General features: G+C 41.6%; 2 protein-coding genes across 2 annotated transcripts; one reads left to right on the top strand and one right to left on the bottom strand.

Moving 5' to 3' along the window:
* Positions 1-30330: 30330 nt before the first annotated feature.
* On the top strand, positions 30331-47327 carry LOC132608799 (probable protein S-acyltransferase 17). The gene is made up of 10 exons (XM_060322546.1): positions 30331-30534; positions 30624-30717; positions 41598-41692; positions 41818-41985; positions 42070-42142; positions 42265-42317; positions 43812-43903; positions 43988-44040; positions 45673-45798; positions 46476-47327. The coding sequence occupies exons 1-10, from the start codon at positions 30392-30394 to the stop codon at positions 46749-46751; spliced, it is 1173 nt and encodes a 390-aa protein (XP_060178529.1). The 5' UTR covers positions 30331-30391; the 3' UTR covers positions 46752-47327.
* Positions 47328-50449: 3122 nt separating this feature from the next.
* LOC132611935 (uncharacterized) lies at positions 50450-50860 on the bottom strand. The gene has a single exon (XM_060326291.1). It carries the CDS (start codon positions 50858-50860, stop codon positions 50450-50452), a length of 411 nt encoding a protein of 136 aa, XP_060182274.1.
* Positions 50861-72089: the final 21229 nt, after the last annotated feature.

Here is a 72089-nt window from a genome sequence, read left to right as displayed (position 1 = left end):
TTGTTTGGGTTGTTGTTGATGAATTATAGCCGAGTTGAATTCTCGGGGTGCTATATGTATAGGGGAGGTGCTGCCGAAATTTCGGTAGCCAATTATGCATCAAATTGGAACTTTGGTATTATTAGCTTACAATTGGTAAACTTGACCAATTGCAGTTTTTCGACGAAACGGGAAGTGAGATTGGAAAGGCTTAAGGAGCGTGAAAGGTATGTAAAGCAAACCCAATTCTTCCCTTGGCATGCCCCTAGTATGTTAGGGTCGGATCCGGGCCTCGAAGGACCTCTTGGCCCTCGGAATCCGCAAGACAAAATTTCAGTTTTTCCTTCAATAGAATTGAACTACTTTGATACGCTTTTTCTGAAATTATGCGATTTTGCTCCAAATTACTCAGAAAGTCATAGAATGTCTGTAGAACCTTTTTAGGTGACTCTATATGCTTAGAGGGCACAATTTGAGCCCGCCGCCTTATTTGTCCCGAGGCGGGCCCGCTATTTACGGTTTTGCCCCTAATATGCTAAAGATTCCTTTTTAAGCGATTTTTGAAAGAAATGTTTTAATTACCCTACTAATCGCTTAACGAATATTATTCTAAATATTCTATTAAATCTTATAAATTATTTTGACACTCGGAATGACTTCAGTAAAGTTATATTTTTGTAAATTATTATGATATCCGAATTGTATTAATTCCGATTCCGTCCGACTCCATTTGATTTGTTTGTCTTCGCTACGCCTCATCGAGTCTTTGAAAATACTTATGATATTTTTAAATTGCATTAGTCTCTCACTACTCCATTCGTGGATGTCCCAATGTTTCCCACACTGAGCCCGGGCCAGGATATGTTGTCAAGCGTAATTCTCTGCATTGTTCGCCGCGTCCCGTTGTGAGGGGGCAGGTATACGCGTACATGGGTCTGTGGAGTATGATGTGCCATGTCCGCCTATTCTGATCTGATCTGTATGGCCATTTTGATATGACATTATATGATACGGGGCCACGCCCCTTTTTCTGATTCCTCTGTGTAGTGGCACCAGCGTCGGGAGGGTGGCCACATTCTGTCTGCCGAGTCCCATGTCAGGGACCGGATATGATACGATATGACATATGTTTTTGTACGCATTCTGTCTGTTTTGGAAATATGCATTTGACACTCTGGATTCTGTACTCATTTTCTGTAACCAATATGATTTGACTTATGTGATTCCGCTTTACATATTCAGTACATATTTCGTACTGACCCCCTTTCTTCGGGGGCTGCGTTTTCATGCCGCGCAGGTACTGACGACAGGTTCGCTGATCCACACGTTTAGGATCCTATTTCTGCTATTTGGGGCGCTCTCTTCTACAGAGCCCATCTTTTGGTACAGTCTGTCACTGCTATCTGGATATGTACTTTGTTCAGGGTATGACGGGGCCCTGTCCCGTCTTATGATTATGATATGTTCTGTAGAGGTCTGTGGATACATCTGTGTGGGTTCTGTACATATGTTTGGGATATTCTGTTCTGTGATGGCCTTATCGGCCTATGTGTGCCAAGTCTGCTTTTCTGCTAAGTTCTGTAGCGACCACTAATATTATTATTATATTATTATTCTGTTAATATGCTAATTTGGGGTATCGGGTACGTATAGGTGCCCAGCTCGGGCACTGGTCGCGGCCCACGGGGTTGGGTCGTGACAAAAGTGGTATCAGAGCAGTTCGTCCTCGGAATGTCCACAGACCGTGTCTAGTAGAGTCTTGTTTATCGGTGTGTTGTGCACCACGCCTATAAACAGGAGGCTACAGGGCATTTAGGATACTACCCTTCTTTCTGTCTTAGATCGTGCGATAGAGCTGTGTTATCAGGATGACCCCTCCCTAACGAGTGGCTATATTTGCAGATATGCCTCCAAAAAAGGCAACCGCGGCCCAAAAGGCCAAGTCAGCAGCCTTGGGAGAGACTAGCCTGGTCCAGAGGATTACCAGGGCCCAGGCACATATTGCTCCGGGGATTTTGCCCCAGACAGAGGGTTCGTCTACACCGCCACTCGTGGAGGAGATTGGGGCGGCCGCAGCCGCAGATCGGGGGGCGGCTCCACCGCCAGCTCCCGCAGTTCCAGTACCTGAGCCTCCAGCTCCACGGCCAGGCACTGAGGATCAGTCTATGAGGGAGGCAGTCCAGTTGCTGACGAGACTTGTGGCAGGGCAGGTTCAGGGGCATGGACTTGGAGGTGACCGGGCAGTCAGGCGTGATAGTTCGAGAGCCCGTGAGTTTTTGACTTGTAACCCTCCAGAGTTCTTCGGGACAAAGCCCGAGGAGGATCCTGAGGAGTTTATCAGGAAGATGCGACGCACTCTAGATTTGATTAATGCTTCCGAGACAGAGTCAGTCGCGTTAGCTTCGTACCGGTTATATGATGTGGCGGCAAACTGGTACGAGTCATGGGGGATATCCAGGGGGGACGGCGCTCCTCCAGCAGTTTGGGGCGATTTTTCTCAGGCATTTCTTGGACATTTTCTGCCCCCAGAGTTGCGACGAGCCAGATCTGATAGATTCTTATTATTGAGGCAGAAGGGCCGCAGTATCCGGGACTATAGTTTGGAGTTTGATTCCTTGGCCCGATATGCACCTACTGTGGTGGCTACTATGGCGGACCGGATGCACAGATATATTATGGGGCTGGATCGGTATTTTGTTGATAGCTGCTTAGTATTGGCTGCTCAGCCCGGTATGGACATTGCCCGTATCCAGGCCCATGCCCAGGGCATGGAGGATCGGGGCAGAGGAGGACACCAGCCTGACAGGGGCCAGGATCGGAGACAGCCCAAGAGGGCCAGGTCATCTGGAGATTTTCGGGGCAGACAGCCCCAACAGCCGCAGCAGCCTAGCAGATTTTCATCTCAGCCGGCGCAGAGCGCGCCTCCCCAGCCTACAGGTCGCAGATTCGATAGCCCAGGGTATTCAGGAGCAGGCCAGAGCTCCAGGGCTTCAGGTTCGCGGACAGATAGGGGTTCTGGTCAGATGAGGCCACCCAGGGTTCAGTGTTCTTTTTGCGGCAGATACCATACGGGAGAGTGCTACAGAGCCACCGGTGCATGCTTTTCTTGTGGCCGTCAGGGCCATTCTGTGAGAGATTGCCCGTATAAGGGTAGTTCGGGTGGTGCAGCGCAGCCTACCGGATCAGCCGCTGGGTCTTCATCTTCGTCAGTGGCTATGCGCCCTACGGGGCAGGGTATTTCGGCACCAGCGGGTCGTGGCAGAGGCCGTGGTGGAGCTTCTGGTATTAGCGGTCCTTCGAACCGCATTTATGCTTTGGCCAGTCGCCAGGATCAGGAGGCATCTCCTAATGTCGTTACAGGTACTTTATTGGTCTTCTCTCGGTCTGTGTATGCATTAATTGATCCAGGTTCGACTTTATCATATATTTCACCCCTTGTTGCCGGTAAAATTGGTATTATGTCTGAACCTATAGAGCCATTTAAGGTAGCCACGCCGATAGGGGATTTTGTTGTAGCGAAACAGGTTTATAAAGACTGTTCTGTGATCGTTTGTGACCGTGACACTAAGGCAGATCTGGTAGAGTTAGATATGACTGAATTTGATGTTATTATGGGTATGGATTGGCTAGCTTCCTGTTACGCTAATGTTGACTGCCAGAATAAGGTAGTTCGCTTCCAGTTTCCCGGGGAGCCAGTTATAAATTGGGCTGGTAATACAGCATCGCCGAAAGGTAAGTTTATTTCATACCTTAAGGCAAAGAAAATGATCAGAAAGGGTTATATCTATCATCTGGTTCGGGTGCAAGACTTGGACGCCGAGACGCCGAGACGCCGACACTTCAGTCAGTCCCCGTGGTTAGTGAGTTTCTAGATGTTTTCCCCGACGAGCTTCCAGGTCTTCCTCCAGAGCGGGAGATAGACTTCTCTATTGACTTACTCCCAGACACTCAGCCTATCTCTATTCCTCCGTATAGAATGGCACCTGCAGAGTTAAAGGAGTTGAAGGAGCAGCTGAAAGATTTGTTGGATAAGGGCTTCATCAAACCCAGTACTTCGCCTTGGGGAGCCCCGGTATTATTTGTGCGTAAGAAAGACGGGTCGCTGCGTATGTGTATTGATTATCGGCAGCTGAATAAGGTAACGATAAAGAATAAATACCCCCTCCCCAGGATTGATGATTTGTTTGATCAGCTACAGGGCGCTAAGTGTTTTTCGAAGATAGATCTTCGATCCGGTTACCACCAGGTGCGAGTACGAGAGGCCGATATCCCTAAGACAGCTTTCCGGACCCGATATGGGCATTACGAGTTCAGGGTTATGTCTTTTGGGCTAACAAATGCTCCCGCAGTATTCATAGATTTGATGAACCGGGTATTCAGGCCATTCTTGGATATGTTTGTAATTGTATTCATTGATGATATCCTGGTTTATTCTCGGTCTGAGGCGGAGCACGCAGATCATCTGAGATCGGTATTAGGGGTACTCCGGCATCAGAAGTTATATGCGAAATTTTCTAAGTGCGAATTCTGGCTGTCTTCAGTGGCCTTCTTGGGGCATATTATTGCAGCTGATGGTGTCCGGGTGGACACACAGAAGATTGAGGCCGTGAAGAATTGGCCCAGACCTACGACGCCCACAGAGGTACGCAGTTTCCTGGGGTTAGCAGGTTATTACAGGAGGTTTGTGGAGAAGTTTGCTTCGATTTCAGCGCCTTTGACAAGGCTGACTCAGAAGGGAGCTAAGTTCCAGTGGTCTGACGCTTGTGAACGGAGCTTCCAGTTGCTGAAGGAGAAGCTGACTACAGCCCCAGTTCTGACTCTTCCAGAGGGACCGGATGGGTATGTTATTTATTGTGATGCTTCTGGCATGGGGTTAGGCTGTGTATTGATGCAGCACGGCAGAGTTATAGCGTATGCTTCCCGGCAGCTCAAAAAGCATGAGAAGAATTATCCTACCCACGATCTGGAGCTCGCAGCGGTGATTCATGCTCTGAAGATATGGAGACACTATTTATATGGCGTTCATGTGGATATCTATACTGATCATAAGAGTCTCCAGTATATTTTCAGAAAGAGAGAGCTTAATTTGCGGCAGCGGAGGTGGCTGGAGCTTCTGAAAGATTATGATGTAGATATTCTGTATCATCCGGGCAAGGCTAATGTTGTTGCAGACGCGCTCAGTCGGAAGTCTATGGGCAGTTTAGCCGATTTACAGCCAGACAGGAGAGAGATAGCCCGTGATGTTCAGCAGTTGGCTAGTCTCGGGGTTCGTCTGGCCGATTCTGGAGATACCCAGATTTCTGTTCGAGGGGTTTCTGAGTCATCTATCAGGGACGATATTAAGCGGCATCAGTTTGAGGATCCTGTCTTAGCTCGGTACAGGGACACAGCCTATGATAAGGAGAGGACTCCGTTCGAGTTTTCACCGGACGGCACTATGTTATACAAAGGCAGGTTGTGTGTACCGGATATTGCAGGCCTTCGGCAGCAGGTTATGAGCGAGGCACATTATGCTCGCTACTCGGTCCATCCTGGGTCTACGAAGATGTACCATGATCTCCGATGCTTATACTGGTGGGACGGTATGAAACGGGATGTTGCAGAGTTCGTCGCCCAGTGCCCTAATTGTCAGCAGGTCAAGATTGAGCATCAGAAGCCGGGTGGACTGTTGCAGGAGATGGAAATCCCGACTTGGAAGTGGGAGGTTATTAATATGGACTTCATTACAGGATTGCCTCGCACTCCATGGAAGTATGATTCCATCTGGGTCGCCGTTGATAGGCTGACGAAATCAGCCCATTTTCTTCCCGTCAGGACTACCTATTCCGCCGAGGATTATGCCAGGCTCTATATTAAGGAGATTGTGAAGCTTCACGGAGTTCCTATATCTATTATTTCTGACAGAGGCGCCCAGTTTACGGCGCATTTCTGGAGATCTTTTCAGGAGGGACTAGGGACTCAGGTGAGTCTGAGCACCGCATTTCATCCTCAGAGCGACGGGCAGGCCGAGCGCACTATACAGACGCTGGGGGATATGTTGCGGGCCTGCATTATCGATTTCAGAGGCAGCTGGGATGATCACTTGCCGTTGATTGAGTTTGCATATAATAACAGTTACCATTCCAGCATCCAGATGGCTCCGTACGAGGCTTTATATGGCAGGAAATGCAGATCGCCGATCGGCTGGTTCGATATTGGCGAGACAGAGTTGATTGGCCCAGATATGGTCCAGCAGGCAGTGGACAAGGTGAAGCTTATTCGAGAGCGACTGTTAACAGCCCAGAGTCGACAGAAGTCATACGCGGATAAACGGCGTCGACCGTTGGAGTTTCAAGTAGGCGATTGGGTATTCCTGAAGGTATCGCCTATGAAAGGCGTAATGCGGTTCGGCAGAAAGGGTAAGCTTAGTCCGCGTTATATTGGGCCTTATCAGATTGTTCGAAAAGTTGGAAATGTCGCCTATGAGTTAGATCTGCCATCTGATTTGGAAGCGGTACATCCGGTGTTTCACGTCTCTATGCTTCGTAAGTGCATCGGTGACCCTTCCAGAATATTCCCTGCAGATGATATTCAGGTGACGGAGCAGTTATCATACGAGGAGCAGCCCGTGTCTATTTTGGATCGTCAGGTAAGGAGGCTCCGGAATAAAGATGTAGCCTCCGTTAAGGTACTGTGGCGGAACGATAATAGGGAGGAAATGACGTGGGAGGCCGAAGAGGAGATGAAGAAGAAATATCCTCATCTGTTCCCTATGCCCACGGTAACCTTAAATTCCTGCTTAAATTTATTTCAATGTCAATCGTATATCCTATGTGTTGTCTATAATCAGAACCTCCCCCAAGGTATTTTCCAACGTTATGAGGTTAATTTACATTCGAGGACGAATGTTCTAAAGGAGGGGAGAATGTTATATCCCGTGTTTTCACACGTTTGGAGAAACTTGAATTATATGGGATTCTTGAGATATAAGATCAATTTTATATCTTGTTGAACATAGGAGTTATGCATGAAAGAATAGAGTCATGAAAGTGTGGGACAAGGCTAAGGGTAATTTTGGAATTTTGGAAATTTGTTTCGGGAATTACAAAATACGATTCACAAGTTGTTGGGCTTATAAAATAAGAATCAATTGAGGCCCAAAATATTAGGGGGTGGCCGGCCATGATGGCCTTGGCCCAAGCCCAAAATTTGTATTTAATTTCCATAAGATTAATTAACATAATGGCCTTGATCCAAGCCCATTTTTACTTGGTCATGTGCTTGGTCATGTGACCAAGTCTTGATATTATATGTATAAGAAGATTCAAGACATTAGAAGGCAAGACCAAACAAAGCAAAAATAAGAAAGAAAAGGGAGAGGGTTTCGGGTTTGAGGGGCAAAATTGACCCTCCAAAATCTTGCTTCAAAAATTCATTTCTTGTTAAATTCCTACTAATTCAAGGTTCCTTTGCATCTTGGTATAGTTGGATTGGAGTGGGGAGCACTAGAATCTCCAAGGTGATCATATATTCAAGTGAAGGAGACTTGAGGAAAAGGTAAGAATTTCTACCTTTTTATTGTGTTGTTGAGTTTTGTTTGTGTTGTAATATGTAGAAATGTGTTGATTGGATGGAAAAATGGAAGTTTGCAATGTGGGTTTGGAATTGGAGGTGTAGCCGTGTGTATATATATGTTGTATAGCCAAAAATGTGTTGAAACTATGTTGTATTCTAGTTGTGAATGTGATGGAATTCATGTTGAGAATGAAAGTGGAATAAATTTGATTGAATTGCTAAAATAGCACTTGGCCGTGTGGTGTATTTGGCTTGAGAATAAAATGGATTAAGTTTGTTTAGTGTATTGGAGTGTTATTGTAATGCTTGATATGTGAATGAAGTTAGAATGATATAAGTTTGTATTGAATTGGAATATAGAAACTTATGTCGTTTTAGTATAATTTTCCGACATTAAGGAAATGAAGTTGTTTGATTGCTAATAGTGATGATCATTGATGAATTTGGAAGTTGGAAACTTGTTATGAAGTTATATGCCAAAGATTTGATGTTTTGCATAAATTAAGACTTTGGCGGAAAATTGTATATTATGTATATCAAGTGTATATCTTAAGGAAAATGATATGAAATGCCTCTAAATCTATGTTGTGATGATCTTGAGTAATTATGGATGTGAAAGTAATGATGTTAGTTTGAAAGTTTGGATTAGAAGGGAAGTTATGGCAAGTTGTGGAAACAATGACTAGTTGAAGGATAATTGTGTTGTTAATGCTTTTTGTTGATGTTAATGTTGTTGTTTGGGTTGTTGTTGATGAATTATAGCCGAGTTGAATTCTCGGGGTGCTATATGTATAGGGGAGGTGCTGCCGAAATTTCGGTAGCCAATTATGCATCAAATTGGAACTTTGGTATTATTAGCTTACAATTGGTAAACTTGACCAATTGCAGTTTTTCGACGAAACGGGAAGTGAGATTGGAAAGGCTTAAGGAGCGTGAAAGGTATGTAAAGAAAACCCAATTCTTCCCTTGGCATGCCCCTAGTATGTTAGGGTCGGATCCGGGCCTCGAAGGACCTCTTGGCCCTCGGAATCCGCAAGACAAAATTTCAGTTTTTCCTTCAATAGAATTGAACTACTTTGATACGCTTTTTCTGAAATTATGCGATTTTGCTCCAAATTACTCAGAAAGTCATAGAATGTCTGTAGAACCTTTTTAGGTGACTCTATATGCTTAGAGGGCACAATTTGAGCCCGCCGCCTTATTTGTCCCGAGGCGGGCCCGCTATTTACGGTTTTGCCCCTAATATGCTAAAGATTCCTTTTTAAGCGATTTTTGAAAGAAATGTTTTAATTACCCTACTAATCGCTTAACGAATATTATTCTAAATATTTGGGGTATCGGGTACGTATAGGTGCCCAGCTCGGGCACTGGTCGCGGCCCACGGGGTTGGGTCGTGACAAAAGTGGTATCAGAGCAGTTCGTCCTCGGAATGTCCACAGACCGTGTCTAGTAGAGTCTTGTTTATCGGTGTGTTGTGCACCACGCCTATAAACAGGAGGCTACAGGGCATTTAGGATACTACCCTTCTTTCTGTCTTAGATCGTGCGATAGAGCTGTGTTATCAGGATGACCCCTCCCTAACGAGTGGCTATATTTGCAGATATGCCTCCAAAAAAGGCAACCGCGGCCCAAAAGGCCATGTCAGCAGCCTTGGGAGAGATTAGCCTGGTCCAGAGGATTACCAGGGCCCAGGCACATATTGCTCCGGGGATTTTGCCCCAGACAGAGGGTTCGTCTACACCGCCACTCGTGGAGGAGATTGGGGCGGCCGCAGCCGCAGATCGGGGGGCGGCTCCACCGCCAGCTCCCGCAGTTCCAGTACCTGAGCCTCCAGCTCCACGGCCAGGCACTGAGGATCAGTCTATGAGGGAGGCAGTCCAGTTGCTGACGAGACTTGTGGCAGGGCAGGTTCAGGGGCATGGACTTGGAGGTGACCGGGCAGTCAGGCGTGATAGTTCGAGAGCCCGTGAGTTTTTGACTTGTAACCCTCCAGAGTTCTTCGGGACAAAGCCCGAGGAGGATCCTGAGGAGTTTATCAGGAAGATGCGACGCACTCTAGATTTGATTAATGCTTCCGAGACAGAGTCAGTCGCGTTAGCTTCGTACCGGTTATATGATGTGGCGGCAAACTGGTACGAGTCATGGGGGATATCCAGGGGGGACGGCGCTCCTCCAGCAGTTTGGGGCGATTTTTCTCAGGCATTTCTTGGACATTTTCTGCCCCCAGAGTTGCGACGAGCCAGATCTGATAGATTCTTATTATTGAGGCAGAAGGGCCGCAGTATCCGGGACTATAGTTTGGAGTTTGATTCCTTGGCCCGATATGCACCTACTGTGGTGGCTACTATGGCGGACCGGATGCACAGATATATTATGGGGCTGGATCGGTATTTTGTTGATAGCTGCTTAGTATTGGCTGCTCAGCCCGGTATGGACATTGCCCGTATCCAGGCCCATGCCCAGGGCATGGAGGATCGGGGCAGAGGAGGACACCAGCCTGACAGGGGCCAGGATCGGAGACAGCCCAAGAGGGCCAGGTCATCTGGAGATTTTCGGGGCAGACAGCCCCAACAGCCGCAGCAGCCTAGCAGATTTTCATCTCAGCCGGCGCAGAGCGCGCCTCCCCAGCCTACAGGTCGCAGATTCGATAGCCCAGGGTATTCAGGAGCAGGCCAGAGCTCCAGGGCTTCAGGTTCGCGGACAGATAGGGGTTCTGGTCAGATGAGGCCACCCAGGGTTCAGTGTTCTTTTTGCGGCAGATACCATACGGGAGAGTGCTACAGAGCCACCGGTGCATGCTTTTCTTGTGGCCGTCAGGGCCATTCTGTGAGAGATTGCCCGTATAAGGGTAGTTCGGGTGGTGCAGCGCAGCCTACCGGATCAGCCGCTGGGTCTTCATCTTCGTCAGTGGCTATGCGCCCTACGGGGCAGGGTATTTCGGCACCAGCGGGTCGTGGCAGAGGCCGTGGTGGAGCTTCTGGTATTAGCGGTCCTTCGAACCGCATTTATGCTTTGGCCAGTCGCCAGGATCAGGAGGCATCTCCTAATGTCGTTACAGGTACTTTATTGGTCTTCTCTCGGTCTGTGTATGCATTAATTGATCCAGGTTCGACTTTATCATATATTTCACCCCTTGTTGCCGGTAAAATTGGTATTATGTCTGAACCTATAGAGCCATTTAAGGTAGCCACGCCGATAGGGGATTTTGTTGTAGCGAAACAGGTTTATAAAGACTGTTCTGTGATCGTTTGTGACCGTGACACTAAGGCAGATCTGGTAGAGTTAGATATGACTGAATTTGATGTTATTATGGGTATGGATTGGCTAGCTTCCTGTTACGCTAATGTTGACTGCCAGAATAAGGTAGTTCGCTTCCAGTTTCCCGGGGAGCCAGTTATAAATTGGGCTGGTAATACAGCATCGCCGAAAGGTAAGTTTATTTCATACCTTAAGGCAAAGAAAATGATCAGAAAGGGTTATATCTATCATCTGGTTCGGGTGCAAGACTTGGACGCCGAGACGCCGACACTTCAGTCAGTCCCCGTGGTTAGTGAGTTTCCAGATGTTTTCCCCGACGAGCTTCCAGGTCTTCCTCCAGAGCGGGAGATAGACTTCTCTATTGACTTACTCCCAGACACTCAGCCTATCTCTATTCCTCCGTATAGAATGGCGCCTGCAGAGTTAAAGGAGTTGAAGGAGCAGCTGAAAGATTTGTTGGATAAGGGCTTCATCAAACCCAGTACTTCGCCTTGGGGAGCCCCGGTATTATTTGTGCGTAAGAAAGACGGGTCGCTGCGTATGTGTATTGATTATCGGCAGCTGAATAAGGTAACGATAAAGAATAAATACCCCCTCCCCAGGATTGATGATTTGTTTGATCAGCTACAGGGCGCTAAGTGTTTTTCGAAGATAGATCTTCGATCCGGTTACCACCAGGTGCGAGTACGAGAGGCCGATATCCCTAAGACAGCTTTCCGGACCCGATATGGGCATTACGAGTTCAGGGTTATGTCTTTTGGGCTAACAAATGCTCCCGCAGTATTCATAGATTTGATGAACCGGGTATTCAGGCCATTCTTGGATATGTTTGTAATTGTATTCATTGATGATATCCTGGTTTATTCTCGGTCTGAGGCGGAGCACGCAGATCATCTGAGATCGGTATTAGGGGTACTCCGGCATCAGAAGTTATATGCGAAATTTTCTAAGTGCGAATTCTGGCTGTCTTCAGTGGCCTTCTTGGGGCATATTATTGCAGCTGATGGTGTCCGGGTGGACACACAGAAGATTGAGGCCGTGAAGAATTGGCCCAGACCTACGACGCCCACAGAGGTACGCAGTTTCCTGGGGTTAGCAGGTTATTACAGGAGGTTTGTGGAGAAGTTTGCTTCGATTTCAGCGCCTTTGACAAGGCTGACTCAGAAGGGAGCTAAGTTCCAGTGGTCTGACGCTTGTGAACGGAGCTTCCAGTTGCTGAAGGAGAAGCTGACTACAGCCCCAGTTCTGACTCTTCCAGAGGGACCGGATGGGTATGTTATTTATTGTGATGCTTCTGGCATGGGGTTAGGCTGTGTATTGATGCAGCACGGCAGAGTTATAGCGTATGCTTCCCGGCAGCTCAAAAAGCATGAGAAGAATTATCCTACCCACGATCTGGAGCTCGCAGCGGTGATTCATGCTCTGAAGATATGGAGACACTATTTATATGGCGTTCATGTGGATATCTATACTGATCATAAGAGTCTCCAGTATATTTTCAGACAGAGAGAGCTTAATTTGCGGCAGCGGAGGTGGCTGGAGCTTCTGAAAGATTATGATGTAGATATTCTGTATCATCCGGGCAAGGCTAATGTTGTTGCAGACGCGCTCAGTCGGAAGTCTATGGGCAGTTTAGCCGATTTACAGCCAGACAGGAGAGAGATAGCCCGTGATGTTCAGCAGTTGGCTAGTCTCGGGGTTCGTCTGGCCGATTCTGGAGATACCCAGATTTCTGTTCGAGGGGTTTCTGAGTCATCTATCAGGGACGATATTAAGCGGCATCAGTTTGAGGATCCTGTCTTAGCTCGGTACAGGGACACAGCCTATGATAAGGAGAGGACTCCGTTCGAGTTTTCACCGGACGGCACTATGTTATACAAAGGCAGGTTGTGTGTACCGGATATTGCAGGCCTTCGGCAGCAGGTTATGAGCGAGGCACATTATGCTCGCTACTCGGTCCATCCTGGGTCTACGAAGATGTACCATGATCTCCGATGCTTATACTGGTGGGACGGTATGAAACGGGATGTTGCAGAGTTCGTCGCCCAGTGCCCTAATTGTCAGCAGGTCAAGATTGAGCATCAGAAGCCGGGTGGACTGTTGCAGGAGATGGAAATCCCGACTTGGAAGTGGGAGGTTATTAATATGGACTTCATTACAGGATTGCCTCGCACTCCATGGAAGTATGATTCCATCTGGGTCGCCGTTGATAGGCTGACGAAATCAGCCCATTTTCTTCCCGTCAGGACTACCTATTCCGCCGAGGATTATGCCAGGCTCTATATTAAGGAGATTGTGAAGCTTCACGGAGTTCCTATATCTATTATTTCTGACAGAGGCGCCCAGTTTACGGCGCATTTCTGGAGATCTTTTCAGGAGGGACTAGGGACTCAGGTGAGTCTGAGCACCGCATTTCATCCTCAGAGCGACGGGCAGGCCGAGCGCACTATACAGACGCTGGGGGATATGTTGCGGGCCTGCATTATCGATTTCAGAGGCAGCTGGGATGATCACTTGCCGTTGATTGAGTTTGCATATAATAACAGTTACCATTCCAGCATCCAGATGGCTCCGTACGAGGCTTTATATGGCAGGAAATGCAGATCGCCGATCGGCTGGTTCGATATTGGCGAGACAGAGTTGATTGGCCCAGATATGGTCCAGCAGGCAGTGGACAAGGTGAAGCTTATTCGAGAGCGACTGTTAACAGCCCAGAGTCGACAGAAGTCATACGCGGATAAACGGCGTCGACCGTTGGAGTTTCAAGTAGGCGATTGGGTATTCCTGAAGGTATCGCCTATGAAAGGCGTAATGCGGTTCGGCAGAAAGGGTAAGCTTAGTCCGCGTTATATTGGGCCTTATCAGATTGTTCGAAAAGTTGGAAATGTCGCCTATGAGTTAGATCTGCCATCTGATTTGGAAGCGGTACATCCGGTGTTTCACGTCTCTATGCTTCGTAAGTGCATCGGTGACCCTTCCAGAATATTCCCTGCAGATGATATTCAGGTGACGGAGCAGTTATCATACGAGGAGCAGCCCGTGTCTATTTTGGATCGTCAGGTAAGGAGGCTCCGGAATAAAGATGTAGCCTCCGTTAAGGTACTGTGGCGGAACGATAATAGGGAGGAAATGACGTGGGAGGCCGAAGAGGAGATGAAGAAGAAATATCCTCATCTGTTCCCTATGCCCACGGTAACCTTAAATTCCTGCTTAAATTTATTTCAATGTCAATCGTATATCCTATGTGTTGTCTATAATCAGAACCTCCCCCAAGGTATTTTCCAACGTTATGAGGTTAATTTACATTCGAGGACGAATGTTCTAAAGGAGGGGAGAATGTTATATCCCGTGTTTTCACACGTTTGGAGAAACTTGAATTATATGGGATTCTTGAGATATAAGATCAATTTTATATCTTGTTGAACATAGGAGTTATGCATGAAAGAATAGAGTCATGAAAGTGTGGGACAAGGCTAAGGGTAATTTTGGAATTTTGGAAATTTGTTTCGGGAATTACAAAATACGATTCACAAGTTGTTGGGCTTGTAAAATAAGAATCAATTGAGGCCCAAAATATTAGGGGGTGGCCGGCCATGATGGCCTTGGCCCAAGCCCAAAATTTGTATTTAATTTCCATAAGATTAATTAACATAATGGCCTTGATCCAAGCCCATTTTTACTTGGTCATGTGCTTGGTCATGTGACCAAGTCTTGATATTATATGTATAAGAAGATTCAAGACATTAGAAGGCAAGACCAAACAAAGCAAAAATAAGAAAGAAAAGGGAGAGGGTTTCGGGTTTGAGGGGCAAAATTGACCCTCCAAAATCTTGCTTCAAAAATTCATTTCTTGTTAAATTCCTACTAATTCAAGGTTCCTTTGCATCTTGGTATAGTTGGATTGGAGTGGGGAGCACTAGAATCTCCAAGGTGATCATATATTCAAGTGAAGGAGACTTGAGGAAAAGGTAAGAATTTCTACCTTTTTATTGTGTTGTTGAGTTTTGTTTGTGTTGTAATATGTAGAAATGTGTTGATTGGATGGAAAAATGGAAGTTTGCAATGTGGGTTTGGAATTGGAGGTGTAGCCGTGTGTATATATATGTTGTATAGCCAAAAATGTGTTGAAACTATGTTGTATTCTAGTTGTGAATGTGATGGAATTCATGTTGAGAATGAAAGTGGAATAAATTTGATTGAATTGCTAAAATAGCACTTGGCCGTGTGGTGTATTTGGCTTGAGAATAAAATGGATTAAGTTTGTTTAGTGTATTGGAGTGTTATTGTAATGCTTGATATGTGAATGAAGTTAGAATGATATAAGTTTGTATTGAATTGGAATATAGAAACTTATGTCGTTTTAGTATAATTTTCCGACATTAAGGAAATGAAGTTGTTTGATTGCTAATAGTGATGATCATTGATGAATTTGGAAGTTGGAAACTTGTTATGAAGTTATATGCCAAAGATTTGATGTTTTGCATAAATTAAGACTTTGGCGGAAAATTGTATATTATGTATATCAAGTGTATATCTTAAGGAAAATGATATGAAATGCCTCTAAATCTATGTTGTGATGATCTTGAGTAATTATGGATGTGAAAGTAATGATGTTAGTTTGAAAGTTTGGATTAGAAGGGAAGTTATGGCAAGTTGTGGAAACAATGACTAGTTGAAGGATAATTGTGTTGTTAATGCTTTTTGTTGATGTTAATGTTGTTGTTTGGGTTGTTGTTGATGAATTATAGCCGAGTTGAATTCTCGGGGTGCTATATGTATAGGGGAGGTGCTGCCGAAATTTCGGTAGCCAATTATGCATCAAATTGGAACTTTGGTATTATTAGCTTACAATTGGTAAACTTGACCAATTGCAGTTTTTCGACGAAACGGGAAGTGAGATTGGAAAGGCTTAAGGAGCGTGAAAGGTATGTAAAGCAAACCCAATTCTTCCCTTGGCATGCCCCTAGTATGTTAGGGTCGGATCCGGGCCTCGAAGGACCTCTTGGCCCTCGGAATCCGCAAGACAAAATTTCAGTTTTTCCTTCAATAGAATTGAACTACTTTGATACGCTTTTTCTGAAATTATGCGATTTTGCTCCAAATTACTCAGAAAGTCATAGAATGTCTGTAGAACCTTTTTAGGTGACTCTATATGCTTAGAGGGCACAATTTGAGCCCGCCGCCTTATTTGTCCCGAGGCGGGCCCGCTATTTACGGTTTTGCCCCTAATATGCTAAAGATTCCTTTTTAAGCGATTTTTGAAAGAAATGTTTTAATTACCCTACTAATCGCTTAACGAATATTATTCTAAATATTCTATTAAATCTTATAAATTATTTTGACACTCGGAATGACTTCAGTAAAGTTATATTTTTGTAAATTATTATGATATCCGAATTGTATTAATTCCGATTCCGTCCGACTCCATTTGATTTGTTTGTCTTCGCTACGCCTCATCGAGTCTTTGAAAATACTTATGATATTTTTAAATTTCATTAGTCTCTCACTACTCCATTCGTGGATGTCCCAATGTTTCCCACACTGAGCCCGGGCCAGGATATGTTGTCAAGCGTAATTCTCTGCATTGTTCGCCGCGTCCCGTTGTGAGGGGGCAGGTATACGCGTACATGGGTCTGTGGAGTATGATGTGCCATGTCCGCCTATTCTGATCTGATCTGTATGGCCATTTTGATATGACATTATATGATACGGGGCCACGCCCCTTTTTCTGATTCCTCTGTGTAGTGGCACCAGCGTCGGGAGGGTGGCCACATTCTGTCTGCCGAGTCCCATGTCAGGGACCGGATATGATACGATATGACATATGTTTTTGTACGCATTCTGTCTGTTTTGGAAATATGCATTTGACACTCTGGATTCTGTACTCATTTTCTGTAACCAATATGATTTGACTTATGTGATTCCGCTTTACATATTCAGTACATATTTCGTACTGACCCCCTTTCTTCGGGGGCTGCGTTTTCATGCCGCGCAGGTACTGACGACAGGTTCGCTGATCCACACGTTTAGGATCCTATTTCTGCTATTTGGGGCGCTCTCTTCTACAGAGCCCATCTTTTGGTACAGTCTGTCACTGCTATCTGGATATGTACTTTGTTCAGGGTATGACGGGGCCCTGTCCCGTCTTATGATTATGATATGTTCTGTAAAGGTCTGTGGATACATCTGTGTGGGTTCTGTACATATGTTTGGGATATTCTGTTCTGTGATGGCCTTATCGGCCTATGTGTGCCAAGTCTGCTTTTCTGCTAAGTTCTGTAGCGACCACTAATATTATTATTATATTATTATTCTGTTAATATGCTAATTTGGGGTATCGGGTACGTATAGGTGCCCAGCTCGGGCACTGGTCGCGGCCCACGGGGTTGGGTCGTGACAGAAAATATGAGGATCCCATGCTAATGCAGTACAGAGATACACTCCCTCAGAAAGAGGAGTCATCACTTGATGTTTCAGGATACGGAGTCCTTCGATGTCGAGGCAGATTATGTGTTCCCGATGTGGCGGGGCTACGCCACCAAATATTGAGAGAAGCTCATTGTTCCCGTTATTCTGTCCACCCCGGAGCGACGAAAATTTATCATTATCTCAAGTCTGTACATTGGTGGAATGGGATGAAGAGAGATGTCGCGGAATTTGTGGCTCAATGTCCAAATTGCCAACAAGTGAAAATTGAGCACCAAAAGTCGGGCGGATTGTTGCAAGCTATAGAAATCCCAACTTGGAAGTGGGAAGTGATTAACATGGATTTCATTACAGGCTTACCCCGTTCTCGACGTAAGTATGATTCCATATGGGTGATTGTTGATAGGCTCACAAAGTCAGCTCATTTCTTACCGGTTAGAACGACATATGCGGCTGAAGATTATGCAAAACTGTATGTTAAAGAGATAGTAAGACTCCATGGTGTTCCAGTATCGATTATCTCAGACAGAGGAACTCAGTTTACAGCCAAATTTTGGGAGTCTTTCCAAGCGGGTTTAGGGACCCAAGTGAGCCTTAGCACGGCATTTCACCCACAGACCGATGGGCAAGCCGAACGTAATATTCAGACTCTTGAAGATATGTTACGGGCATGTATGATAGATTTTGGAGGTAGTTGGGATGATCATTTGCCACTCATTGAGTTTGCTTACAATAATAGTTATCATTCTAGCATTCAAATGGCACCGTATGAGGCTTTATATGGGCGAAAATGTAGATCCCCAATAGGGTGGTTCGAGGTAGGCGAGACTAAATTGGTCGGGCCAGACTTGGTCCAGCAAGCCATAGAGAAAGTCAAGCTCATACAAGATCGGTTGCTAGCGGCTCAAAGTCACCAAAAGTCCTATGCGGATAATCGTCGAAGGGACTTAGAGTTCCAAATTAAAGATTGGGTATTCTTGAAAGTGTCGCCAATGAAGGGTGTTATGAGATTTGGCAGAAAGGGGAAGCTTAGTCCCCGGTACATAGGGCCTTATGAGATTGTGCGCAAAATAGGCAAAGTGGCCTATGAGTTAGATCTACCTCCAGATTTGGAGTCAGTCCATCCAGTTTTCCATGTCTCGATGCTTCGGAAATATGTTGGAGATCCTACGAGGATCGTCCCAGTAAATGATGTTCAAGTGACAGAAAAGTTAACTTATGATGAAATACCCGTTGCCATATTAGATAGGCAAGTACGGAGGCTTAGAAACAAAGAAGTGGCCTCAGTTAAGGTTTTGTGGAGAAATAACGATCGAAAGGAAATGACATAGGAAGCGGATGAAAATATGCGATCCAAATACCCATATTTATTTCAGCCTTTGGACGAGGGCCAAGATGAGACATCAAAATCATAAGGTATGTATGATTTCCTTTTTATGCTTTTGGGTCGTGTGTGGCCAAATTTTAAATGATATTGTGTTGTGGCCCTGTGAGGCATCGATATTATGGGTTGTTGTGACAGGTTGGTAGTGCCATATTATAGGGGAAACTCTGGCAAAATTTCTGTAGAATCCCCGAGTGCTTAACATTCGAGGACGAATGTTCTTAAGGGGGGAAGAATGTTACACGTCGGAAAATCTTCCGTTGGTACGCAAGTGAATGAACTAGTGAAATACGAGTATCGGGTTAATGATGACTTAAGGGCATTTTGGGAAAGAGTTATAACGTCCCTTAGATTGCTAATGAAGTGTTAAACAAGTGTTAAGAAGGTTCCATAAGGATTGGAGATCAACGAAGTGACGAGAACAAGTTCAGTGGACTGGTGAGTTTTACGGCACATTATACGGACCGTATAATGGACCGTAAAACCATCACAGCGAAGGTTGCTCACTGGTGCAATTTTACGGTCAATTATATGGACCGTATAAATTTTTACGGCCCGTATAATGAACCGTCAAATGGTCACAATGAAGGGTGAAGGAAAGGCACGTTTTACGGTCAATTATACGGACTGTATAACGATTATACGGACCGTATAATGGACCCGACAGATCGGTGAATGGGTTATTTAATAGGGACCAAGTTCATAAAATCATTTCCACATTTCATTCCTTCTCTCTAAAACATCTCTCTACATTTATTACACAAGTTTTCAAGGATTATAAGCCATCAACAATATAAATCAAGAGAATCAAGAGTAAGCCAACCCATTAAAGATCATTCAAGTCAAGAAATCCAAATGGAGGAAAACTAGGGTTTTGCTCAAAGTGGAGTATTATCAACTAAATCTTGTTCCTACAACATCTAAGGTAAGATTCATGATATTCATATGTTGTTTAAGGTATTTGAGAGTTAAAATGCTTGGTCATTAGAAGAGTATAGCAAAATGGGTTATGAATGATGAATAGTGACGTTTTTGAGAAATAGTTTGAATTGAATCATGATTGTTGTTTTGTTGTGACATGAATGTGTTATGAATGACGTTAAGACCATGAAATAGACATTGTATATGAATGGACTAAGTTGGGTGTTGTGACCATGAACATGGACAAATGAAAGTAAATTGAGAAACCTTGATAATGTGGATAACGTGGATGATTAATGGCCATTGATATGATATTATGAATGTATTGTTGACGTTTGGGAGTTGAATTACGATATGGAAAAATGTTGTATAAATAAAGGAGATGCTGTCCGATTTTCTCTAGCTTTGGCCATATGTGTTAGTTATCGATTCTAATGATAGTATGACCTTAATGAAGGTAGAAACGTGAGCACCGAAGGAGTACGTGCAAGTGTAGAATAGTTTGACGAAAAGGTATGTAAGGCTAACCCTTCTTTCATAAGGCATGGTTCTTTGGCCAAATTTCTAAATCCTCTATACGAGTATGTTGTCCTCAAATGATTGATCTTCCGAGCTCGTAAACTCATAATCCTTGATATGTACTACGATTGTACTACGCTCCTCATGTGACGAGTAAACCTATAAGATAGACGTAACGATAATAATGATGATGGAAATGTTAATGATAATAATAATGATGCTAAAGGTGCCTATGGGCTATTATACTTATGTGTGCCTACGAAGGGCTATAATGAAACCCCGAGCTTATAACGCCGGGTAGAATATATGTATATGTATGTATACGATTACGTAACGCGCGCACACATCTGCAGATGGTACGGATAACCCTGAAGCCTTGGTAGGGCCAGGTAGATATAACCTTGAGCCTTGGTTGGCCAAGTATGTATGAAACACCGAACCTCTATGGTCGAGTACGCTATGTATGCCTGTATATATATATATATATATATATATATATATATATATATATATATATATATGTATATGCTATGTATATGACATCATTAAGAGTACGAATATGTTATGAATATGAGATGTACATGATCATGAGGGTAACCAAGTACGAATATGGGTATATGTATGCGGATACGCAGAAGAAGCGGAATGTCTCTATAGAAAGTAAGTAAGTGTCATGATGATGATATTATTGACTCCTCCCCTATGCAACTTCACATGTTATTCATTATGCTTCTATATCGATGTTGATCACGCTTTACATACTCAGTACAATCTTCGTACTGATGTCCTTTTGTTTGTGGACGCTGCGTCATGCCCGCAGGTGCACAGGGAGACAGACTTGATCCGTAGCTGCTTTCTCATAGATTTCATAGCAGAGCTCCATTTCATTCGGAGCCGTAGCTTTTGGGTACTCACTCTTTTGTGTATATAATTATGGGCATAGCGGGGTCCTGTCCCGCTCAGGTGATATGTTATACTCTTCTTAGATACTCGTAGACATGGGTATGTGGTTAGATGTGTGTGACCTTGTCGGCCTATATTTTGTATATCATTTTGTTGGCCTTGTCGGCCCATGTACATTGATGTGGCATAGATGCCTATGATGATATAAGCAATGTTATCGTCCAATTGGGACTAGTGTGATTAATGAATAGAAATGTATGTTAAATTATGTGGCTCACCTAGATGTAAGTATAAAAGTATGTCAAGGGGTGCTCGGATGGGATGGTCACCGGGTGCTCGTCGCGGCCCCTAGTCGGGTCGTAACACCCACAAAGATTCCACCTTTTCATCAAATTAAGCAAGTTCGTTCATAAAGATTCGACCTTTACACTATTTGAGGCAATATTTTAATAAAGGTTTTCTATCTTTTAGAACAAGTATCGTCATAAAGTGTCACGACCCAAATCGGTAGGCTATGACTAGTGCCCGAGTTGGACACTCGTATACGAACCTGTTAGATATAATCAGACTGATGCTAAGGACAATATGGCACTCTGTAAAAGCATGCTGTGAACTCATCATATCATACATCAGAAAGAACCAACACTTGAGAATAAAAAACAACTGTCATGTCAAGTACCGCTGAGAACTAGAGTTTATTGGAGTCATATATGTGTGTCGTTCGCTCACTTTATGTAGTTCATGCCAAAGAGAAGGAAGGGATAACTTTACCTACCCCCTGGAGCCTTTAGAGGTAGAGTCATCATCAATGGATAAAATTGAGAAAATCTAGAAGTAGCTCTACATTTTCATATTCGCTTTGAAATCATAAACTTGAGTTCTTAAAACACAAAATCATCATTATCATTGTCACCATCATAAAATAATTCTTATGCTCGACACCATGAGAAGCTTTTAAGAACCATGGACTTTTAGCTTTGGAAAACAAAAAGGTTACGGAAACATTTATGGAATCATGCCTTTGAAAGAAAGGGACGAGCCTTAACATACCTGTTCAGCCACCAACTACCTACGCTTCTCCGTCCGAGCCCACAAATCTACATATAAAACCATTCATACTATGATTAGGCCCATTATCATATACTTATCCTAAGCCTTCAAATAATTCTTCCTAAAATCTGCCAAAATTTCGGCAGCATCTCCTCTGTTTATATGCCTAGCCCAGAATCGTAATTCAGCAACCAACAACAACAACATCAATACCAACATCAATAACATCATTTCCAACACCAATATGTACCATAAAACAGCCCACACGCTGTTTTCCAACTTCCATAACTAACAAACTTACTACACGATTGTTTAGCGACTTTATCTCCGTAAATAAGCCTTGAATAATACCAAAAGAGAAAGATTCATACCTTTTTTTTCTTGCTAAGACAGCAATATCCTCAATATCCACGCTAAAATCCACCGCAAAACAATACTAGAATCACAACCATGCGTTGCCCGGACTTAAACCACTACCCCGCTACTTGAAAATTGCTCACTTTTTGATTCCCTCTCTCTCTCTCTCTCTCTTCAAATTCTGGAAATTTCTGGGCTAAATCTGGTGAAAAAAAGGGGTTCTTACCCTTTTCATAAGGGTCAAATTCGGGTCGGGGGTCACTGTAGCCTTGAATAGCAGTACTGTAGCACGCGTTTCTGCTCTGTCAGCTGAACTTGTAACGTCCATAAATTCTCTACTCCGAAGTCCAATCGACGAGCAGTTTGTTGCGTTGGAAACTAGACTCGACGAACTTAATTTTAGGCTTTTGTTTCACCTTAAAACACTTCATATGATAAGAGATATTCGTCCACCAAGTTAGACCAAAATTTTCACACAAAACATTACCCATCCTTTTTCCAAAGTCGTACTACTCGATTTCTTCCACTCATTTCCTTATAAAACCTTCTGGTATACCTTATATACATCCTTCCTCATTAACTATACTTAATAATGCTTTCTCCTTATATTCCAAAGTGGTTTTACTTAACCATAACGCAACGTACTTATGTTTCAAATTTGATAAGTGCTTCTTCGAAGATACGGGGCGTAACATAAAGGTTCAGTCTTTCCATCCTTCAAGTTAAGGAATTCCATAAAGATTATATCTTTCTTCTTGTCTAAGCGATTAAAACCATAAAGATTCCATCTTTACATTATTCAAGCACATATGGCGTAAAATCACATCGACAAGTATAAATAATATGCAATGCAAGTGAAATATATGTTATGCAGTGGCCACATGCAACCGATATACACACGCTCATGCAGTAGGTTTCACGTGACCCATGGGGGACTTATGAGGTCTATATACCCACCCGAAATCATTTCTCATCGGGTCCCAGCTCTTGACTGTAATATCATCATCATAACTTTTTCCATGTACCATATCCAATATCCGGCCCTCAAGGCCCCTTTTCCTGTTTCTCATCAAACTAATGCCAATAATATCATGAATGTATGAAATGGATATGCGTACACCATACAAATGCATCATCATAACAGGTCAATATCAATCATGCTTTCCTTTTTCATAGTTTCATGACGAGGTGTAGAGTCATGAATGCAGCTCAAATCAATAATCACATGTACTCAATCAATCATGGGTATCATAGCCCATATAAACAACAATCATACCAACGTAAATGGATTTATCCACCATTCCTCATGGCCCGAAGGCTAAACACATAATCTCCATCACAATGCATAATTAGCTCATGTTTTAGTTACCCATACAGATACATCGGTACCCACACAAGTGGTCTTCACCTCACGAGTACGAGACTCTTAATTCCCCATTACACCCCTTTACTAGATTAACCAACACATAACACTACATAAAGGGTCTAGTAAGTCTCAACTTGCCTGATATTTGAATTCTCATAGATCACAAATGGATTTCCCTTCATCAATGCTTCCTAACAATCCCGATCTCGATTCGAGCAAAGATTGAGCCTTCCGAAAGCTCTAATGCCTCTAAATTCGCCAAATGGGTTCAATCTAGTCAAAATAGTATTCGACGAGGTTAGACGAGTCCAACAATACCCATATTGCTATACTTTAGCCTGGAACTCCAAAATGAACCCAAAAAGGTAACCTCGGGCCCATAAGGGTAAATCTGGAATTTAAGCCTAAAGTCATCCTACCTATAGTCTAGATAGTCCAGAACCTAAAAATAATGAAATTCTAACTGCAAATGGATCCTCAATTTCATAAATCTCATCAAAATCGAAGTTTATGGGAAACCCTTATTTTCTACTTCAGAAATCATGAATATAAGCAGATATTAACGGAAGGAATCAATGAAACTCTATTAGATTTAGGTTAGGAACTTACCCTAATTAATCTTGAACTTAGCCTTTGAAATCACCCTATTCAGAAGTCTAGGCCTCAAAATATGGAAGAATGAAATTATTTCACGCAGTTGGATATTTTAATATTGCCAGGGGTCTTCACAAATGCGACCTCTGGGCCGCAAAAAAGGCATCCGCATCTGCGATCAACATCTTGCAAGTGCAGACAAATCCCCAACCCGACAAACCTTGCACATGTGAGCTGGACTCTATAATTGTGGACCTCACAATTGTGGACCTCACAATTGTGAACAGGACCCTGCAATTGCGTTCTTCGCGAAAGCGGTCATGTCATCGCAAATGCAATGACACCAGAAATCATTTGATCAGATTTTTCTGGTTTTTCACCAAGTCCTGGCCCAAGGCCCGAAACTCATTTAGGATCCCCGGACGGAAACCAAATATGTAATCCTATCATAAAACACGCTACGAACTCGCTCGTACACTCAGAATTCCCAAAAGAGGTCACTTTGACCCGGTGTTGACCATTGTCAAATCCAAAAACTCAACTTTCCAACTAAAGACTCAAATCACACTCGAGCTCCTCCGAACCATAACCAAAGGCTCGACTAAGTCAAAAATCACATTCCAGAACTAAGGGAATCGATGAAGCTTCGAAATGACGCGTTCACCCCCGATGTTGACTTTGGTTAAACTTCCTCATTTCCTTAAGTTAAGAACTTCCAATTTAGCCAAAACTAATCTGAAACTCACCCGATTTCCCTGGGAACTGCGTCACCCATCCCCGCAAGTCATAACTACCAAGATAAAACTGCCGGAAGGGTATTTTGGAAAAAAACAAGCCTAAAAGCTCAAAACGACGTTACAAAAAATCGAGGAAAAAAATGTTGGAGTTTATTAAAGATAGAGTGAAGGCTAAATTAAAAGGTTGGAAAAATATTTTCTTAAGCCCTGTAGGAAAAGAAGTGATACTCAAATTTGTCTTATATGCTATTCCTTCTTATGCTTTATCATGTTTTCAATATCTGGATACTTTGTGTAAGAAGAGCACTACAATTTTTTCTAATTTTTGGTGGAGTCACGATGAGGATAGGAGAAAAATGCATTTTGAAGAATGGGAGAATCTTTGTCTAGCTCAATCTAAAGGGTGGTGGGGATTGGGGGGGGGGGGTAGGATTTAGAGAGTTAAAGTCTTTTAATCAATTGGCAAAACTTGCTTGGCGAATTTTAACTCAAGAAGATTCTCTACTTTTTAAAACTTCTCAAAAGTAAATACTTTCAACATACTTCCTTCCTCAAAGCTGTGTGTTCTTCTGCTAGCCTATAGATATGGAAGAGTGTTATTTGGGGTAGAGATCTTTTACAAAAAAGGTATTAGATGGAGGGTAGGATCTAGTGATAGCATTAGAGTCTGGACGGATCCTTGGATTCCCATTTCATGTGGGTTTAAGCCTAGCCATTTTCATGAACACATGAATATAGAATTACAAGTGAATGATATTATAGACCATAATACCCACACTTGGAAGATGCAAGATTTATAGAACTGGTTTTGTATGGACAATATTCATGCAATAGTCTTTATCCCTATTTCTACTACTGGGTCGCCGGATAGGATTATTTGGCATTATACCAAATCTAGCAATTATGAGGTAAATTGGGATACCACTTAGCTAGATAAATTGTTAGATGTCGAGAAGTTAGCAGTGATAGACCTCAATCGAGGAATCAATCTTTTTCAAAAGAGTTTTGGGATTTCTAATGCTCTATGAATATCAAAAACAAATATAAGCATTTTATTTGGAAATGTATTATGAATGTGCTACCTGTTAATCATGTTGTTGCTAAAAGAGATGTGTGTAAGGTTTGTGGTATTGAAAGTCAAACTATTGATCATATGCTTTTTAGATGCCCTAAAGCACAATTGGTTTGGCGAATCTGTCCTATTAATTGGCCTAATATAGAGAGTACTATGGATTTTGCTAGATAGTGGAATGATTTTTATTAATGCTAATCAATATCGGGATTCTGTTGATCTTGCTAAATTAAGTGTTTCTATCATGTGTCAAATTTGGAAGGCTAGAGACTCAATGAGCTTTAATGGGGATATCTGTGAACCCAATGATATAGTAAACAAGACACTTTTGATTTCCCTAAATACGAAAATGATTTGCTTACTACCTTTTCTCCTACGCTTGTATCTGATTATACTAATGATAAAAATATTATTGTGTCACAAGATGGCATTGTTATATTTGCAGATGCTAGCTTACAAGGAGAAAAAGATGGCAAGCATTAGAGTGGCAGTTATAGATAGTTGTGGTCATTTGCTTCAAGCCTTTGGTACCCCAATTGAATTTGTTGGGAAAGCCATCACTGCTGAAGCCCTAGCTATACGTGAAGCATTGGAGAATGCTAAGGAAAATGGATGGTCAAAAGTGCAAATCTTGTCAGATGGAAAAACTGTGATGGATATGATATGGAAAAGAAGTGTAGTTTCATGGGAGATAAAGACTACTTGTGAAGATAGCTGGAAACTTATGAGTTTCTTTGAAGACATACATGTTGTATATATTCCTAGGTCTTGGAATATGCTAGCGCATAATTTAGCCAAGTTTTCTATTTCGTTGCTACGTAAGGTTACTTGGGTTTTTGTTTTACCTAGTTGGATTGTAACTAATGATGTTGCATCTTTTAACTCTTTGAGACCGTTTATGCATTAATACAGTAAATTTGTTTATTGTAAAAAATACTTATTCTGAATCGGAGGGAGTACGGAGTAAGAAGGATAAAAACTTGACATTTCGTGTTGAACTTGGTGATTTTATAATAATATATAGATGTCATAAAGAAAGAAATAATGGAGCAGAGCCTAAGAGGGCACAACTGAGATGGAGGTGAAATGACTTCTTGTAATCCACGCCTTGGTCACATTCCTAGTATTAATTTCTTTCCTCTATGGCCAATGGCCTATTTTTGAAGGAACTTTCATTCAAAAAATCCACTTATTCCTCACTTTTGGTGCCTGCGATTATTTCCGATAATGCATATAATAATTGTTCCTCATAAGTAGTTTGTAACTTTGATATTTAAAATGGGATTTTGCCTCAAATTTGCAGGCGGTTTGCACCAGGAAAAAAAATCACATGTAGCTACATCTTGGTTTAGCCCCCGAAACTCACCCAAACTCTAAAGGCTGCAATCTAAACATATGTACAAGTCCAAAATTATTAGAAGAGCCTGTAGGAATCTTAAAATCATGAGTCCGAACCTATTTAATCACATTTTTTACGTTGGTCAATTCTTAACCTTTTAAATCACTAATTTTGACTTTTTTGTTCCGAAACGCACACGCAAATCCCTCGAGACCTATGGCGCCCATACTTGTAAGTAATAAAATATCAAATGGACCTACAGAAAGTCTCAATGGGGGAAGGGATTCTAAAATTCAAAACGACCTAACGAGTTGTTACGAATCATTATAAATTGAAAATTAGGACCATTTGCAGCTAGGAATCATTCATTCAAACATTTCTAACTTACTTCCACGTAGTTCTCCCTACTTCTAAACATTCATATATACCCACCACACATTAGATTTCCTTGTTAAACACCTATCTTTCTTCCCCTATCCCTAGCTCATCTTTATATTCTGCTACGACAGTTTCATGACCTCACACAAGATGCAAGAACCATAACATGTGTACCCGGACAATTCTTTTCTTGGGATGCCGCTATGAGTGCGACACATAGGTCGCGACAAGTCCAGCGGGACGTGTGCCTCATATATTTTCTTTGGGTTCTTCTTTCGTTTTGCCAACTCTGGCCACTTTAACAATTCCAAGCCATGTCCAACCTACGCCATACTTAGTTTATCATGTTCCAGTTATCCATACACCTTTTGTGTGGGTCTCAATACATCTCATTTTTATCTTACTTACCTTATTTGAATCCAAAACTAATCCAACATAAATGTAGAAACATATGAGGCCTTACAAGTTATTTGCAACTTCCAAATTTAATTATTTTAGCTTTAAAGTTCAAACTACAAAATACAAACTTGCAAAACTTGGTATATTTTTAAAGTTGTAAGGGAATTTTAAAAATTACCCAACTCGCCCTATCGGCCTTTCACAACTCGGCCCACATAGTTAATGGGTTGTGGGTCGTGCCTTGCTGCCACTTCTAAAAAGCTTTCCAGCCCCCAATCGTCCCCCGTTAAGGCCAGCCCGACCTACTTCCTGGACCGGTGGACTGTGCCTTAACGGGTGTGGCCCTAGCCTAGTTGATACCCATAAAGGTTATGCCATTAGTTAATAAGGCAAAATTTGGCCCATATTGATAGCGACAAAGATAGATTCGACTCTAACAATTAAGGGATTGTACCATTTCACAAAGTCTAAGGTTAAATTTGACATTTTTCGAATAATTAAAAAGGTTAAACAAAGGATAAAAGAAAATAATAATGCATTAAAAATTAATACCTGTAACTACATTATTATTCAATACTCCATCCGATTCAAACTAAGCGTTTTCTTAGCATTTTGCACACCCCTAGAAAAAATATTAACTCTCAGAAAAAAAGAAGATATTTTAACTTAACTATCCTTAATTAAATACTACCTAATTAATATAGATTCTTGATAATATAAAAACCCACTTATCTAAATAGGAGTAAATTTGAAAGCAAATAATTAATTTTTTCTTAATTGTGTAAGTGGACACTTATTTTAAACTAAAATAAAAAGGTTAAAGGTGTGTTCGGTATGGAGGAAAATGTTTTCCAAGAAAATATATTCATGGAAAATAAGTGAATTTCTACTTATTTTCTCATGTTTGGGTGGGTGAAAAATAAGTGAATTTCTTACTTATTTTCTCATGTTCGGTTAGTTGGTAGAAAATATTTTTTGGAACATATCACCCATGTCCCACCAACCCCACCACCCCATACCACACCAACCCCATAGCCACCACCCACCCCAAGCATCCACCCACACAAGCACCCACCCTCTACCACCCACCCTACCCACCCCCAACCAACCACCACCCTCACCCACTTCATCTTCACCCTACACCACCCACTATCCCTTACGACCACCCACCACCCAAATATAACCCACCCCACCACACCAAATTAACCATGCAAACTTTCTGTTTTTATAAAGGTAAAATTAAATATGAAGTAGAAAATTCGGGAGGGGATAAGGGGTTGAGGGAGGGGTGAGGGGTGAGGGGTGTACAAAATCAAAAAAGAAATTTTTTCAAAAATTTTTAATTTTTTTTGGAGGGGGGTGGGGTGTTTGGGTGGGGGGTGGTAGAAAACCAAAAAAAAAAAAAAAAAGCTTTTCAAAACTTAATTTTTTTTTTGGAGGGGATGGTGGGGTGTTGTGGGGGTGGGGGGAGGGAGATGGGTGGTGTAGAAAATGCAAAAAATTAAAAACTTTAATAATTTTGGGGTGGGGCAGGGGGTAAGGTGGGTGGTGGTGGTGGTGGGTGGGGGAGATGCGTGGGGTTGTGGGAGTTGTTAGGGTTTGGTGGTGGGGGTGGGTTGGGTGGTGGTAGGGTGGTTGATGAAATGTTAATTGTGGACTTGTTTTCCCTACTTTGATTAGGGAAGTCATTTTTCTCATTTTGAAGGAACTTGTTTTCCTAAAAAAAATATTTTTCAAATATTTTGACCAAACGAACATGAGAAAATTGGGAACGCACCGAGAGTAAGAAGGATAAAAACTTGACATTTCTTTACACCTTTTTATATTTATCAACAATTTAATTATAAAATTTTCATTTACTCTTAATGAAATAATTTTTAACAATAAAAATTTTTTTGACTTATTTTAGACCATTTATATATTAGACTTTGCCTGTCAAACGCCCTCCTGTAAATTGACACGGAGGGTGTAAGACCTTTAATGACATTATTATTATTATTATTCAATATAGAAGGATAAAAACTTTGACATTTTGTGTTGAATTTGGTGATTTTATAATAATAGTAATAAATATTAGAAGTCATGATAAAGAGAGAAATAATGAAAGAAGTGTATGACCTCTTAACAGAGCCTAAAAGGGCACAACTGAGAAATAATGGAATGGCTTCTTGTAATCCACAGCTTGGTGACTCTCCTAGTATTGATTTCTTTTCTCTGTGGCCAATGGCCTATTTTCCAAGGCACTTTCATTGAAAAAATCCACTTCTTCCTCACTTTTGGTGCCTGTGATTATTTCCGGTATTCATTTCAATTCCATTTAATAATTGTTTCATATAAGTAGTTTGTAACTTTGATATTGAAAATATCCAAATTCTTGAATTTTGCAGGCGGTTTGTGGGTGCTGTGTTTGGTCAAAAAGGCTCAGATGCACTCTTCTGTGTTGAGTATTATTGTTGTGATCGTCCTAATCCTATTCTCCAGGTTTCTTTCTTCTTCTTCTTCTTCTTCTTCTCTTCTGCTTCTTACTTTACCTTATTTCAAATTCAAATTAGTTATTTCAGTGTAGCAACTTTGAATATTTTGGAAGTAGCTCCAATTAATTAAGGAAAAAGGAGAAATCATCTTAACTTGCTCAACATAATAATTGAGTTAATACTTAGCTAGTGCTCAGAATATTAATACACTTTTATGTCAAAGTTTAGCAGAAAATGTTCCTCCCAATATGGGAATGGGCTAGGGTTATGAACTTATAATCTGTAGATCGATTTGATTCCATGATTATAAGTTCATTCCACACCAGATCAGGCTGGAATAGGGTTATATACATTCTCATTATGAGAAGGTGTCGTTCGAGCCTATCTAAATAGATACTATGTTTACATATGGAATTCCATTTAGGGTTAGGAACACGCGTAATCGGACCTGCTTTTTACATATCTCTATTGGACCCTATTGACCTCTTTGAGTGAATTGAGAAATAGGTCTGATTGTCCATCTTTTTGTATATATATATATATATATATATATATATATATATATATATATATATATATATAAGGGGTTAGGGATGTTCATCTCTCCAAACAAGACGAGGACTACCAAAGACACTTACGCAAGGAGCTGCTTCTACAAAGAAAAGCACACTTGCTAAAAAGAAAAAAAATGAAAAAATAGAAAGTATAGTTAAAGAGACGTTGGAAAGATTTTTCCAGACAAAAGAAGAACAAGACAAGCATATAATCAAGAATCCTAGTCTAGCATTATCTTCAAGTCCATTGTTCAAATCTTGAAGGAGATATGGTAAATTTTCAGAACAGTGCATTTCAAGATTCACAAGATCCAAATGATGACGATTCGGGGATGAGTTTTGATTCTATCGCACTGCATAATCTAGACACATAAAAAATAAAATAAAATATATATATATATATATATATATATATATATATATATATATATATATATTAGTGGAGAAAGTAATCATGATAAGACAAAAGACGGAAAGATTCGTTGAACAAAGCAACGGCTAGAAGTCATTTTCAGAAAAAGAGACTTTATTAAAAGTAGTTTTGATAAAGCAGCCATCAGGCAAGTTGAATCAAGAACAGACAGTAAACACCTTTATTATGGACGCTTTATTCTGTCTCCACTTATGAAAAACCAAGCCGACACAATAGGCATAGTGATGTGAAGATGTGGACTCGAAACTTTGATCAATTACTTGCATTACATTGGATGATGTGAAAGTGCTGTAAGAAGTTTAAAAGTAGATCTCATTTTGTGTCAGTAATATACAAGAGTTGTTTTTGTTCTTCAAAACTGAAATGTAAATGATGAAACTTTCTTCCAAAGTGAATCTTTGAGATGACAATTACAGCATTTAGTTTGTCTTTGGGACTTAGGAATGGAATTAGTCTTTAGGAGACTCAATGAGAGTTGCTTTTGTAATGAACCAAATTCTCAACAGAAACTCACAAATGTTTCCAATAACATAGTAGCATACAATAGAAATTCTGGAAGATAATTTTTGAGAATGGTAACAATTAATTTATATATCCACAGGTATAACTACATCCAAATGTGTAGTCCCCCTTCAAAAGTATTACAGCTTACATTGCCTTCCTATTTCCACTAAATTACAACCAGTCAATAGCTGTTAAAATATCTACTGTTTGATCTAACATTTCCTGTTTACACCAAAAATAGTAAATAGCTAAACAATTCATCTTCATTTTCTGCATGCTGCTCTGCTTATCTTCAAAACATCTCTGATTTCTCTCCTTCGAAACTGTCCACCATATGCCTGCTGGGATAATCTTCCATCTCTCCTCCTTCTTTGCTGCATTACCATCTCTGTTCCAACACTTCATTACTTCTTGTATTCTTCCTGATTTCACTCAGTTGATTTTTTTCATTTTGAGAAAGAACTGCCGCAACTGGTCTGTCACTTTGCATTGCAAAAAAAGATGGTTGACTGTCTCTGCTTGTTCCCCACATAAGTAACATCTAGAGCATAGGTGAAATCCTCTTTTGTTAGGTTCTCATGAGTCAGCACTGCTTCTTTTGCCAAAAGCCAGGAAAAACAGTTTACGTTGTAAGGTATTTTGGTTTTCCATATCATCCTCCAAGGCCATCCTGCCTCCTGATTTGTTGTTGAACTCAAGTCTCTGTATGCAGATTTAACAGTAAAATTCCCTTTACTAGACAGCTTTCCATACTAATCCCTCTCACCTGTTAAATTGTTGAAATGTGCCATTGTGTTGTAAAAGGCTACTATCCTTGGCATCTCCCAATCATTCAGATTCCTTCTTAGGTGTAGATTCCATCCTTGTCCTGTCCATATTTCAGCAATTGTGGCTTGTTGAAGTTGGCATAAGGTGTAAAGATCTGGGTACATTTGCTTTAAAGGTTCTTGGCCACACCAACTGTCATCCCAAAAGGACACCTTCAAACCATTCCCCACTTTAAATCTTGCTCTAGCCAAAACTAAAGGCCATAGATTTCTGATAGATCTCCACAAACTGCAACCATAAGGGCAGTCACCACTTCAGTCATCCACTTATCCTCCATCCCATACTTTGCAGTGACCACTTCCTTCCAAAGTGAGTTGTGAGTTGTTGCAAACTTCCACAACCATTTCATCAACAAGCTCTTGTTCTGTCTACTCATGTCTCTGATTCCCACCCCTCCTACTTCCTTGTTGATTGTCAACTCCTCCCACTTAACTAGATGGAACTTCTTCTTGTCTTCATTACCTTGCTAAAAAAAATATCTCCTTAGAGTATCTATCCTTTTAACCACATTCTGGAAGATAATAATATGGAAATGATTGAATTAAAGGATAGTAAGAACTAGAAAGCGGTTTGCTCCCTTTCAAGGTCTCAAGTTCGAAACCCACTGGGTGCAAACAATTTCTGAGGGCCATCGGACTGGGGTAAAACCCTGAATTACCCGTGGTGCACTTGCGGAAAACTCCTTGCCGAGGGCCTGTGCACCACCGGGATTAGTCGGGGCTCAAAGCGACCCGGACACCCGGTGCTTAATAAAAAAAAAAAGAACTAGAAAGCGATGAGAAGTCAGAGACTCAGAAAGGGATGAGGGAATACAGACAATTCATGACAATTCGCATAACCACTTCTTTCAAACACTTAGTCCTTTTTAACTTGTTGTTAGTTGGGCCTGGCCCCCAAATCAACCTTTGTGAAGCCCTTTTGGTCCTATTGCTGCTTCTTGGCCCAATAGCTACTTCTGTGATATCCATATTCATGTTGGGCTGGGACCGATTCATAACAATACTCCCGTCCCCGATAAGAACCTTGTCCTCAAGGTTCAATGAAGAAACTAGAGAAGTCTCAGGGATCAATGCAGGTATATATCCAGTGCTAACAATTGGATCAACATTTATAAGAAAATGCACTCGGTGCCTTCTTGCATAATCAATTTTGCTCTCTGCTTCAACATTAATTTTGGCCAAGGTCCCCACTGCAAGGTTAGGATAAGCTCTACCATTTGTTGCACCACTAAGTGTGACACAGTATGTACCAACAAGTACAATATTGAAATCTAGTGTTGCTTCTGTACGAATTGGGCTTAGATAAGTGAGCATGGACACAGACATATGTGCTGCTCTTACCACAGGCTTCCTTTTGGAGTAGCACCTGCAAATCATTACTTTTTGAGCCAGAATTATCATCTCAATTGGAAGCTCCCTTCCCAGTTCACATTGTGTTGCCATAAATGCATCATAGTTGGAAAATTGGTCAATAAAACTTGCTACAGCTTCCTGATTTGCAACTTGTGACATATGATGAACTGCAAGTATTGTACCTATGCCAAAGGTCATACCAAATTTATTTCGTGTAACAATGAATGAACCGCTAGCTTGAGATTCCAAGATACATTGGTCAGCATGGGCACCAGCTGCATTGAAAAGAACTATTGAGTCTGATTGAACACCATGAGGTACGAGAGTATTGTTGTTATTCGGCTGGAATAATTTTTCAAGTTTGAAGATGGAAGCACTCTCTCCATGAGCCAGCGCCGAAGGAATAGCAGAAACGATATTGACAATTGCTGTGTTATGAACTAAAGTATCAAGAAGTGGATCGACAACTTTGAGAGGTGCATCCTCATGTACATTCCTAGTTTTAAACACCTGCTTGTTTGCACGATGTAAAACTTCATTCAAGGCACCAAATGGAGAAGTTAAACCCATGTATTTAATAGCGCAGTCCCTCATTTGCCTCGTGTCATTAAGCAAATAAAAAATAGAAGGAAAATCACCATCCAAAATAAAACCCAATACCATAATAGTCCAGAAGTCGCAAACTGGTATTTTTATAAGTGTCCTAAGGGCCCCAACTTTAAAGATAAGCAGCATAGAGACCATCAGAACCAATTTCTATTGGAACATATTTGCCCTTACTACTTGTGTTTACCCATGAGCGAGCAACAACCAAGGCTAGCATTCCACATGGTTGACCACATGAACATAGCATTCCAACTCGCTATTCCTGCAGTCCAACAGTAGGCACCATGCAGGGTAGTACGACAGGCCAGAGAAAACATGCTCGAGCCAGGATCAAAGGGTAATCTAATCCAGCTAAGAATAGCTCAAGTATTTGCTGGAACTATCTTGATCCAAACTGGCCCAAATCAACAAGCGAGCCATCAATTAAAGTTGTACCAATGAAATTGTCATCTCTGATTGTAGATGTCACATTTGAAGTCATATGGGCATAGTAGATGTGAAAGGACTCATTACACTTAGGATTGTTTGGTTCAGTGTCAATGACTATGGTTGCGCCAATAAATGAGGACTCAATTGGAAAACTTCATAAACATTGAATATCAAATCTGTTGTATGCTCAAGTGCTCTTGCAAATGTAACAAGTTCCTCCCAAGTACCTAAACTCACACAAGGCAAATTTCGGATACCATTAGAGTAAGACACCCACTGAAGTGGAGAAAATTTCATCATCAAGCCCTCGACAACTGCTTTTTCAAGCATAGTTTATGTACAATTAGTGTTCATGTTAACCTCCAATTTCGTCATGTCGTTAAAATATCGCACACTAGATGTTTCTGGACCAAACAATAGAGCATTGCCAAGACAGAAACAACATTCCAGTCTGCGTCATTGTCAGACAAGTAGCTATTATAGACATTGAATATACCAGCATTTGGATGAGCTATTTGTTCAAACACACTAGCGGCATAGTTTTTTGTTTTTTGGATAAACAGTCTTTTCTATTCAACCAAAATTGTGAATTACAAATCAAGCAGATGCTGACGATCTGCATCTCTGTGCATATAAAGCTTTTCACAGAAATCCTAACATACAGAACTGAGGAAAAGAATTCAAGTTTGTAATATGCCTCTGCCAGCTTGGGATGTTGTGGCCTCTAGTGTGGATGTGCAGTACAATCTCCTTGCATAATCTATCTGCAGAAAACCTACCACTGTGGAACCTGAGCATGTTCCTGTCTCTCCAAATCAGATACACCATCATACCAAAGACACAGTTGACAATAGCCTAACACTGAGACTTCCTCCTTGCCCTTCTATTAATCAACATAACCTCAGATGACCAGTCAGAAATGGCTTTAGGATGACCAAGCCAAGCTAGTAATCTGGACCAAATGCCCTTAACAATAGGACAATCAAAAAACAAATGCTCAAACACTTCATCAGCTAAGCCACAACAGAAATGCCAAATTTTAAATGTCTGTCTACAGTAGCAAGTCTCCTTTGTGCAGCAAGCCAAAGGTTGAACTTATATCTGGGGTGTAGATGTGGCTGAAAAACCATCTGGTTCCAAGGGACTCTTTGGTACTGAGGGCTCAACTAGTGATATAGCTTTTTAATGCTAAACACTCCCTCAGCCTTCTGCAGTTGAAGTAAATTACTAATCAAGTCACCTGGCATACCTTGGAGCTCAGTAATGAGACTCCTACTACCTAGTATTTTCCTGACCACCCAAGCAGCATTCTTGTGTATAGGCATGAACTCCACAGTGTTATTCTTTATATAAAAACAACGAATCCGTTTGATCCACATATAGTCCTTCTTCATAGCAATAACCCATGGATGTCTCGCCACAACAGCCTTGTTCCAAAGATACATGTTCATGACATTCAATCCTCCAGCAGCTTGGGGCAAGCATATCTTTTCCCATGAAACTAAGGTTTTCTTGGAGATAGTAGAGTCTCTGGTCCACATAAATGACCTGCAAATGGCCTCAATCATCTTAAGTATCTTCTTGGAAAGTAGAAATATTTGTGCCTATTAGGATTGCACACCAAAAAGCACTGACTTAATTAGTTGCAACCTACCAGCATAAGATAAGACTTTAGAGGACCAGCAGTTAATCTTGGCAGTAATTTTCTCAACCAACGGCCAACATTGGACAATGGTTGGTATCTTAGCAGCCAATGGCACACCAAGGTATCTGAAAGGTAGTGTACCCTCAGTATATCCCAATTCCTCCAAAATGTCTACCTTCAAGTGCTCAGGAATGCCTGCAAAGTATTATTGAGCTCTTATCAGCATTTGCTTGTAAGCCAGAAGCCAATAAGAACTTAAGAAATGTTTGCTGTAAAAGCCTAATAGATGTGAGATCAACGCCTTGCCTAATCCCTCTTTTACCCTGAAATGGTGTTGTAAGGCCTCCATTCAGTGTTAGGGAGTAAGATACTGTAGATATGCATTCCCATATCCACATCACAAATTTATGAGGAAATCCAAGTTCAATTAACATCCTGTTAAGGAAATGCCAATCCAAGGTGGCATAAGCTTTTCCTAGATCTACCTTCAACACACATCTTGGAGTGATACTCTTCCTAGTATAGCCTTTAAAGAGCCTTTTGAGTGAACAAAATGTTATCTGTAATGCATCTTCCTTCAATAAAAGCAGTCTGTGAGCCACCTATTAAATTCCCCATAACAGTTTTTAGCCTCCTTGTTAAGATTTTAGTGATAATCTTATACAAGGTAGTGAAGCAAGCAATAGGTCTATAGTCCTTCACTTGGGTGGGTGATGGAACCTTTTGGTACCAGAGTCACAGCAGTACAGTTTAAGGCCTTAAGCAACTTCATAGTTCTGAAAAAACTCTTAACTGTGTCTGTAACATCACCTTTAACCTCTTCCCAGTGGTTAATAGAAAACTCAATTGAGATGCCATCCCCTCCTGGAGCCTTGTCCTTGGGCATGTCCTTTATGGCATCCATGATTTCCTCCTTTGTAAGGTCTTTAATGAGCTGAATCTGTTGGTGGCTATTGAGGCACACACCTTGCTTGGTTACTTCTGAGTTAGGACAAGTGAGTAAAGGTTCAACTTCACCCATGAGCTTGGTGAAAATGATATGAATTCAGTCTCTACCAAGCTAGGATCAGTAAGTTTGACCCCAGCTTCATAATATACAGAGGTGATGGTATTCAAGTTGGTCCTGATCTTCCACTGAGAATGGAAGTATTTGGTATTGGAATCTCCACACTGGATCCAGCTTGCTCTAGATTTTTGCCTCAAGACCTGTTCCTCCACATTGCGCCGCTTCTCCATTTCCAATAGATCTGCTTTCTCTTGGTCAATGAGTTGCTGAAAGAGAGGTTGAGTGGCCATACCTGCTCGGATTATTTCCAACCTCTGTCTGGCATGATGTAGTTTCTGCTGGTAAGATGCCATATATGTATTAAGATCTTTGAGACCCACCTTCAGCATTTTCAACTTCTGCCAGGTTCTATGCATTGCTATTCCACTGACATCCTGCCCCCATAGATCTTGAACTATCCTGGTAAAGTCTGGATGATTCATAACATTAGTAAACAATTTGAATGGTTTAGGATGCAGATTCCTTAGTTGGTTTGTAGGATTGCATTGGATCAAAACTGGTGAATAATCTGATACCCCTGGGTTCAAGAAGTCAGCCTCAACATGACCATAGTGTTGTAGCCACCGGTAGTTCCCAAAAGCTCAATCAATCTTGCTATACACTCTTGTATCTACTTGTTGTTTGTTGCACCATGTGAAGTGCCAGCCAGTGCTCTTTAAGGGAGTAAGTTGTAGGCTATCCAGCATATCCCTAAGGCCTTTTGTTTCATTACTGCGGCCCCAATCCTATCCTCAGTAGTAAGAACATTGTTGAAATCCCTACATATCAGCCAAGCAGGTTGTATTTGAGCCCCAGATGTGTTAGTTGATCCCACAAAACCTGTCTCTCCCCAAGGTCATTGTTAGCATAGACAAAAGTAATCAACAATGTCACTTGGGTAACTGGATTAGAGACTTGACAATGGATGAACTGATCTCCAACCCCAAGGATTTGCATTTGCATATGAGGTTTGCATAGTAGCCAAATTCTACCATTTGGAGCATGGTTGTAAAATGCCTTTCCAATCCTTAGCTACTCGTGGTGATCCTTTTTTGCTTTGTTCTCCTTTACTTTTGTTTCTAGAATTCCCATAACTTCTACTTTTCTCAGAAAGAGAGGCACCTCCTTCTGTTTTGGGGGTCTGTTTAGCCCCCATATGTTCCAAGTGGATTTGATCATGGGGGTTGGAACTGATTAAGACCACCAGTTCCATCAATGGAATTAGGGTCTTGATTCAGCACTGTAAAACTATTACTGGTCCCTGCAAGACTAGGTGCACAACTAGGCTGCTGACTTGAGACTTGTGGCACTGGACCTGATGTAGTAATCTGTTGGTTATGCCCTCTAGAGCTTTGTGTCTGAGGAGGCACTGGCATCAATGGATCTCTTGGCTGACTAGTTTAAATAGAGGAGTTTCTAGCATCTTGCTTATTTGCTACTGCAGGAACTGGGTTCAGCAAGACTTGATCAGGCTGGACCTGATCCTTTTCCTGCCATTGTTGAACAATTCTCTTCCTCCTTCTAGTCCTCTTCCTCTTCTTTGGCTCCTTGAATTCATCCTTTTTCTCCTACTCTACCTTCTTCGAACATTCATTTGTATCATGACCAAATTTTGCACAATCAATACAAAACTTGGGCCTCCTTTCATAGCATATATCCCGATGAATTACTCCGTTAGGAGTATGAAGTTCAGAATGTACAGGCAAGGGATGAGATACATCAGCTTCCACCAACACTCTAGCAAAGGACACCTTTTCCATTTCTGCAGTAAATCTATCTGTGTACATGGGCTTGCCCACTACACTAGCAAGCTTGCTGGGTGCCTCAGATGACCAATATCCAACTGGAAGGCCTGGGAACTTGACCCAGAAGGAATAATGTTCAAGCATTCAGGGTCAAAAAAATAAATAAAAAATCAATGATCCAGTTCTTCAATATAAACGGTTTGTGTGGTATGTATAGGACCCAGAGTGAAGGACTAGATCTATGTCAGATAAGCTTTGAAAATGGAAGATGTAATATCCCTCATCATGGTACAGAATTCTAAGCTTAGCAATGAAATTCCACACATTCATGACATAATTCTCCATAGATTTCTCATATGGAGTGTCCCCCAATACATACCCAATCAGCGCCGTATTCCAGTAATCCTCCTGTTCTTGTATTTTAGCTGCCTCAATCTGTACGACAAAAGTCTCACCTCTTAATGAAGGAGGAATATAGGTTAAGGTCTAACCAAATTGGGAGCTTCTATTCCGATGCATAGGTTTCTCATCCACCGGCAGTGCTTTATCCTCTGTTGCTGGTGCCATAGTCTCAGCTGTTGACTCATCTCTTAGCGCAGTGACCGGCGGTTCCTTCTTCGCGGGTCCTATACTAGCCGGTGAAGTATGAGTTGAGGTTCCAGCTCCAGAAAATTGATATATTCTTTCCTTAACTCACCCCATTTTGCAATTGGAAGAGGAACAGTGTCAGTGCATTCAAACTCCTCCAAAATAGGGTTAAATTGTTGTGGTAGAAAGCTACCAAAAGTCAGTGGTACGAGTCTGTGTTGAATTCCATGTCGGGCTGTTGGACCTCGAATATTGGCAGTAGGGCTTGAGTTACCATTGGCCAAAGCAGAAGCAATCTCCGATTTTGCGACCTCCTCTGGTTTTGCAATGTGTAGATCATATTCCATTGCGGCAAGTAGATCTGTAGGTGCGAAGCTAATGGAGTCAAAACAGGCCATACTCTCCACCAAACTTGCTAAGCTCCAAAATCTCGAAATCGCAGAAGTAATTTCACCTTGAAATGGTTCCAATCATAGAAATGTTTGTTGCAAAACAACCAATCAAACCAAATGAGAGCTTCACCATCAAGGTAGAAGGAAGGAAGAGGTAGCCAGTCCTTCTGGGATAAGCCAAGGTAGGTGAAATACTGTTTTGCCCGAAAAATTCACCCTTCCCGATTAACACCGCTAAATCGATCTAGCACCACGATAGCCATGGAGTACGATCGATGAAAGGACCACGGTAATGAACCAAATTCTCAACAGAAACTCACAAATGTATTCCAATAACACAGTAGCATATAGGGAAATGATTGAATTAAAGGATAGTAAGAACTAGAAAGAGATGAGAAGCCAGAGACTCAGAAAGGGACGAGGGAATACAGACAATTCATAAGAATGCGCATCACCGCTTCTTTCAAACACTTAGTCCTTTTTAACTTCTTGTTAGTAGGGCCTGGATCCCAAATCAACCTTTGTGAAGCCCTTTTGGTCCTATTGCTGCTTCTTGGCCCAATAGCTACTTCTGTGCTATCCATTTTCACGTAGACTGGGACTGATTCATAACAGCTTTTCTTCCTTTTTTTTTTTTGTTTTTTTGTTTTTTTTTTTTTTTATTCTTTGGTCTTTGGGTGTTGTCAGTGTCTACTCCATTTTCATGTCCTTTTTTCTTCTTTGAATAGAGAAACTTTATTTGAACATTGTCTGTTACTAAATGCAGGTCATATATTTGGTGATAATTGGAGGCGGTTACTACTTTATTGTGCAGTCAGCCTTTAAGTACATTCCTGGGTATTACTTAGGTGAAGTGCACAGGTATTACTGAATCCTTGTGCTTTGTGTCACTCTTGTATGCATCAGTTTGTTTGTCGCTTGACCACCTATGTTGATTTTTGTGGTATATGTACGTGAATTTTCCTAGAAACTACTTAAAATTGCAGGTACATAAGCTTGTTGGCAGTTGGTGGGGGTATTCTCCTCTTTCTATTGACTAGCTTTTCTGACCCAGGAACTGTGAATTCTGCGAATGTTTCGCACTATCTTTCTGCTTATCCCTATGACAATATTATTTTCTCAGAAAAAGAATGTCCTACCTGCAAGATCCCAAAGTGAGTGTGTTTCTTTCGTTTAAACCTCTAAAGCTCTAGTATACTACACTAGCTAATTGAACTTTATTTCTACTCCTTGTTCAGACCTGCTAGGTCAAAGCACTGCAGCATTTGTGATCGCTGTGTTGCTAGATTTGATCATCATTGTGGATGGATGGTTTGTTTTTTTTCCCTTTTTCATTCTTTTCTATCTTTCATACATATAGATGCTAACTCTATCTCAGCATATATTCACTGTATATGTCCTAATGGTTTTCATTCTGTTTCTTAATATCACAGAATAATTGCATAGGCGAGCGGAACATCAGATACTTTATGGCTTTTCTTATCTGGTGAGCAAATGATACTGATTGGTCTTTCTGCTAAAGGGCTTATTTCGTGCACAGAGTACTCTTACTAATGCGGGGTAGGGAGTGTGTGTGTATTGTACACTTTTGCATCAACGCTCGTCCTCAACTGCCTGTTGCAATAAGAAGAATATTCTTCCATTGTTTTCTAGTCCACTGTCATGAACAAACACCCATAATAGGGGATATTGGTTACTTCTATCTATTTTCATAGCTGATGGTTCTTGTTAATATTTGCATAATTTTGGAACTCACATGTCACCTTTACTAGCACGGATATTTAACCCAATGCAAAAGAAAATAAAAAATAGAAGACTCCATTACTAGCATAAATTATTGGCTATTTCACAGCTGATGATTCTTGTTAATTTTTGCATAATTTTGGATTTTGTAGGATACATTTACTCTAGCACAGAAATTTACAATTAACACCCCCTCCACCCCCCCCCCCCCCCCCCCCCAACCCCGCCCAAAAACAAAATACAAAAAATAGAGAATATTGACTGACCTTTGGTGGGGTTGGGGGGGGGGGGGGGGAGCTGGGCTTTTATTGCTCTATCTTCTGGACTCCCCATTCCATTTTTGCCATAGCTTGAACTTAAAAAAGAAGAAAAGACACCTATTGTTCACTTTTATTGAAAAAATTGAAAAGCTAGTCTGGATAGTTGTTTAAGAAACTGAAAATACCCAAAGGAAGAGAGAGCTAGTTCTTAAGAGCATTTCTTAAAGCTAGCCTGTATAGTTTTTTTCCAAAGCTTGTCCTAATTTGAGAACTCATTCAAGCTCTTTATTATTATTGTTATTATTATATTATTGTTGTTGCTGCTGCTGCTGTTCTACTATAATTTTGACATTCTGTATTTTTCTTTTAATAACGGTAGTGTCTGGCCAGCATGTGCATACCTCGATTATTCCACCGGGTACCTGCTACTTCCCACCATCACAGGTATTGGGTTACTCGAGTTAGGCAAATAAGAAGAAAGCACCTAGATGTGATAGCTACTAGTTGAGGATAGGTTTGAGACTCGTATGGAACTTTTATTACTATTATTATTATAGTAGCAGCAGCAGTAGTAGTAGTAGTGAACTCTATAGCTGAACCCAGCTTGTCTGGGGCTGAGGCGTAGTTGTCGGTGTTATTTTTGTGCTGGAATGTGAACTCTATTGTCCCGTGATTTTCACCCACTTCATTGACGGTTAAGCCACACCCCTGGGTGCTTGAAAGTCCCTATTATTGTTGAAGAAAGTACGAGATGTAAGTCATTGTATAAAGCTCTGTCAAATATGACCTTATTAGAGAAAATTCTTGTTTTTTGTGTATTTAATAATGACACTACCTTCATTTGTTTTCATGTCACATGCTTGTGAAAAATATGTATGTGAATAACTTAATTCTCAAGATTTTGTACTAAATACTGATGCCCATACTGATAAGACTCTCACGTTACCTTTCCTGTTGTTTTCAACATGCATCTGCAGGCATTTTCTTCTCTGTTTATATGGGGCAGTTGCTATTGCATTAGTGCTAGCTGGCAGACTGAAAGAACTACGGGTTATAGATATTCTTACTGGTGCTCGACTAATCCTTTAAATGTTATTGGTGCCCAATTGCATGTTAGATCCAAAGTAATAGCTGTGCTTATCTGTTAATGCAGTTTATTATGGCTTCGAGAAATCATTCAGTAGTTTGGCTCCACATGTTGTAGTGGTAAGTGGAGGTCCACCTTTCTGATTCTGCCCGATTATATCTGTCTCTTCCCCTGTTGCATGTGAGTGTGTGCGTTGTCAAATTTTCATCTGATTAGTATGTGAGTCCTTGATAAAGTCAACGCTATCAAACATCCCAACCTACTTTGTGTCCTCGTTCTTCAATCCTACTTCGATTTGCAGAAGGCTTGAAATATTGATGATGGATTTCTTGAGGGATGGGGTAAATCATAAATGGAGATACGAAGTTTCATTTGGTTAGTCGGGAGAAATTCTCAACTCCTATCAACAATGGTTGTGCATTCGAAGATTGGGGATGTTGAATCACACTGCTAGGAAGTGGCTATAAAGATATGCTAACGAAGAAAGGCCATGTGGAGAAAGGTGATTAAATGAAGTAAGGAAACAACCAATCTGGTTGATTCCCAAATAATGTGACCACCTTCTATGGGGCGAGTCAGTGGAGCGGCATAATAAGGAGAAATCGGACTTCTCAATATTTATTGCTTGTTCGTTGTGAAGGGGAACAAAATATGGTTTTGGCTCTATATATGATGCAGTGACAAAACACTAAAAGATGCTTTATGTAATAGTTTACTGTAACAAGGGGATAGATGTCATGGTATCCAAGAATTGAAATACAGGTCGTCACCGTCATCGGAAATTTCCTTTAGGAGGCCCCTCCGAGACTGGGAATTTGAAGAGGTAGGGACATTCTTTATGAGGCTTTATAGTCATGTACATTTCGGTGAAGTGGATAGAATAATTTGGAGAGGAATATCTAAAGAAATTCAGTCATGTCCTACTATAGCCAACTCATTTGGTGTTTGGTGAAGGAGTCCATAACCCCTTTTGAAAAACATTATGGATATCGAGGGTCCCAAAAAGTTGGTATTCTTCACATGGTGTATGACATTGGGGGGAGGGGTGTGGTTCATTTTGATTGCTGAGCACCTTAGGAGGAAGAAAAGAATCGTGGTTAATTGGTGTTGCGTGTGCAAAAGAAATGGGGATGACACCAACCGCCTTCTACTTCAACGTGAATATGTGGTCTTCAGGGTGCTGTGCGTGCTTTCAGGCACAGTTGCAGAAATGTTGGCAAGTTGGAAACTGTGCAATTGGATAGTAGTAGGAAGAGGCCATGGAGGACCACAGCTTTTACTATTTTTGATTATTATGGAGAAAAGAATAGAAGAACATTTCAAGATCTAGAGAGAGCCTTGTCATGAGACGAGAGCTCTCTTTTGTTTCTGTCAATACTTTTGGTGAAAAATGGATAACTAACATATGAGTGTTTACAAAATAAATTACGTTGATTTTCTACGCACTTTTCCCATTATACACTTAAAGGTGTGTGGTCAATAAATTACTTTATTGATTTATCCTGAAAAAAAGGTAAAACAATTAGCATATGGGTGCATTATTACCGCTATGGGGGTTTTTTTCTGCTGCATATGGAACCACTGGAATTAGATTATCCTTTTCTATGCATTGATGATCTAATTAATGATGCCCGCACCTTTTTCTTGTTTTATGAAATAAGTTTTTCTCCTTCCCAGCTCTATTAATGCATTCATGTTTGTATTTGTGCTTATGGTTTGTTTCTTAATGATGATCTTCTGCTTTGTATCAGTGGTTGTTGGATTCATACAACACTCAAATGCTAATCATGGTATTTCTGGCTATAGTTTCTATGCTACTAGCCGGTTTCCTTGCATACCACACCAAACTGTGTGTCACAAATACCACAACAAATGAGGTATTCCTTTTCTGTTTACTTCAGTTCAGTACATATTTCCAGTAGCTCATTGATGATTGTGGGTTGGCTGTGTGCTCTGGCTTTTCTTCTCCTTTGCAGAACCTGCATTTTCTTTGGAAATGAGCTTATGGCACACACGTGTCTAATAATAGAACTTGTATTTTTTCACTATTACATTACTTTCTTGGACATTTCACCTAAAATGAATAATGACTTCTGATCTACCATTGAACAAAAGTTAGGCCAGTTGGAGATGACTAGATCTCAAAATATTTCGACAAAGAAGAAAAAATAATCTGCTCTTGTAAGTGGGATCAAGTTAGTAAAACAATATTTGGACAGTCTAGAAATATTAACTTTAAAGGCCGAGTTTATTCATTTTGGATTTTTTTTTTGCTAACAAGTCTTGGGACAGAGGCTTGCAGCATTCTTTCTTAGGGTAATAGCAGCTCCTTTATTTTTTTTAATTTGACTAGGCAAAGAAAAAGAAAAGTAAAGAAGACAGGGAATAAGATGAAGGTAAAAAAAACGTTAGAACATCCTAATCGTAGAAATGCATTAGAATATCCTAATCATATACCTTTTTGATTCAGCACAACTATAAAATTTTAGAAGTTGAAACAGCAGCTTGCTCTTAGCTCGCATCTAAAGCTAAATTTTGTTCGTGTGGACTGCAGACTTTCAAATGGCAAGAGTACTTAGACTGGAAGAGGAAGGTCAGCGAAGCAAAGGCAAGTGCAGCAGCTCTAAAAGCAAGTTTAGGTGAATTGAACCATGAAAAGAAGCACCCGGTGAGCAAATGGAAAGCCTTCTTCCAAAGGTCCCGTCTTGAAGAAGTGGAGGTGGTTAAGAATAACATTTACGATAAAGGAATGCCCCAGAATGTCTCTGAGATTGTATTTCCTCTTTCAACAAGACGGTCATTCTTGAAGAGGAAATCAAAATCAGGTTAGAATTTTCAGTTGGTGACCCATACTCATAGGGGCTCGGTAGCTCATCCTTGGTCCAATGTATTTAGTCTAATGGTTATACTACTAAGGAGAATGCACTAAATGTGAAGCACGCTCGCTTTTCCCAAACTCATCACTGACAAGTATGGACAAGTCATCTACCTTTATTCTTGGGTTGGCATGGCCAATGCAGTTTAATTGCACGTGATGCGAGGATGGACGAGTTCTCAGGAAGGGGGTTAAGTTCGTTCAGCAGTGTCACTTCCTTTTATTTGCTGCGGTTGCAGCTGTTGAATGGAAGTGCTTACTGTTCTTTTTTGTGCATTTCTGCTTCTTTCGTATTTCTAGGTTAAATTTCAATTTTTATTTAATTTCTTATACCTTTTTGCTGCTTAGCAGCAAATTTTCACATGTACTATGTAATAGGACGAGAATGAGTGCTTGATATTTGTTGCAATCCGGAGTTTCATGTATCCACCAGCAGTGGAACTGGAGTTCAGATAGAATTCAAATGAATTTTGTGCTCGTGCAGCCCAAAAAGAGAGAGAATGTACTCAGCAGCTGAACTTTTTTTCTTTACTAGTTTCTCAACACTGCCCTGCACGTGAATCATTTACTTTTTTCTTTAAATTAGTCATTCACCCAAGCTTTCACCTCTAGGTTTTGGCACGACTCCAACCTCGTTTATTAATAAGCAAAAGATATAAGAAGGAAGACATAAAACTTTACCTCCAAAGAGAAGTAATAAAAGAAGACACTAATAGAAAGTAATGGGGATTTCCCTTTTTCAGTTCAGATTCAGAAAAAAGGTTCACTGAACATATGATCAGATTTCAATTAGAAAATCCTCAATTGTTCATTAACGTCAGCCAATTCTCTTCTTTTGTGTCCTGATCCTAAAGTATGCAAAGCTTGCTTTGTCCATTTTGTATGCCCCTCTTCCCATTTTTGGGGAAGTTCTCCACACTTGGAAGAGACACTTGAGGTGTTTGTGATTGATATCCTACTTTAGCAAGTCCATTTGCCACCATGTTAGCTTCTTGGTATTATTAATGAGTGGCTTGTCACGACCTAAATACCGTTGTGATGGCACCCACACTACCTCCTGGTGGGCGTACCATACCCTCAATCAATTACTTATTCAATTTCCAAAATAACATAAATAGCAAGATCAATAACAAATAGTCTAAGTCAATGCCATAAATAATAATAACTGCGGAAATACTAATTATAATACAACCTCAGAAAATGAAGTCACCGTACAAGAACTCTAATCAACACTGTCTAGAATAATACAACTGTCTGAACATAATGAAATGTCCAAGGAATAATCAAAGACAATAGACAAGGACTCCTCAGGCGGCATGGCATGAAGGTAGCTCACCCTCGGATCCTGGTAGTTGTAGCCTCAAGGCTAGAATCGAGGTCTGGATGAAGATTCTGCCTCAAAATCTGCACTCAGGAAAAGTGTAGGAAGAGTAGTATCAGTACACTCACGTATTAGTAAGCATCATAGGCCGACTAAGATTAGCTCACGTATGTAAAACACAAAATCAGACAAGATAAGCAGACAGGTACAAACATCCGCACAATTCACAAATGATCAATAATCGAGTCATAGCCTATAGTGTAGCACCTAAACACGAGTCTGCCAAGTCTTTCACTATTCCTTAGAATAGTCACAACACAAGTACAACCACAATCCAATCAATAAAAGTAAAATAAGATGATGAACTATGAAATGCAATGAGATGAATGTCAATGCAATGCAATGGCCAATAACACAACCTGTACACATATGCTCCGGACGGAATCTCGACGTCTCGGCAGTCATGACCCGGGGGACCCATGATGTCCATGTACCAGTCACTTCGCACAAAACCCAGAAGTGACTTCCATAAAACTAGCCATTCCGCACAAAGCCCAGAGATGACTTTCATGTTTCACTGTATATCATATGTTTCCAAATCCCTTTCCATCACTGTTCCATAGTTCTTTCGGTTCACTGTTTTCCACTACATTTCCATCATGCATGAATGTAAACCAAGCCAATGAGGATGCTATGGAGATCACAAAGCACCATAAGCCATAACAAGACTAGCATAAATCACAACAACCATGGACAATGAAAGCAACATACAGTTCAATCATCATAATGAATCTATCACCTAATATCACCCAAATCATAATAACAAGTACACCTCATGTCACAATACGTAAAATAACGGCGAAAAGCCCCCATAATCAGAAGTCATACCAACCTAAGAGTGTATCCATCCCAACATCATGTCTGGAGACCTAATCATGCTTTCTCGCGTGAATTCTACGCATACATACGTTTCACTAATCAAAGTCTAACTAAAATAAGCTGTAACCTACCTCAAATGCCAAACAGGAGTCACGTACTACTCCACATGAGCCTTCCCCTTCTGAAGTGCTTCAGAACGATCAAAGTCTAATATTAACAATGCTAAGTAAATGACCGCAACAATCCAACTAATCGAAAAGAGGAATGGTTGGAGAATCACTTCAAAATACCCTTATCGACACAGAGGGTAAAATCAGAAATTAAGGGTGAAATTACACTACTCATAGTCTCATTAGTCAATATCCTTAATTTCATGGAGTTCTAACCACAATTGGTCCTTCAATTTCATCAATTAAGCCAAAACCCCCAATTTAGCAAGAACCCTAAATTCATGAATTGACTCTAGAAGCCAAGAGAGATTCAATCCTAGAATCTATTAATCCACAATTATAGATGATAGAATCAGCAATTTGAACAACAATTATCAATTAGGTTAGAAGGATTAATGATTAACAACTTAGGTTTCTATAACCCATCACCCTCAATAGCCATTAACTACCCGGGATACTAGTAGAGAAAAGATAAATTACAAGGTTAAGGTTCAAGGACTTAACCCAAGATGATTCCACCACAAGATCTATAGAAAACGCCCTTAATGCTCCTTAGACTTAGGTTTTTGGGTGAATGGAAATAATGACTCGAAGTAGGAATAAATTAGGGATTATGGTTCTGCGTTATTCACTGGGGCAGACCCCTTCTGCTGCTGCGATCCCGCCTCGGCGGATTCCCATCAGCTGGGGCAGAAATTCATTAACACGTCACCTTCCGATCCTGCGGACAAAAGTCCGCTGGGGCGGATCCGCGGGGGCAAACAACCACCGTCGGGGCGAGACACCAGAACCAGAAATCTTCTAGTTTAACCAAGTCTCCACCCGAAACCCCGACTACCATCCGAGACCTCCCGAATACAAACCAAACATGCAAACACAAGTAAAAACATGCTACGAATCCATCTGTGACCTTGGAATTCCCAACAGAAGTCACGTTGACTCGGTCAACCACCAAATGGCTAAAACTAAGTTTCCAACCAAGTACCCAAAACACAGCCGAAAGCCTCAGAAACCGAACCAACCACCCCACCAAGTCATAAATGACCCTCCAAATCTCACGGAATTGATGAAATTCTAAAAAAGGTATGTTTACCCATAAGTCAACTGTCGGTCGAAAATTTCCTTTCAAAGGTTCTAATTCTTCCAATTTTCGCTAGAATTGCCCGATAACTTTGGGAATTGGGTTAACATGGGTAAAATGGTCAAAACAGGCCCAACGACTGAACTTAAACAACCGTTAGTCCTCGAGCGAACAAGGGAAGGGTACCTGACTGGGTGAAAAGCTAGGTATATCTACTATGCATATCAGACTCGGTCTCCCAAGAAGCCTCCTCGACCAGATGATGCTTCCACTGAACCTTCAGTGAAGCTATTTCCTTTGACCTTAACTTCCGAACCTCTCTATCCAAGATGGCTATCGGCTCCTCCTCATAAGACAAATTTTGATCGAATAGAACTGAATCCCACCGAATGATATAAGAACCGTCCGACTGATATTTCTTCAGCATAGACACATGAAACACCAGGTGAACACCTGACAAACCTGGAGGTAATGCCAACTCATAAGCTACCTCTCCCACACGACGAAGGATCTCAAATGGACCAATGAATCTAGGGATGAGCTTGCCCTTCTTCCCAAACCTCATCACACCCTTCATGGGCCAAACCTTCAACAAAACCTGCTCTCCAACCATGAACTCAAGATCTCAGACCTTCCGGTCCGCAAACTCCTTCTGTCTACTCGGAGCTGCTAGAAGATTTTCCTGAATCACTTTCACCTTATCCAACGTGTCACACCCCAACCTTGGTGAGGCGTGATTGGCACCTGGCACCTTACGGAAACCGAGCGAACCAACTGATAACTCGCATCCTCTATGTCTCAAACGGAAAAATAAGGCCAAGAAGGCCAACAATGAATATAAAATCATGCACATGTATATACATAATGGGCCTGCGACGTCCACATATCCACTAACAAGACATAACTGAGCTGTACACAGGGATCTGTCTGCAAAGCCTCTATGACCATGACTGAAGTACACAAGTCGGGACAGGGCCCCTGACATACCCTTTTGTCAGAAAAAAAAATATATACAACTCAGACTTGGCGATGCTCCAGGAAGAGTGGAGCCCACTAATCAAAACTGGTACCTGAAAGTAGCCTACTGCGGAAGATCCTCGTCTCGTCTACTTGCACCTACGGGCATGAACGCAGCGTCCACAAGAAGGGACGTCAATACGAACAATATACTGAGTATGTAAGGCATGAATAGTAGTGTGATATCAGAGTGAAGATAACATAAGATAAAGTAAGCAATTATACCTCGTACTCTTCTTAAGATCTCTGTCATGTAAACTACTCATCTACAGGAAAAAAAAAACATTTCATACACATCCATACAAAACATACATACATATGCATTCACATACATTTACTATACATGCATCTGTCATATCCGTACCCGGCACTTTTGGGACTCGGTGTCATCCGTACTCGGCCCTTTCGGGACTCGATGTCATCCGTACACGGCCCTTTCAGGACTCGTTATTATCCGTACACGGCCCTTTCGGGACTCGTTGTTATCCGTGCACGGCCCTTTCGGGACTCGTTGTTATACCCAACTGATCAGTGGGAGGCAATGCATACATACATACATTTACATAAAAATGCATAAATGAAATCGACATTGACATCAACATTAGCATTATCATTATCACTATATCGTTCCTTAGAAGATCACTATCGTAAGGTGAAGTCGATAATGTCATGAGAGTATCGAGAACCATGAACTTAGATAACATTAGAAATAGAATCGTTATCATCGCTATATCTCACCTCGAAGGAAAGAGTAACATGAGGTGAGACCATCAACAATAAGTACGGTTAAGGGATTCATGGAATGGCTCAATAATCTCATAATGCCCTCAAATCATAGCTCCGGAGTTTCAAAAGAAGAGAATCATCATCATCGTCACAATCATCATAGAACATATTCCATTTAACATCATAAGAGGCTTTAAGAGTCATGAACTTCGAGCTTTTGAAAACAAGGCGGTTATGGAAACATTTATGGAATCATAACATAATAATCATGCCTTTGAAAGAAAGGGACGAGCCTTAACATACCTGTTCGACCTCCTATTAGCTACGCTTATTCGTCCGAGCTCACAAGCCTACATTTAAGAGGTGTTATACTAACGTTAGACTCATCATCGCACACTTGTTCCAATTTTTCAAATCAAACTATTTTATATTCTGCCAAAAAAAGGGCAGCATCTCCCCTGTTTATATGCCTAGCCCGAATTATCGATTCAACAACCAACAACAACAATAACAATACCAACATCAATAGCATCATTTCCAACTCCAAAGTATTCCATAGAACAGCCCACACGCTGTTTTCTAATTTCCATAACTAATCAACTCAGTATACAATTATTTAACCACGCTTTCTTCATAAATAAGCCGGTATTATCATAAATAGGAAGAGATTCATACCTTTCTCTTGGTAATATTGCTATATATTCACTTTTCCCACCTTGAATTGAACCAACCACGTCGCTATATGATTTTGTAATCACAACTATACGCTGTCTTGACCGGAATTCGGAAATTATAGCTAGTTTAGGCTTAAAATTTGGCTTGGGGGTTTGGGGAGAATTCTGCAGATTTTTGGAGAAGATTTGAGGTGTTTGTTGAGGAATAAGGGGTAAGCCCCTTTAAATAGCGGTCCAGATCTGCCTGGACCGACTTAAAATTCCTCGCGCAACCTTAATTTTTCTAACAACGCGTTCGTTCAGTAAAAAGGTCATAAATCTTGATCCCAATATTGTATGAGGGCCCATGACCTATGGTTGGAAATCCAATTCAATTATCTACAACATTCATGTTTGGTGTTTTTCCAAATTCCAAACTTGTAATAGCGTTTTTGCCTCTTCAAGTCAGATCATCCGAAAATGTTCCCTTAAATCGTCCTTTTAGAGGGCTTATGCCCATATTTGACTTAAGGGTCCTTCCTAGGACTTTCTCAACTTCCCATGTACTACTCATATATCTCTTCATATGTCCTTTAAAAACTCCCGACGTGTGGACCCCACTTAGCTTACAGTAAAAAGGGTTTTTCGTCAAGTGACATATGAACCGATTCACCACATATGGTCTCCACATATTATATATACATTTTATTACACTCTTATAGTATAAACTTTCTCCTTAATCCTCGCATAACTTTACTCTTCCTCAGGCCCATACTAAGCTGTTTACGACCTTGGCAGCACGAAATTTCCCGAGGTGTAACATCCTTCCCCCCTTAGGAACATTCGTCCTCGAATGTTGCAGTATTGCTAACCCACGACATCATCTTTGATTCCTTATAACATTTATTCTCCCTATTGGGTCCGATTACCAGTTGCTTAAACTGTAACTTGGGTCAGTCTCTTCTCATTCTTCCTTAACTCTTTTATTGCCTTCAGTCAACTTCTTTCACTTCTTTGCCCTCATGTACATGGTCGAAATTTAACTAGTATCTCACTCTCGCTCTGTCTCCATTATTGTGGCCTTGACTTTCCGTGCCGTAACTATTCATCGTCCTATAAGTATTCTTTTTTTCTCACTCTTTGTTTCCCTGTTGGTGGGCAACTACCTTTCTCATATACAACGCCTATATATATATATATATATATATATATATATTCATGGGAAGACATTGATGCTATACCTGTAACAGCATTAGGGAAAGGCTCATGATCCTATTGCTCAGCTAATGTATAATCACGGTTCCGAGGGCTTCTTGAACTGGACACTCTTCCTCTACTTCTCTCACGACCTACTGGTACCTGCAACCCCTGTCCCGGAGGGTGTACCGATAATGATGAACCCATTACTGATTCGGTAGGCCGGGCCGTATCCATACTACCTCGGGACGGACACTGGCGCATAATATGGCCTGTCCGGCCGCAAACATAACAAACATCTAAACCTAATCGACATGGTCCCCAATGTAATCTACCGCACTGAGTACATCGTGGTGCAGGTGGTATCATCCGGCCCGAGTCACCTTTATTCTGTATACCCAATCTTTTGGAACTCTAGCTCGGTTCGGAATAGATAGGGTGATCAAATCTCTTACTTATGAATCGGGAAGGCGCACTAGCCAGTGGCTGGCCTAGCTGCCTGGAATACTGCGGCCCCTGTCCTCCTCTAAACTCACTAATAGCTCCTGAAGATCTAGCCCTCTTACTGTCACCTCTATCATAATAGTGCTCACCTTCGTGCAGCTGTCGTTGCTCTTCCAAATTCTGAGCATGTGCTTGAATACGAGAAATGTCCATCCCCTCCTGTAGTGAGGCCGTCAAGCATTCCTTAAGCAAATATGGCCCTAAACCGCTCACAAATTGATGTACACGGTCTCCTATATCTGCTACCATGGCTGGGGCATACCTAGCCAATGAATTAAAACGAAGACTATACTCGCGAGCACTCATATTCCCTTGTCTGAGATTCAAAAACTGATCAGCTCTAGCCCGCCGAACCTCTGGCGGCAGATAATGTCGAAAGAAAGCATCTACAAACTCTTGCCATACCAGGGGAGGTGCATTAACTCCTCTAGAGGACATCCAAACCGTATACCAGTGGATCGCAACATCCCGTAGTCTATAAGAAGCCAATTCTACTGAATCAGTATCAGAAGCATGCATTAGTCGTAACGTTCTCGACATCTCATCTATAAAGCTTTGCGGGTCCTCATCCGGTTTCGACCCGAAGAACTCTGGAGGGTCTAAACTAATAAAATCACGGGCTCTTGCACAGACCGCTCTGTCACCTTGGCCCGCATCCTGCCGCTGGGTCTGAGTGGCAACTATCTTAGTTAATAACTGAATGACCTCTCTCATCTGCTGGCTCGAAGCATCTGGTGGAGGAACTGGGGTGCTGGAGCTGGAGCTGAGGCTCCTTTTTGCCCCTCTGAAATGGGTGGAGTGTAAGAGGTTCGAGACAGAACCTCATTCTGTGACTCACCCTTCTCTATATCTGCAGGCGGATCTCGTTCCGTTCTCCCTTCTACTTCTGACTTGCCCTTCTGGGCTACTGTGGCTTTTCTTTTCATAGGCATTGCTGAAAGCATAACGCACAATTAGGAAAAAGGGAATCCTGATGACATAGCTCTATCGCATGATCTAAGATGAGAAAATACGGTCAATCATTCCTAAATGTCCTGCAGCCTCCAGTTTATAAGTGTGGTGCACTACACACCATAAACAAGACTCTGCTAGACACGGCTTGCAGACAACTCTAGGACATAACTGCTCTGATACCAATTTGTCACACCCCAACCTTGGTGAGGCGTGATCGGCACCCGACACCTTACGGAAACCGAGCGAACCAATTGATAACTCGCATCCTCTATGTCTCAAACGACAAATAAGGCCAAGAAGGCCAACAATGAATATAAAATCATGCACATGTATATACGTAATGGGCCTGCGGCGTCCACATATCCACTAACAAGACATAACTGAGCTGTACACAGGGATCTGTCTGCAAAGCCTCTATGAACATGACTGAAGTACACAAGTCGGGACAGGCCCCCTGACATACCCTCTTGTGAGAAAAAAAATATATACAACTCAGACTCGGCGATGCTCCAGGAAGAGTGGAGCCCACCAATCAAAACTGGTACCTGAAAGCAGCCTACTGCGGAACAATGTACTGAGTATGTAAGGCATGAATAGTAGTATGATATCAGAGTGAAGATAACATAAGATAAAGTAAGCAATTATACCTGTCACGACCCAGCCCCGTGGGCCGCGACTGGTGTCCTTCTGGGACACCCCGAACGAACTCACACCCAGACCATCGTAATCAGACTCGTCCAAACTCAACGTACGTTATTCGAACTCATCATCGTAATCAGACATCTACCGAACACTTATCCTAAGCAGTCGCCCGTACAGATCAGACAAATCACAATCAGAAAGGAGGCGGAATATACATCGCCAAATTTCACACACACACATCAGAGGGGTAGCGGAATGTACATCGCCCCCAAATGCATACACACACATACAAACTCAGAGGCCGACTTGGCCATAGTAGCGTACGGGCCGCTTAAGATCGCAAAACAGACTCACATGCAAACACACCGGACCCACGACCCACAAATCTGACTACAGGCCTCTAGACAAAACAGAACATAAGAACATAGGACGGGACATGGCCCCGCCGTACCCACTCATCCAAATATACAGAATACAGACACAACAAAAGCTGTGTACCAAAGTAGGCTCCGGATCAAAGGGGAGCTCTCCAACACAGCAGAATGAGTAGCCTAAACTGGAGGACCACCCAAACGAGCTTCTGTACCTGCGGGCATGAAACACAGCCCCCGAAGGAACGGGGGTCAGTACGGGAGAAGTACTGAGTATGTAAAGCAGAAGGTACAGAAATCACAAACACAGCTGGAGTCAGAAAGAACCAACACACCAACATCACAAACAAAGCAAACCTGTGCGGGAGGCGAACGTACAAATGCAAATCAAATCATGTATAGGGTTTAGGAACGTGGTCACCCCCCGACGCTGGTGCCACAACACATCATAACTCCAGAAGGTTTCAAATCTCCGTACAATCTCCAGACACATCATATCACACACACATCATATCATCAGAACGTATCAAATGCCATATCACATCATAACTCCATAAACGGTAACCGGCCCTATGGCGAGGCCTCGGAAACCGTAACACATCATAACTCCCGAATATATTATAGTGCGCACGATCACAAAGTCGGCCCGGGTACCGACGAACGGAGTCATAGCAGACAGCACGAATAGAGTAGTGCAGAAATCATATGCATATCAAAAATAATTTGTCGGACTTAACATATAGTTTACGTAGAGGTATATACTGACGCCCGAAGGATCGGAGTAGGAATCAGACTGATCAAAGTATGCGTATAAAAGTTACGAAGTTCCAAACTGCCAAATTCGCAAGAAAACTGTTCATAAGTCATTTTCCGAAAATCTCACATCATTCAAAGTATAGAACGTACATTAATGGCATAGGAAGTTTCAAACACATCCTTGGGTCCTAAACAGACGGTTGCGGATCATAACGGACACAAACGAATCAAACAAACCGAATAAGGGGAGCCTCGGGGCTCGCGGGCCCACCTCGAGTCAAATTGAGGTGGCGGACACAAATCACAGACTTTCGGCTCCATAGAGCCATCTACAAAAGTTTCGAAGAGTTTCGGACACAGCAGCACAAGTTATGGAGGTACGAACATTCTTTTAACCAAATGTGACAAAGAGGGTTCAATCGCGCTGAGTGAATAGTGCTCGAACTTGAACCTCGATTTCCAAGAGTAGGATTATTCCCGAGGGGCCGATCTTAACCTAGTATGTCTAGGACATGCCAAAAGAATGATAGGTAGGCTTTACATACCTGGTTGGCGCCTTACGCTCCTCAAATCGAAATTCCCGTTTCGCCCAGAAACTGCAAATGGTCACTTTTACCAGTTACTATTCACGAGAATTAACATTCTAGTCTTTGGGCTATATTTGGCTACCGAAATTTCGGCAGCACTTCCCCTATAAATCTAACACCCCCGAGGCTTAGCTCGGCTCAAAATATAACAACATCAACAGCCCAAACATCATTACACAATACGAATCACAATCAAACACACTAACTTCACAATTGCACTTTATTTCATAAGTTGGTAATCCTATTTCCAAACTTCACAATTTCAACTCATATCCACATTATTGTATTCATTCATTCAAGATTATTCCACTACATAACAAACAAGTTCCAAACCACATACAAACATCCCCAAAATTCACTACTTTCCAATTTTCATTCAAAACACCAAAAGTTACGACGAACGTTCTAACTTGCGTCGTTTCATTCCAAACTCATTATCATCAACCATAAATCATGTTCAAAGTCTTTAGTATCATAAATATACTATGATATACACAAATATACCAAGGGTATACACTTTCCGATAACGTCAAAAATTATTTTCTAATACCAACTCACTTCCTTAATCAATCATTTACAACATAATGACCACAACAACACATTATTCAAACTAAACAAGCTCAAATTCTTAGGCCTTTCACCTCCCTCACTTTCGGCCAAACACACCCTTTATACACACACACACCATGCACAAACACAACACCATTCCAAAATCTTCATGCTAATTCAATCACTAACACATATGTATCCCTTTCATAACATAAAAACATTGAAATCTTACCTCTTTCTTTAAATTCCGATTCGCCGCAAACGTCGTCCTCTCGTCAAACTAATTGTACCACCACGAAGAGCACCTCGAACGCATCAATTATTCCAAAAGAGACTAGGTGATTGGATTAGAAACAAGGCACGAAAATTTTTCTCTTTTTTTTTTTTTTTCTCTTTGGCCGAAAGCACCTATCTTGGTGTTCTTGAATTTTTCTTGTTTTGATCTTGATAAGGTTAAGTCCATATCATATATATCCACTACTAAGTGTCATGTGCATAGCACATGACATTTAAAGATGGGCTTGGGCCAACCAAGTGGCCGGCCACCCCACAAAATCTTGGGCCCAATTTCTTTGTTCAATTTCTTGGCCCAATTCATAAAACGTCCCGTTTTGTAATTCCCGAAACTAATTTCTAAAATTCCAAATTTACCCTCGGCCTTCCCCGAGGTCTTGACATCAATGATTTCATGATCAATATGAGCATACCAACTTGAATCAAATTATTTCCTCAACACACACAAGTCTTATTTATTTCTCGATTTCCCGTTATACGAAAATACGGGACATAACATTCTCCCCCCCTTAAGAACATTTGTCCTCGAATGTTGAATCGACCTCATGGGTGTCGTACAACTCTGGGGGGGTTCTTTTGATAGTTGTCCTTTATTGATTTCTCCGACATGGCTCCCTTACCAATACTCGGGGTAGATTTCTCACATCACCAATCCAAATGCCTTCATAATCCATTTTCTCGTACTCTACGTAATCACCGATCCATACGCTATATTCTTGTAATGGACGAACGCTTCCCAGACATCATAATCAATATCATTTTCTTATCACACTCCTGGGTTTCCTTACCACATCGTCGTACTCTCACTTTACTTCATATCAGACACTTCATGCCAAACAGATTCAGAACTTAAGCCGGACGCGCATAAGTATATCGGACGGATTCGTAGTCAACATCAAAAGTGCGGACGCATATCAGACACATCTGAGATCAGAGTCAGACGTACAAAGGCGTATCAAACGAATTCGTAGGCAGAATCAGACACCCGAAGATATACCAAACAGATTCACAATCAAAGCCAGACGTACGGAATCATATCGAACAAACCCGAAATCAGAAGCAAATATACAGAATTGTTTCATACCGAATCGTGATCAGACAAACCGAAATGTATCAAACACACGCGCGGTCAAAATCAAACGCACAGAAGTATATCAGACAGATTTATATCCAGAGTCAGACATACAGAGGTGTGCCAGACAGAAACGGATCCAGAATCAAACGCACAAAAGGTTCATCGGACGGGAACATAGTCGAACTCAGAAATATAGAGGCGTACCAGGTAGAGCCTCATCGGAATTGGAAGTGCGGAAGCACCACAGATAGATTGTCAATTTAGGATCACATCATTCACATTAAGGCTCCAATAATTCATGAGAATTTCCTTTTTATTTGCAAACTCACTCATCAGTCGTCACACAATTTACCTTGCGTCTTACGTATCGATTCTTTCAAGGATTCTATTTATTCACACTGCTTACCTTTCATTTATCACAACATTAGTTGCCGGGGCTCGGCTCTTAATCCACATGGCACCAAATGAAATTCATACACACACATACACATACACATACACATACACGCACTTATCCAGACCTTACTGGCGAACATCTCTGGCTGTTATTCAAGTTCGTTCAATTTCCCAAGCGGTGTTATACCCTTTTTCTTTTTGCCCGTTTAGTCCGCCTCGTTCCGCGCGACTCCCGAAAGAGCACTAATTACTCCACACACATTCTATTTACCTCTTGGTTACCCCAAATTTCCATTTATTTTTATCATATTCCCACTTATGAAGAACTTTGCATTACTTCCCAGGGGGGTCACCCATCCCAGAATTACTCTGGCTTGAGCACGCTTAACCCCGAAACTTTCACGCATTTTGACGCGTTAGGACTGATATAATTTCGTCAATTGCCCCGCACGACCTTTGTCACATAATTTTAGGGCCAAACGGGGTCTTAGCAAATTTTTCGGATTTTTTTTTTTTTCGTAGCGGGTCCCACTCTGACCCAAAGAGGTCGTTTGCTTTTCTGGCGGTGTGGTCTATCGTTCTAGCCTTCCAAATCCCATATATATTTTCCTCCCACATGTACAGATAACTGCCTCGGATATTTTCATTAATTCAGATCCTTACCCTACCTTTACTGACACACACAAAAAGAATATCGCATAATACTGAGGTACAAACCTACCATTGCACATATTCATTAAACAAAAGGGTTAGTAGTATACCTGGGTCTGTGTCTGGGGGTGCCTCTGGGTCCCGATGACCAGTCAAAGCGTAGATGCGGTTCGAGGGACCGCTAGAATCTGAAGCCCCACCACGGCCTCTACCGCGGCCCGCTGGTGCTGGCATACCTCGCCCCGTAGAGCGCGTGGCCGAAGGGGTAGATGACGAACCAGCAACGGATCTCATCGGCGGTGCTGCGCTGCCGGAACCGCCTGCCCACGGACAATCCCGCATGATATGGCCCTGGCGGCCGCAAGCAAAACAGGCCCCTGTGGCCCTGAAGCACTCACCTGGGTGCGATCTTCCACAATACGAACACTGGGGTATGGGTGGCCTAGACTGACTGGGACCCCTGCTCACCTGAGGACCTGGGGCTCTGGAACTCTGGTCTGCCCTGGACGGTCCTGCTCCATCAAACCTCTTACCAACAGACTGTGTGTCCCGGCCTGACGGAGGAATGTACCCACTGGACTGATACTGAGGCTGCCCGCCCCGAGAATCTCCAAAATGCCCCGCTGATCTGGCCCTCTTGGGCCGTCTCCCATCATACTCTCGGCTGGGCCGATCTGCTCGGTGCCGGTTCTCCATCCCCTGGGCGTAGGCCTGTAGACGGGCAATGTCCATATCTGTCTGCAATGACACCGCCATACACCCGTCAATCAAGTAACGATCCAGCCCCATAACATATCTATGCATCCGATCTGTCATATCTGCCACCACGGCGGGGGCATACCGGGCCAGGGAATCAAACTCCAAATTATATTCACGGACGCTCCGACCTCTCTGCTGCAGATGCAAAAACCGATCAGCTCGCTCCCGTCGTAACTCTGGGGGCAGAAAGTGGCGGGTGAAAGCAGTCACAAACTGATCCCACATAGCTGGAGGAGCACCCTCACCCCGGGATAGCTCCCAAGTCTCATACCAATGCGCGGCAACATCCCGAAGTCTATGCGAAGCTAGCTCAACCGACTCGGTCTCTGACGCCCTGACCAAGTCTAATGCACGCCGCATCCCCCGAATGAAGTCATGGGGGTCCTCGTCGGGCTTAGACCCGAAAAACTCTGGAGGGCCGCATAACAAGAACTCCCGAACTCTCAGGCTGTCCCGCCTGTCCTCATCATCATCGTCCCTCCGCCCGCGTCTGCGAGCCTGTCCGGCTACAATCGTGGTCAACAACTGTACAGCCTCCCTCAGGGTCCTATCCTCCGCCCCTGGCTGAGAAGGTGGAGTCTCAGGAGCGGGTACACGGACCTCTGGAGCTGCTGAAGGTCCCGCTCCAGGCTGTACTAATGGGGGTGTAGCAGACCCCTCAGAATGAGGTGTAACCTCAGGCAAATCATAAACACGAGCCCGAGTAGCCCGTTGTGCCTGACTGGTCTCTCCCACCTTCGCCTTGCCCTTCTGGGCCGCCGTTGCCTTCTTCGGAGGCATCACTGCAAACACAACAACGGGTCAGATCAGAATGACCCTAACAACACAGCTCTATCGCACGATCTAAGATTCCAAAGAAAGGGCAGCACAACATCCTAGATGTCCTGTAGCTTCCTGTTTATAGATGCGGTGCACAACACATCGATAAACAAGACTCTACTAGACACGGCCTGTAGACATTCCGAGGACAAACCGCTCTGATACCACTTCTGTCACGACCCAGCCCCGTGGGCCGCGACTGGTGTCCTTCTGGGACACCCCGAACGAACTCACACCCAGACCATCGTAATCAGACTCGTCCAAACTCAACGTACGTTATTCGAACTCATCATCGTAATCAGACATCTACCGAACACTTATCCTAAGCAGTCGCCCGTACAGATCAGACAAATCACAATCAGAAAGGAGGCGGAATATACATCGCCAAATTTCACACACACACATCAGAGGGGTAGCGGAATGTACATCGCCCCCAAATGCATACACACACATACAAACTCAGAGGCCGACTTGGCCATAGTAGCGTACGGGCCGCTTAAGATCGCAAAACAGACTCACATGCAAACACACCGGACCCACGACCCACAAATCTGACTACAGGCCTCTAGACAAAACAGAACATAAGAACATAGGACGGGACATGGCCCCGCCGTACCCACTCATCCAAATATACAGAATACAGACACAACAAAAGATGTGTACCAAAGTAGGCTCCGGATCAAAGGGGAGCTCTCCAACACAGCAGAATGAGTAGCCTAAACTGGAGGACCACCCAAACGAGCTTCTGTACCTGCGGGCATGAAACACAGCCCCCGAAGGAACGGGGGTCAGTACGGGAGAAGTACTGAGTATGTAAAGCAGAAGGTACAGAAATCACAAACACAGCTGGAGTCAGAAAGAACCAACACACCAACATCACAAACAAAGCAAACCTGTGCGGGAGGCGAACGTACAAATGCAAATCAAATCATGTATAGAGTTTAGGAACGTGGTCACCCCCCGACGCTGGTGCCACAACACATCATAACTCCAGAAGGTTTCAAATCTCCGTACAATCTCCAGACACATCATATCACACACACATCATATCATCAGAACGTATCAAATGCCATATCACATCATAACTCCATAAACAGTAACCGGCCCTATGGCGAGGCCTCGGAAACCGTAACACATCATAACTCCCGAATATATTATAGTGCGCACGATCACAAAGTCGGCCCGGGTACCGACGAACGGAGTCATAGCAGACAGCACGAATAGAGTAGTGCAGAAATCATATGCATATCAAAAATAATTTGTCGGACTTAACATATAGTTTACGTAGAGGTATATACTGACGCCCGAAGGATCGGAGTAGGAATCAGACTGATCAAAGTATGCGTATAAAAGTTACGAAGTTCCAAACTGCCAAATTCGCAAGAAAACTGTTCATAAGTCATTTTCCGAAAATCTCACATCATTCAAAGTATAGAACGTACATTAATGGCATAGGAAGTTTCAAACACATCCTTGGGTCCTAAACAGACGGTTGCGGATCATAACGGACACAAACGAATCAAACAAACCGAATAAGGGGAGCCTCGGGGCTCGCGGGCCCACCTCGAGTCAAATTGAGGTGGCGGACACAAATCACAGACTTTCGGCTCCATAGAGCCATCTACAAAAGTTTCGAAGAGTTTCGGACACAGCAGCACAAGTTATGGAGGTACGAACATTCTTTTAACCAAATGTGACAAAGAGGGTTCAATCGCGCTGAGTGAATAGTGCTCGAACTTGAACCTCGATTTCCAAGAGTAGGATTATTCCCGAGGGGCCGATCTTAACCTAGTATGTCTAGGACATGCCAAAAGAATGATAGGTAGGCTTTACATACCTGGTTGGCGCCTTACGCTCCTCAAATCGAAATTCCCGTTTCGCCCAGAAACTGCAAATGGTCACTTTTACCAGTTACTATTCACGAGAATTAACATTCTAGTCTTTGGGCTATATTTGGCTACCGAAATTTCGGCAGCACTTCCCCTATAAATCTAACACCCCCGAGGCTTAGCTCGGCTCAAAATATAACAACATCAACAGCCCAAACATCATTACACAATACGAATCACAATCAAACACACTAACTTCACAATTGCACTTTATTTCATAAGTTGGTAATCCTATTTCCAAACTTCACAATTTCAACTCATATCCACATTATTGTATTCATTCATTCAAGATTATTCCACTACATAACAAACAAGTTCCAAACCACATACAAACATCCCCAAAATTCACTACTTTCCAATTTTCATTCAAAACACCAAAAGTTACGACGAACGTTCTAACTTGCGTCGTTTCATTCCAAACTCATTATCATCAACCATAAATCATGTTCAAAGTCTTTAGTATCATAAATATACTATGATATACACAAATATACCAAGGGTATACACTTTCCGATAACGTCAAAAATTATTTTCTAATACCAACTCACTTCCTTAATCAATCATTTACAACATAATGACCACAACAACACATTATTCAAACTAAACAAGCTCAAATTCTTAGGCCTTTCACCTCCCTCACTTTCGGCCAAACACACCCTTTATACACACACACACCATGCACAAACACAACACCATTCCAAAATCTTCATGCTAATTCAATCACTAACACATATGTATCCCTTTCATAACATAAAAACATTGAAATCTTACCTCTTTCTTTAAATTCCGATTCGCCGCAAACGTCGTCCTCTCGTCAAACTAATTGTACCACCACGAAGAGCACCTCGAACTCATCAATTATTCCAAAAGAGACTAGGTGATTGGATTAGAAACAAGGCACGAAAATTTTTCTCTTTTTTTTTTTTCTCTTTGGCCGAGAGCACCTATCTTGGTGTTCTTGAATTTTTCTTGTTTTGATCTTGATAAGGTTAAGTCCATATCATATATATCCACTACTAAGTGTCATGTGCATAGCACATGACATTTAAAGATGGGCTTGGGCCAACCAAGTGGCCGGCCACCCCACAAAATCTTGGGCCCAATTTCTTTGTTCAATTTCTTGGCCCAATTCATAAAACGTCCCGTTTTGTAATTCCCGAAACTAATTTCTAAAATTCCAAATTTACCCTCGGCCTTCCCCGAGGTCTTGACATCAATGATTTCATGATCAATATGAGCATACCAACTTGAATCAAATTATTTCCTCAACACACACAAGTCTTATTTATTTCTCGATTTCCCGTTATACGAAAATACGGGACATAACAATACCTCGTACTCTTCTTAAGATCTCTGTCATGTAAACTACTCGTCTACAGGAAAAACAAAATTCATATACATCTATACAAAACATACATACATATGCATTCACATACATTTACTATACATGAATCTGTCATATCCGTACCCGGCCCTTTTGGGACTCGGTGTCATCCGTACTCGGCCCTTTCGGGACTCGATGTCATCCGTACACGGCCCTTTCGGGACTCGTTGTTATCCGTACACGGCCCTTTTGGGACTCGTTGTTATCCGTGCACGGCCTTTTGGGACTCATTGTTATACCCAACTGATCTGTGGGAGGCAATGCATACATACAAACATATACATAAAAATGCATAAATGAAATCGACATCATCATTACCATTATCATTTTCACTATATCCTTCCTTAGAAGATCACTATCGTAAGGTGAAGTCGATAATTTCATGAGAGTATCGAGAATCATGAACTTAGATAGCATTAGAAATAGAATCGTTATCATCGCTATATCTCACCTCGAAGGAACGAGTAACATGAGGTGAGACCATCAACAATAAGTACGGTTAAGGGATTCATGGAATGGCTCAATAATCTCATAATGCCCTCAAATAAGAGCTTCGGAGTTTCAAAAGAAGAGAATCATCATCATCGTCACAATCATCATAGAACATATTCCATTTAACATCATAAGAGGCTTTAAGAGTCATGAATTTCGAGCTTTTGAAAACAAGGCAGTTATGGAAACATTTATGGAATCATAACATAATAATCATGCCTTTGAAAGAAAGGGACGAGCCTTAATATACCTGTTCGACCTCCTATTAGCTATGCTTATTCGTCCGAGCTTGCAAGCCTACATTTAAGAGGTGTTATACTAACGTTGGACTCATCATCGCAAACTTGTTCCAAGTTTTCAAATCAAACTATTTTATATTCTGCCAAAAATCGGGCAGCATCTCCCCTGTTTATATGCCTAGCCCGAATTCTCGATTCCACAAACCCACAACAACAATAACAATACCAACATCAATAGCATCATTTACAACTCCAAAGTATTCCATAGAACAGCCCACACGCTGTTTTCCAACTTCCATAACTAATCAACTCAGTATACAATTATTTAACCACGCTTTCTTCATAAATAAGCTGGTATTAACATAAATAGGAAGAGATTCATACCTTTCTCTTGGTAATACCGCTATATATTAACCTTTTCCCACCTTTAATTGAACCAACCACGTCGCTATATGATTTTGTAATCACAACTATACGCTGTCTTGACCGGAATTCTTAAATTATAGCTGGTTTAGGCTTAATATTTGGCTTGGGGGTTTGGGGAGAATTCTCCAGATTTTTGAAGAAGATTTGAGGTGTTTTTTGAGGAAAATAAGGGGAATATATACATTTTATTACACTCTTATAATGTAAACTTTCTCGTTAATCCTCGCATAACTTTACTCTTCTTCAGGCCCATACTAAGCTGTCTACGACCTTGGCAGCACGAAATTTCCTGAGGTGTAACATCCTTCCCCCCTTAGGAACATTCGTCCTCGAATGTTGCAGTATTGCCAACCCACGACATCATCTTTGATTCCTTAGAACAGTTATTCTCCCTATAGGGTCCGATTACCAGTTGCTTAAACTGTAACTTGGGTCAGTCTCTTCTCATTCTTCCTTAACTCTTTTATTGCCTTCAGTAAACTTCCTTCACTTCTTTTCCCTCATGTACATGGTTGAAATTTAACTAGTATCTCACTCTCGCTCTGTCTCCATTATTGTAGCCTTGACTTTCCGTGCCGTAACTATTCATCGTCCTATAAGTATTCATCATCCCAGGGTGTAACACAACGACTCTCTCAAAATATCGGTACCCCAAGGTCTCACCTCAAAAACATCAAACAAGCCAACCGGAGATTGGCATCTCTTTCCATATAAAGCCTAGAATGGAGCCATGTTGATACTCGAATGATAGCTGTTGTTGTATGCAAACTCTATCAAAGGTAAGAACCGGTCCCAATGACCACCAAAGTCGATCACACAAGCTCAGAGCATATCCTTTAAAACCTGAATCTTTCCCCTCAGACTGACCATCTGTGTTACATCCTGTGTTTTCATGCGTTGGAAAGCATACAAGTTAAATGACAATAGTAATGGAAACGAGATTATGTCCCAAGCTTATAGGTGGTTAGAGTGATGATACAAATGTATCGTAAGGATTAGACGTTAAACAATTCGAAGAAAATAAGTTTCGTCGAAGTTTGAACTTTATTTGAGTGAAATACGGTCCAAGCTATAATATCCCGTATTTTGGACCAGGAAATTGAACCGTCCAACATGAGCAAATTTACCCTAGCCCAGAGAATTTGGTCATATTCAAGCTTGAAAATCAAGAACTCGGTGTATACAAGGAATTAAGTCCCGAAATGATTTAAGACGAAAAAATGTGACGATGATGATTGAAAATAATATTTTATGTGTGGCAAATGAGGCTATGGACTAGTGTTATATCACATGGTCATGGTAATGGGTATATGGAGTATGTTAAAGGTGCTCAATATTTAAGTAAATTGAGATCAAGAAATTAAGTATGTGAATAATCGGTGCAATGTTGGATTTTAGTGGGAGATTAATCATTTAATTAATCAATTGTGGATGGCTAGTGTAGTGCACTGCCACGTTGTAGTAGTGCAAATAATGACTAAGGGTTATGTAGACAAAGGTGGCATCACAGGAAGGAGTATTAGTGGGTGAGTATTACTTGGACCCACATTTAAAGAAATAAGAATGAAGTTATATTTTATCATATCATTTCCCCATTTTATGTTATAAATGTGTGTGCAGCCACTATGTTATTTCGTAAAGCAACACTTAGTAAATATTACAGGAACATTCCCTTCTAAGTTAGCATCTACACGAGTTCCTTTCAAGGGAAGTAACATGTAAATATTTTCACAAAAACAACATACGGATTTTGCTCACTACTTCGATCTCGTTGTTCCGTTTTATCGTGTTGTTGAATTCGGGCTTTCTTCGAAGGAAAGTAAGACGGAAGAAGATCATTTCTTGGCATATAAGGTAAGAACTATTCCCTTTTAGGTATATTTAAATTCATCCCGGTCATAGCTAAACTGCGAGATGGGAACTACGAAATTAATTGCGGGAAATTGGATAAGTTATTGTTGTTGTTGTGTGGGCTGATTTGAGGTATGTTTTTGGGTTGTGTTATGGCTGGAAATTATTGGAGTAACTTATGTATATTGTTGTTGTTGTCATTGATATGTATTTTGAAGGAAAAAAATTGGTGAAGTGTGTTTGGTAATCGTATCCGGGCTTGTCGCTCGTCGTGAAATGTTTATGACTTGTTGTTACTACATGGTATCTTGTTATTGATGTATATACTTGCTGGATTGCTCTGGTTGTTGTTGTTGATATATGGAGTTTGTAAAAATGAGAAGAATGGGGGAGATGCTGCCCGTTTTGTTTTACGATAAGTTAAATTTCGTTATACGATTAAGAGAATCGTTGTATAATTAATGATAGTATCATTGCTGTTAGATATAGATCGTGGAGCAGATACGAGTTGAGTTCTTGAGCCGTTGAGCTAATACCATGTATATTAAGGCTACCCTTCCTTTCATTTTGGCATGATCCTCATGATATGAATGAACGAACTCCCATATCACTCTACTCGTAGAAGCATTTGGAGTACTCTATTCTTTGATGCTCATGTACCCCTTTTATGATTATTCCTTTTGTTCGTGGGTCTTGAGAGTACGTATATTGATTGTATTATCTCAAAGATGTTTATCGGAGATAGCACGACTTTATGTCACTCCGAGAGTTCTATTTATTCATCTTACTTATGCATGGCATTCATTTATACATATGCACATTGACCCATGACCAGAAGGCGTTATATACGCGTATGTTATATGTATATGGGGTATGGGGAGAGGGATAGGCGTTATATACGTATCACCACCTGATCAGCTGGTATACGATGATGATGATGATACCCACAGAGGGGTCGACATTTATCACCACGTTCCGCAGCACTGACATTTATGGATTGGGCTGTACGTTCAACAACACTAACAATTATACTATGATATACATATATGATTTTTGAAAGAAAGCATGCATATCATACGCCCTCAGAGGCACTTTCAGTTATATAGAGCTATACAGACACTTCCAGATATACAATTACTCAGATACATTCAAATAGATAGACTAACTCTTATGTCTCAGATTCCTTTCATGATTCTTACGTATATGTTGTTTCCATGCCTTACATACTCGGTACATTATTCGTACTGACTCCCCTATTATTTAGGGGGGGGGGGGTGGTGGCTGCGTTTTATGCCCGCAGGTCTCGAGATACAGGTTGGTGATCCTTCTATTAGGATGTTAGCTCAGCAGATGAGGTTGATGCACTCCATTTGTTTCGGAGATGCTAGGAGTCAACATGGTCTTATGTATATTAATGTATGCACATAAATATGGGTATGGCGAGGCCCTGTCCCGACCACGTTATGTTATGTTTTCTAGTAGAGGCTTGTGGACAGTTATGTACAGTCAGATGATGTCCAGACTTGAGAGTTCATATGTTGTCACAAGTGGTTATGATAGACTTATCGGCTTATGCAGTATGTTCAACATATTCATACAGATGAGTCTTTTAGATTAGTTGATACACGCATGTTCCTTATGAGTTCACCGAGAGTCATATAATGTCCCTATTGGCCCACCTATGTTTATGTTGATGTTACATATACATGTCAGGCGGTACTTGGCTAGTATGGTCAGGTTCCCGTCATGGCCCTCTGGTTTGGGTCGTGACAAAAGTGGTATCCGAGAAGTTCTTTCCTAGGGTTGTCTACAAGCCGTGTCTAGTAGAGTTTTGTTTATGGGTGTGTTGCGCGCCACACTTTTAAACAGGAGGCTGCAGGACATTTAGGATGGTTACCTTCTTTTCTATTCTAGATCATGCGATATAGCTATGTCATAGGATATAATATTTCCAATCCTAACCCGTATTGTTTTGTAGGTCTGAAATGGCTTCTATGGGGAAGAAGGCTGATGGTCCAGGAGCTTGCAGAGTCAGTCATTCTTATAATACAGACCCATCGGAGAATGTGTCGTCAATCAAGACAGATCCATTGGAAGTTATATCCTCCATAAAGACAGATCAATTTGAGATCCAGGGGGAACCCACTGAACAGGTAAGGGATAGACAAGTATTGGGAAATGACCACTTGTGTAATCCCAGAGTGACGGTATCTGTAGAACTAGGGTCAAATGAGAATAGTGGTAAGTCTGGTAGAGTCAGTATCATTGGTAAAATTCTAGAAGGTGTGGGTGCCCCAGAATATCCTATGGAGGAGCAACCAGAAGAAGAGCTTCCCTAACTACCGTTGAACCGATTTGTACCAGATCAGAGTTCCCGAGTAGGGCCAAGGTAAGGGTTTATATGGTGGAACTTCAGAATGTGAGTAATTATATAAGGAAGTGAAGTTTATCATTACGCACTTTTGGAATGCTACAGATGAGTCAGGTAATGTGAGTATTAATTGTAGTTGTAAATACAGATTTACTTATAAGGTGTCAAAGACCAAAAAAATAAGAGGAATATATGATTTCCGAGTACGTAAACCTCTTTGAAGGGGGCTAGATTGATGAACAGATTTAGAAGGGAAAGATGGAGTTTTAGGAAGAGTGTTCAGGCACGAATTATGAGACGTGCTTTATTATTTTACATTCTTTTGTAGTAATAAGCCCTGTGTGGTTGAGTTGTATATCATATATGTTTCTATTTATGGCCTTGTAAGGCATGAGATGTATTTGCTGGGTTGTATACAGGTTTGGGATTGTTACAATTATAGAGGAAACTCTGCCGAAATTTCTCGAGAACTTAAGGGAAATTGTGGAAAATTTTAAGTGGGATTATTACAAGAAGAGAGAAAGGGTACAACAGTGAAGTGATTAGAGGTGAAATTGACAGTCAGTTATGGGACAGGTTTAATAGATAAACATTAGATCAGAAATGGGAATAATGAGATATTATGACAGATGAGAGAGGATAGGATATAAGAATGTGAAGGAAAAATGTGTTCTTGGGGTAGAAAGAAGTTTTATGTATCAAAAGAGAATGAAAGAGATAAGCACCCAAAAAGAAGTTCACAAATCGGAAAAGGTTAACCAACCCTTATATGTTTTCGAAAGATTGAGCTATGGGATGAGCTTGATGTGTACAAGTATATGTATACGCATATAATACCATTATAGATTGGAAAGTTAGATCTCACCCGATTATTAAAGCGGGAAAACATTTAAGTCACTATAGGCTATTGACCTTAACAAATGCCTCGAGATAATAGATGGAAGGAATATGTTTACTAAAGCTCTTCACTTGGTAGTTTGTTGAATTTATGACTACAGCTACGTTCTGCGTTATAGCCTAGGTTATTCACCAGGATGGTTATACGATAGGATTTTGTTATTATTGACACGAAGGAAAGTGAGAGATGTAGAAAGGAAGAGATCCAGACTATGATAATGGAAAACGAGATAAGATTGATCAACGAAACAAAGGAACGACAAGTGGCGAATGTCTAGTATGTGTAATGTGTATGATCAGAAAAAGAAGAACATGTTAAAGGTAGAGAAGGAAAGGTAGAAGT

This window comes from Lycium barbarum, chromosome 9 (genome assembly GCF_019175385.1).
Source record: "Lycium barbarum isolate Lr01 chromosome 9, ASM1917538v2, whole genome shotgun sequence".
NCBI lineage: Eukaryota > Viridiplantae > Streptophyta > Magnoliopsida > Solanales > Solanaceae > Lycium > Lycium barbarum.
This window is presented reverse-complemented; position numbering and strand designations above follow the sequence as displayed.

What these genes read in the sequence shown, in the direction of transcription:
- LOC132608799 (XM_060322546.1), top strand. Translation starts at nt 30,392, where the DNA reads ATGGAATGGCTTCTTGTAATCCACAGCTTGGTGACTCTCCTAGTATTG. An exon ending in CCTACCTGCAAGATCCCAAA is followed by an intron (nt 41,986 to 42,069) that starts GTGAGTGTGTTT and finishes CTCCTTGTTCAG; the next exon opens with ACCTGCTAGGTCAAAGCACT. An exon ending in CAAATACCACAACAAATGAG is followed by an intron (nt 45,799 to 46,475) that starts GTATTCCTTTTC and finishes TGTGGACTGCAG; the next exon opens with ACTTTCAAATGGCAAGAGTA.
- LOC132611935 (XM_060326291.1), bottom strand. Translation starts at nt 50,860, where the DNA reads ATGGTTGGAGAGCAGGTTTTGTTGAAGGTTTGGCCCATGAAGGGTGTG.